Here is a 72,089-nt window from a genome sequence, read left to right as displayed (position 1 = left end):
GTGAGTGTCACCCTATGTGATTGTATTTTGTTAATTAAATTCTTTTTTATTTACATGCGAGTTTTTAGGGTGTTACATAGTCGTATCAGAGTATGGTTGGTCCGTCTGGTCAAGTTTTTTAATTATGTTTGTTCCCTAGTACGCGATATGTGTGTGAAAACATTGTCGGTGCCTGTTTCATTTTCCATTTGCAGATTGGGAATGAAACAACTGAGGGAGAAGCGTCTGCTTCTATTGGATGTTCTAATTGTAGAGATCTTGGATATCTTGTTGCTACATGATGACACTGAAATTCACCGTATTTTCGACTCCGATTTCGCATGCATTTTAGTAGTTTTATTGTCATTTTGTTGTGTTATTACTATTTTTCTCTTTGTTTTTAGGTTTTTACTTTAATCGGAGCCTCGATCGAGAAAAGGAGTGAAAAAGAGCTAAAAACCCTAAAATTCAGCATTTTGTACTTGTGGCTGGCGCCATGGACCCTGCCATGACGTGTCCCAACTTAACTTCCCTCAATTGCCACGTTCCCCACTACTTCCACTAAGGCGCCTCATATTGGCCTTGAGGCGGGCGCCATGGCCTTGTGGCGGGCGCCACAAGAGGAAAAGTTTTCCCTCCCATTTTCAAGTTGAAGGGCATCCTTGTCATTTCCATAATTTTATTCTCCTATAAATAGAGACTCGTTTTCATTTGTTTAATCATCCAAACTTAGAACAGAGGCAAACTCATAGCAAAATTTGTCTCACTTAGGCATATATTCAGTATTTTAAAGTGGTAATCGCTTCGCATTAGGGTGTTACCACAATTGTGTAATAGAGTTTTGTGATTGAGTCTGTAATCGAGTTTGGAGCACTTTGGAAGGAAGTTAATCCTGCCGCCATTTTCATTTCCGCTTTGCATTTTATTCAACCCTCGGATTGGAGCAGGTCTTTATTACTTTGCCTTTATCTATTTTATTTTCCCGCACTCGCTTTACTTTATTTATTTCTCGCACTGTCTTTACTTTATTTATTTCTCGCACTCGCTTTACTTTATTTATCTCCCGCACTCGCACTTTACTTTTATTTATTTCCCGCACTCGCACTACTTTTATTTACTTTCCGCACTCGCCCTATCTTTATTTAAATTAATGCACCTTTACTTTCCCATGTCTAACTAAATCTATAAGGTTAGAATATAAGGATCGTAATTGATCCGATAATCTGTACAATTGTTCGTAGAAACACTTAAGGGCTATTTTAACTTTCAACTTAAGTTTTCCCGCACTTAATTTTCGTTGGGTAAGATCGAAAGTCGTCCAACGTCTTTTTAAACTTAATTGTTTTTAACTATTTCAAAAACAGCGAAAGCGCTTTGTTTAGTTCATTAGGAGTTTTTAACTTAAGAAGGAAAGAGATTTTAAAACTATTTTCGGACGCGTTTATAAGTTTAGAGTCTGGTTCGTGAGAACCTCTTTTGGTTAAGAAATCCAGGTTAAAATACCTTTCAACTTAGTCAAGATACTATATTTATTAAAAATAGGTTTACTACTCTAACGCAATGCGCGTCTTTTTATAAGTGACAATAAGAGGGTTTGATTATGGAGTACAACTCGGTTCTGAATACGCGAAAGCGACAGTTCCTATTAAATTAGTTCTTTTCAAAGTAGGAAACACTGCCTATAAGTAGTTCTATTAGCAAGTACTTGGATTATTAATTGATTATGTGAATTACATTCGAGCCTGTCTTTATTAATTGAACTTTATTCAATACTTTACTTTTCATTGCACACTCTAAAAACACCTATTTTGTTGCCTTTGATAAACACCATAACAATAGATAACGATAGATTGACACTTGGTCTCTGTGGCTTCGACAATCTTTTATATTACTCTAACGCGTTCGTATACTTGTGAAAAGCACCCATCAAGTTTTTGGCGTCGTTGCCGGGGACCAATTTCGTGAAATTTCATTTCCCTATTGTTATATCGTTTAGACTTAGGCTATTTCCCACCATTCAATGCGAAGAACTCGCAGCACCGGGAGTTTAAGCTTAATATACCCTCTGGCGGAACCTGAACGTTACGCTCGCGCACGTTTATTCTTTCATAGGTTTAGGAAAGCTATGGCCGAAGATCAAAACCAAAGACCTCTTAAGGACTTCGCCCAACCATCCAACGAAGAACCTAGTTCTTGTATAGTAAACCCAACCATCCCAGCTAATAATTTTGAACTTAAACCATCCATGTTGCAACTAGTGCAACAAAGACAATTCGCAGGTCTCGCTACTGAGAACCCAAACCAACATTTAAAAATATTTCTTTAATTAGCAGACACTTTTAAAACCAATGGAGCTTCTCCTGAGGTAATACGTTTAAGATTATTCCCTTTTTCCCTCAGAGATAAAGTCGTATCATGGTTAGATTCCCTTCCACCCAATTCCATTACGACTTGGGATAACCTTAGAAGAGTATTCCTTGCTAGATACTTTCCCCCGAGTAAGACCTCCGTTCTTCGAAACCATATAACTATATTTACCCAGAACCAAGGAGAATCGTTGTTCGAAGCTTGGGAGAGATATAAAGAGTTGTTACGAGCATGCCCACATCATGGTTTAGAAAATTGGTTAATCATTCTGACCTTCTATAATGGACTTCATTACAACACTAAGATGACCATCAACGCTGCCGCAGGCCGTGCGCTGATGAACAAACCTTACCCTGAAGCTAGTGCCCTCGTCAAAGATATGGCTCAAAACCATCAATCATGGGGAGTCGAACGAGCAACAGTTGAGAAGAAAGAAGCCCAAGGAGGAGTGCATGAACTAAGCTCTATAGACATGATGCAAGCTAAAATGGACGCATTAGCCCTCAAGGTCGAGCATATGTGCATAAACCCGAATACTGTAGCCGCAGTTTCGTCGGATTGTGAGATATGTGGAACCAAAGGACACCAATCTGCAGAATGCAGTCTATTAAACGAAACCCACTCAGAGCAAGTGAACTACACCCAAGGGAACCCATACTCGAATACCTATAGCCCTGGATGGAGGAATCACCCAAACTTCTCCTATAAAAACAATAGCCCTATCCAAAATAATGCACCTCCGAGACCTAGTTATCAAGCCCCAAGACCAAATCAACCTATGCAACCTGTGCCACCAAAGCCGAGCCTTGAGAAAATTATGGAAAATTTTATCACCGCTCAAACCCAACAAGACAAGGAGTTCATGAACCAAAACATTCATGTTAACAAATTGATTACTCAATTAGGAACCAAGGATGACCAAATAGTTACTCATACTAAGATGCTTGAAACCCATATCTCTCAGGTAGCTTTAAACCAAGCCCCCCAAACCACACCTGGAGGACAATTCCCTGGACAACCTCAACAAAATCCGAGAGGGCAAGCCAACGCCATTACCCTACGAAGTGGGAACGCTTATGATGAGCCACCAAACCCTAGATTGAGTGAACCCAAAACTTCTAAGGAATATACCAAACCCGCGGACGAAGTAAAGGAACCAGAGGAATTTGAAAAACAGGAAGGTCAAGAAAAAGGAGAAAAACCTAAAGATAAAACTTACGTACCACCCCCGCCATATAAACCACCTATACCATATCCACAAAGACTCAAACAAACCCAGATCAATAACCAATATCAAAAATTCATTAAAGTTATAGAAAAACATCAAGTAGAAATCCCTTTCACAGAAGCCATAACCCAAATACCCTCTTATGCAAAGTTTCTCAAAGCCATCCTTACCAACAAACGTAGACTAGACGATCTAAAACCCTTGGAATGCAATGCTATTTCCGAGAATAAGTTAGCCAAAAAAGATAAAGACCCTGGAAATTTCTCCATTCCTTGTCTTTTGGGAAGTCATGTCATCGAAAAAGCTTTTCTAGACTTAGGAGCTAGTGTGAGCTTAATGCCTTTAGCGGTTTGTGAGAGGTTAAACTTAGGAGAATTATAGCCCACTAAGATGTCACTTCAGTTAGCCGATAGATCTGTTAAGTATCTGATAGGCATTTTAGAAGATGTCCCTGTTAGGATAGGTCAGTTATTTATCCCTACTGATTTTGTTGTCATGGACATCAAAGAGGACAATGATATACCAATCCTTCTAGGTAGACCATTCTTATCGACTGCAGGAGCCATAATAGATGTCAAGAGAGGAAAGTTGACCTTTGAGGTAGGTGACGAGAAAATAGAATTTATACTTTCAAAATTTCTTATGGCACCTGTGATGGAAGACGCATGTTATGCCTTAGATATTTTTGATGAATGTGTTAGGGAATTAGAACAAGAAGAAATCATAAAAACAATTAAGTTACCATCAACCCTCATAATGGAAGATGATGACTTTAGAAAACCCTACATCGATGATAACCTTTACGAATGTTTATCCATTACCCCAGATCCTATGCCTTGCCCTAAGAAACCAACCTTAGAACTTAAGGAACTGCCTAAAAACCTGAGATATGAGTTCCTCGATGAAGAGATGAACCGTCCAGTTATAGTCAGTGCTACCTTGAGCCAAAAGGAAAAGAACCAACTTTTAGATGTTTTACGAAGATATCCCTCAGCCTTAGGATATAATATCTCTGACCTGAAAGGTATAAGCCCATCTGTATGCATGCATCGGATTTCGCTCGAAGAAGATTCAAAACCCTCCAGAGAAGAATAAACCCTATAATGAGTGATGTTGTTAAAAAGGAAGTTCTTAAGTTACTTGAGGCAGGTATAATCTATCAGATCTTGGATAGTAAGTGGGTGAGCCCTGTGCATGTAGTACCTAAAAAGGGAGGCATCACAGTCGTACAGAACGATAAACGCAAACATGTAGCAAAATGGTTAGAAGGAGGATGGCGGATGTGTATAGATTATTGAAAATTAAATAAAGCAACCAGAAAGGATCATTTCCCTTTACCATTTATAGACCAGATGTTGGAGCGTCTAGCAAGACACTCTTACTTCTACTATCTAGATGGATACTCATGATTCTTCCAAATACCTATCCACCCCGAAGATCAAGAAAAAACTACCTTTACATGCCCTTATGGAACTTTTGCCTACAGACGAATGCCATTCGGCCTCTGTAATGCCCCAGCTACTTTCCAACGCTGCATGATGTCAATCTTTGCAGATTACCTAGATGGTATCATGGAAGTGTTTATGGATGATTTCTCGGTTTGCGGATTTGATTTCCACAATTGTCTTGCTAACCTTGAGAAAATCCTAGAGAGATGCGTGGAGGTGAACCTCGTGCTAAACTGGGAAAAATGTCATTTCATGGTGACCGAAGGAATTGTTTTAGGACATATAGTATCTGAAAAAGGTATAGAGGTAGATAGAGCTAAAATAGAAGTTATAGAAAACCTAAAACCACCCAAAACTATTAGAGAAGTCCGAAGCTTTCTTGGACACACTGGATTCTACCGGCGTTTTATCAAGGACTTCTCCAAAATAACTAAACCCTTAACTGGACTTTTAATGAAAGATGGTGAATTCATTTTCGATGAAAAATGTAATGATGCATTTAATATTTTGAAGCAAGCATTAGTATTTGCACCCATTATGAAACCACCTGATTGGTCAGAACCTTTTGAGATAATGTGTGATGCTAGTGATTATGCGGTTGGAGCCGTTCTAGGACAAAGGAAAGATAAAAAATTACATGCCATTTATTATGCCAGTAGAACCCTAGACGCTGCCCAACTTAACTACGCAACAACTGAAAAAGAATTACTCGCTGTAGTTTTCGCTATAGACAAATTTAGATCTTATCTAGTAGGAGCAAAAATTATAGTTTACACTGATCATGCTGCCATTCGTTACCTATTAAGTAAAAAAGATGCCAAGCCCAGGTTACTCCGATGAATTCTGTTACTACAAGAGTTTGATTTGGATATAAGAGATAAAAAAGGCACTGAAAATGTAGTAGCCGATCACCTCTCTAGGCTAAAACATCTAAAACCAGAACTAGTACCCATAAATGATGATTTCGTCTATGATAGACTGATAGCTAGACTAGAAACCATTGAAGATAATAACCTAGGCCCTGATGAGCACTCCCAAAATTCCTTAGCAATAAGTAACGTACCCTGGTATGCAGATTTCGTTAATTACCTAGCTGCTGATATTGTACCCCCTGATCTTGACTACCACCGTAAGAAGAAATTCTTCCACGATGTGAGAAACTTCTATTGGGACGAACCGCTCCTTTTCAAAAGGGGTAAAGATGGAATTTTTTGCCGTTGCGTTCTAGAAGAAGAGGTAAATAGTATTATCGAGCATTGTCATTCTGCACCCTATGGTGGACATGCGAGCACCTCTAAGACATACGCCAAGATTCTTCAAGCTGGCCTATTCTGGCCTACCATGTGGCGTGATGTCTATGCTTGCATTGTCAAATGTGATAGATGCCAATGCACTGGAAACATTTCAAGGCGTGATGAAATGCCTCTAAGAAACATTCAGGAAGTAGAACTCTTCGACGTATGGGGTATAGATTTCATGGGACCTTTCCCACCATCCTTAGGAAACAGGTATATCTTAGTAGTTGTAGATTATGTGTCTAAGTGGATTGAAGCTATAGCTGCACCCACAAACGACACTAGGGTTGTGATTAAACTGTTTAAAAACTATATATTCCCTAGATTTGGAACACCACGCTTAGTCATAAGCGATGGAGGATCACACTTCATATCAAGGATATTTGACAAACTTTTACGAAAATATGGAGTTAGGCATACAGTAGCAACACCATACCATCCACAAACTAGTGGCCAAGTAGAAGTATCTAATAGGGAGATAAAACAAATCCTAGAGAAAACCGTTTTTATTTCTAGGAGAGACTGGTCTCAGAAGCTTCAAGAAGCACTATGGGCCTATAGAACCGCTTTCAAAACCCCTATAGGAATTACTCCCTACCAACTAGTCTATGGAAAATCCTGTCACTTACCGTTCGAATTAGAGCATAAGGCCTATTCGGCCATTAAAACTTTATATTTAGACTACCTGACCGCTGGTGCGAAGCGTACCCTTGACATTCATAAACTAGAAGAACTTAGGCAATCCGCCTACAAGAATGCAAAAATATACAAGGAGAGAACAAAAGCCTACCACGACAAAAGAATAGTAAAGAAAAACTTCAATATAGGCGATCATGTTCTCCTTTTCAACTCTAGGTTACGACTCTTCCCTGGAAAGCTACGCTCAAGATGGACTGGCCCTTTCGAAGTATCCAAGATTCTGAGATCCGGAGCCGTAGAAATCAAGAACGGAGCTTGTAGTCCATTCATTGTAAATGGACAAAGACTGAAGCTCTACGAAGGAGGAGACATTCCAGCATACTACTCAAGCCACACTCTGATTGATCCACCGATTCCTACTATTACAGGTGTATAAATTCTAATCGTCAAGCTAATGACGTTAAATAAGCGCTGTGTGGGAGGCAACCCATGGTTTTTCATTTTACTTTTTCGAATTTATTTAATTTTATTTTATCTTTTCACCGAGACTAAATATTTGAATGGTTTGTATTTTCAGGATCACTTTCTTAACTTCTACAGGATGCAGGATTTCGACGATATGCATGTAGCCTATAGAGGTGATGCTCAGAGAGAGCGCTACATCGCTCTTTATCAGCACCCTATGGCGCCCACACGTTATCCTGATCAGCACTGCATGGAGGCATTGGGCATTGAGCAGAGTATCCGATTTCTGAGCCACCAGCTTCACTAGGACGAGTTCGCAGACGATCTGAGTAACACCTACAGGAACTTGACATTGGATTTCCTAAGTTCATTTGATTATGACCCATACTCTGGACCGGATAGGTATGCTGCTTTCAGGCTTTTTGGAGTTGAGTACTATTTCAGCCAAAAAGAGTTCGGTGACCTATTAGGCTTCCAGACCACTTCTGATGCTATCCCGGAGACACCTATGGGATATTTTTTGGGTAAAAAAGTGGAGAAGTTTTGGAGTGATATATCAGGTGGTGGAAGCCAGGATCCATCTATGCAGCTGTCTCAGGTTATACATAACCCTGCCTTTAGATACTTCCAGATGATATTGGCACATTCCTTCCTAGGAAGACCCGATGCTGAGACATTACTGAGTGAAGAGAAGATCTTCCTAGTATTTTGTGCATCCCAGTCTCTCCCAGTAGCATGTGGGAACTTTCTGTTATATGGCCTCAGCGGTGTCTCCAGATCGACCGAAGGAGTCATCCATGTGGGCGGGATCATTACACAAATTATTGTCGCTTTAGGTCTATCTCGCAAGTTGTTACATCTCCGGACCTACTGTGGGTAGACTACCATGGACATCGACTTCTGTTTGACCAGAGGGTTGATGAGGAGAGCCTCTTTCCACCCATGTCAGTTTCGATTGCTAGTCGACAGCGAGGCTATTCATTATCTCACACTACCTGATCCTATGATGACTAGTGTGCATGACCCAACAAATTGGAGTTATGCTCTGGAGGGCCAGGGAGAGACCATCGAGGAGCCGAGATCACCGCCCATTGCTGAGTACACGCCTACACTACCTTCTCCCAGGATCACTGTATTCTCTAACAATCTATCATTGCAGACCCCAGACATCCGCACCCAGATTGCAGAGTGTCGTAGAGAGATTACAAAGCTTAGAAAGGAGGTGGTTGACCTCATCTTACAGATGGGAGTATCTGATCTCACCCACGCTACCGAAGTCGACTGTTTATACCAGGAGAACGCAGAGCTCAGGCAGGAGGTAGCCATGCTCCGTGGATCCACTCAGGAAGACGACATCCCTACTATATGATCTCACCATTTCATCTTATTTTATCTCTTTTTTATATTTCTCGCATTTACATAACTCATTTTATATCATCGCATTTGGAATATTTTATCAACTATGTCTACACATTGATATTTCTACTTATATATATATATATATATATATATATATATATATATATATATATATATATAATATATATATATATATATATATATATATATATATATATATATATATATATATATATATATATATATATGTGTGTGTGTGTGTGTGTGTGTCTTATGTTTGTTTTATTTACATTTTTTATTTTAGTTGTTTATTTACTTATTAATCTAATGTTTAAATTTTATTTTAGTTTATTTTTATTTTTTTACTTATATAAATTTATGCAAGCCAATGATACTAGGAAAATTACAAGACAAACGCTATCCGGACCCCTCAAGCCAAAGGACCAAAATCCGGCCCAACCGAATTTTGCTTTGTGGCGCCTGCCACAGCGTCTGTAAAAGCTCGGGGCAGACTCCCTTTCTTCACCATTTTCACACCTTCAAACCTTCAAAACCCATTTTTCCACCTTGCAAAAACGTCCTTGAACCCACAAAAAGCTCACACCTTTCTCATCCTCACACCATACACATCATTTTCCCGATTTCCATTTTCATTTTCATCCGTCGGATTTCGTAAAAATCCAACCTTTTCACAACCCACTTCATCTTCTTCAACTCATTACAAGAGCTACACAATGGAGTTTAATGGATTCATTCTTCGAGGAGGGAAACCAGGAGATAGGCAAAGGAAGATTATCGAACGGTTGCAAAATCGAGAGATCCTCCCGATAAGGTATGTTGATGAAAATTATCTCTACACTTTAGGTATCTATCATAGCATATTTCATTTACTAGATAACTTAAGTTTGCATAATTTCTTTTCAAACAAAGAACCTACCTATGAGCGATTGACAATCGAATTTTTAAGTTCTTTAATCTATATTGTCAATCCTAACACTGCTAGCACAGTTCGTACTGTCAGATTTAGAATGTTTGCAGTTGAATATGAATTCATTACCGACGAACTAGCAAGCTTGTTAGGAATCCCTCATGGGGACGGTGCTATTTGTGAGGCCCCTTTGGATTCGGATTGGTCAATCAAGGTGTTCTCCTTCTGGCAGAGATTGTCAAACACTTCCATAAATTCTTTTAAAGGAGTTCTTGCCTCGACTATCCATAACCCGGCCATCAGAGTTTTTAGATATTTGTTGGCATGTACTATTTTTGGCCGGGAGAATCCAAATAAGGTTAATGCTAGAGAGCTTCTATTTTGGCAAGGAAGCCTCACAAATAGACGAATTAACTCGGTCCCGTTCATGCTCGCTCATATGACGTTAACTTTAAATAAAGCGGGACTGATTTCTTTCGGAGGATTGATTACGTCTATTGCTCGGGCGCTTAACCTGAACAATGAGATAGCTACCCTAGACCCCTTACCTCCTCGCACAATTAACCTAAAATTTCTGAGAGACATGAAATTGTGCCGATTGAGGAGAGAAGGAGGCTATGTACTTATGGCTCATGGTGTAGCTATCCCATCTGTTGTTTTACCATGCACTAGACGTACTGATGTACAAAATGAATGGAATTGGACCTACGCTTTAGATGCTCCACCTGTCTTGGGTCCTCTTCCTCCTAACATTCCTGATGAGGCGGGACATGACACGTATGATGAATATGATCGGAGAGAGAGATCTCCCGTACCCTATGTGTCCCCCCATCACACTTCACCACCACACACCGCACCATCTTCTTCTTCTGCAGGTACCGCTCCTGGCTTTTATATTATAGAGGAGATGTGGCGTGACCACATGGCTAGAGAACAAAGGCGTGACGACCTACTCTCTACCATCCAACAACAATTGGCGAATAACATGAGCTTCATACAAGAATCGCAGCAGAGGACAAACAGGTCCTATGACACTGTTTTACAGTCTCTTCAAACGATCACAGATACGCAAGCCCGTCAGCAACACTACCACCGTCAGCATACTGCACTCATCAAAGTCACTCAAGCTTCCATTATGGGTAACCTTCAAGAAGTGAGGACTGCTCAGGATGCCTTACGGGCGAGGTTGGATCAAAGAGACCGTTGTCGTACCCGATCCCGTCGTCTACCTCAGGATGGCGAGGGCACCAGTGGTCGGCAGTAGGTTGTCAGGTAACTCTTCCCTTATCTTATTTCGAAACATTGGGGATAATGTTCGATTTAAGTGTGGGAGGAGACTCTATCGTCTTTTCTTTATCGCTTTTCTTTGCTTTTTTTAGATAGTTTGTTTATTTTTATTTCCTTTTAGTTATTTATTTTTGCTTTTAGTTTATGTGTCTTAGATAATGCATGAGTCTGACGAGTCACCAAACATAGTGTATCTTTAGTACAGTCTAATCTCCCCATACCTTTAGCCCTATCGAAATTTTTTTTGCAAAAGAAAACAGTGTTATTCTGAAAGGTTTTGGGTTTTTAAGACGGATTTGAGTAAGGATGCTGTGACTTGGGAGAACTTTGTGAAACATCAGTATTATTTTAGCACCATAGACTTCGTAAATATAGGAATCAGTCTCGAAACCCCATATACCATGGCCTTAATCATCATTTCGGTATAAGTCCTCAGTAGTTTATCTCAGCAGTTAGCTCCGGCCTACGCATCCTCTACGTAGGGGACCGATGCAAATAAGTGAATGATCCAACAAAATAAATAAAAGAAAGCAAAAAGGCAACTCAGGTATAGGTGACCCTCAGAAAGTCATTTAAACCAAAGAATTGTAAAAATTTGCTCCAAAAAGAAAAGAAAAAGAAAAAGAAAAAGAAAAAGAAAAAGTCACCCACTGTTAGTTGGTTCAGAGGTATCTGGCACTGAACTCGGTAGGACGGATTATGATCCGATCCCCCACAACTGCAGTTGGGTAAAATAAAAGGGTTTACACATATTTATGTGCCAGAAACCCCATGCTTAGATCATAATCACTAACAGGTCACTCTGCCATGAAGCATGTACGGATAACGTGCTTAATGTGATTGCGCCTGAATGAAAAGGACACAAAAAGAGATGAAGAGGCAGGCCTAGGTATTGTGGGATAATATGGGTTGGTTAATATAGGAATGAAGTTTATGTCCGTGTTTGTGGATAAGTGTCATCATAATACCCTTAGTTCACTCAGTTAGTACCTATCACTGCATCCCGACTTGAACTTAGAAATCTTTTAACCTGAAGCACTCGTTTACACCAGTTTTTCTTCTCTGAGCTTTTTAATGTTTTGCTTGAGGACAAGCAAAGGTTTAAGTGTGGGAGAGTTTCATGACACTGAAATTCACCGTATTTTCGACTCCGATTTCGCATGCATTTTAGTAGTTTTATTGTCATTTTGTTGTGTTATTACTATGTTTCTCTTTGTTTTCAGGTTTTTACTTTAATCGGAGCCCCGATCGAGAAAATGAGTGAAAAAGAGCTAAAAACCCTAAAATTCAGCATTTTGTACTTGTGGCTCCCACTGTGGCTGGCGCCATGGACCCTGCCATGACGTATCCCAGCTCAACTTCCCTCAACAGCCATGTTCTCCACTACTTCCACTAAGGCGCCTCACATTGGCCTTGCGGCGAGCGCCATGGCCTTGTGGCGAGCGCCACAGCCTTGTGGCGAGCGCCACAAGAGGAAAAGTTTTCCCTCCCATTTTCAAGTTGAAGGGCATCCTTGTCATTTCCATCAATTTATTCTCCTATAAATAGAGACTCGTTTTCATTTGTTTAATCATCCAAACTTAGAACAGAGGCAAACTCATAGCAAAATTTGTCTCACTTAGGCATATATTCAGTATTTTAAAGTGGTAATCACTTCGCATTGGGGTGTTACCACAATTGTGTAATCGAGTTTTGTGATTAGGTCTGTAATCGAGTTTGGAGCACTTTTGAAGGAAGTTAATCCTGCCGCCATTTTCATTTCTGCTTTGCATTTTATTCAACCCTCCGATTGGAGCAGGTTTTTATTACTTTGCCTTTATCTATTTTATTTTCCCGCACTCGCTTTACTTTATTTATTTCTCGCACTGTCTTTACTTTATTTATTTCTCGCACTCGCTTTACTTTATTTATTTCCCGCACTCGCACTTTACTTTTATTTATTTCCCACACTCGCACTACTTTTATTTACTTTCTGCACTCGCCCTACTTTTATTTAAATTTATGCACCTTTACTTTACCATGTCTAACTAAATCTATAAGGTTAGAATGTAAGGATCGTAATTGACCGATAATCCATACAATTGTTCGTAGAAACACTTAAGGGCTATTTTAACTTTCAACTTAAGTTTTCCCGCACTTAATTTCTGTTGGGTAAGATCGAAATCCGTCCAACGTCTTTTTACACTTAATTGTTTGTAACTATTTCAAAAACAGCGAAAGCGCTTTGTTTAGTTCATTAGGAGTTTTTAACTTAAGAAGGAAAGAGATTTTAAAACTATTTTCGGACGCGTTTATAAGTTTAGAGTCTGGTTCGTGAGAACCTCTTTTGGTTAAGAAATCCAGGTTAAAATACTTTTCAACTTAGTCAAGATACTATATTTCTTAAAAATAGGTTTACTACTCTAACGCAATGCGCGCCTTTTTATAAGTGACAATAAGAGGGTTTGATTAGAGAGTACAACTCGGTTCTGAATACGCGAAAGCGATAGTTCCTATTAAATTAGTTCTTTTCAAAGTAGGAAACACTGCCCATAAGAAGTTCTATTAGCAAGTACTTGGATTATTAATTGATTATGTGAATTACATTCGAGCCTGTCTTTATTAATTGAAATTTATTCAATACTTTACTTTTCATTGCGCACTCTAAAAACACCTCTTTTGATTGCCTTTGATAAACACCATAACAATAGATAACGATAAATTGACACTTGGTCTATGTGGATTCGACAATCTTTTATATTACTTTGACGCGTTCGTATACTTGCAAAAAGCACGCATCAAGTTTTTGACGTCGTCGCCGGGGACCAATTTTGTCAAATTTCATTTCCCTGTTGTTATATCGTTTAGACTTAGGCTATTTCCCTCCGGTCAATGCGAAGAACTCGCAGCACCGGGAGTTTAAGCTTAATATACCCTCTGGCGGAACCTGAACGTTACGCTCGCGCACGTTTATTCTTTCATAGAATTAGGAAAGCTATGGCCGAAGATCAAAGCCAAAGACCTCTTAAGGACTTCGCCCAACCATCCAACGAAGAACCTAGTTCTAGTATAGTAAACCTAACCATCCCAGCTAATAATTTTGAACTTAAACCATCCCTGTTGCAACTAGTGCAACAGAGACAATTCGCAGGTCTCGCTACTGAGAACCCAAACCAACATTTAAAAATATTTCTTCAATTAGCAGACACTTTTAAAACCAATGGAGCTTCTCCTGAGGCAATACGTTTAAGATTATTCCCTTTTTCCCTCAGAGATAAAGCCCTATCATGGTTAGATTCCCTTCCACCCAATTCCATTACGACTTGGTATAACCTTAGAAGAGTATTCCTTGCTAGATACTTTCCCCCGAGTATGACCGCCGTTCTTCAAAACCATATAACTAGATTTACCCATAACCAAGGAGAATCGATGTCCGAAGCTTGGGAGAGATATAAAGAGTTGTTACGAGCATGCCCACATCATGGTTTAGAAAATTGGTTAATCATTCAGACCTTCTATAATGGACTTCATTACAACACTAAGATGACCATCGACGCTGCCGCAGGCGGTGCGCTGATGAACAAACCTTACCCTGAAGCTAGTGCCCTCGTCGAAGATATGGCTCAAAACCATCAATCATGGGGAATCGAACGAGCAATATTTGAGAAGAAAGAAGCCCAAGGAGGAGTGCATGAACTAAGCTCTATAGACATGATGCAAGCTAAAATGGACGCATTAGCCCTCAAGGTCGAGGATATGTGCATAAACCCGAATACTGTAGCCGTAGTTTCGTCGGATTGTGAGATATGTGGAACCAAAGGACACCAATCTACAGAATGCAGTCTATTAAACGAAACTCACTCTGAGCAAGTGAACTACACCCAAGGGAACCCATACTCGAATACCTATAACCCTGGATGGAGGAATCACCCGAACTTCTCCTCTAAAAACAATAACCCTATCCAAAATAATGCACCTCCGAGACCTAGTTATCAAGCCCCAAGACCAAATCAACCTATGCAACCTGTGCCACCAAAGTCGAGCCTTGAGAAAATTATGGATTTTATCACCGCTCAAACCCAACAAAACAAGGAGTTCATGAACCAAAACATTCATGTTAACGAATTGATTACTCAGTTCGGAACCAAGGTTGACCAAATAGTTACTCATACTATGATGCTTGAAACCCAAATCTCTAAGGTAGCTTTAAACCAAGCCCCCCAAACCACACCTGGAGGACAATTCCCTGGACAACCTCAACAAAATCCGAGAGGGCAAGCCAACGCCATTACCCTACGAAGTGGGAACGCTTATGATGAGCCACCAAAACCTAGATTGAGTGTACCCAAAACTTCTAAGGAATATACCAAACCCACTGACGAAGTAAAGGAACCAGAGGAATTTGAAAAACAGGAAGGTCAAGAAAAAGGAGAAAAACCTAAAGATAAAACTTCCGTACCACCCCCGCCATATAAACCACCTATACCATATCCGCAAAGACTCAAACAAACCCATATTAATAACCAATATCAAAAATTCATTAAAGTTATAGAAAAACTTCACGTAGAAATCTCTTTCACAGAAGCCATCACCCAAATACCCTCTTATGCAAAGTTTCTCAAAGACATCCTTACCAACAATCGTAGACTAGACGATCCGAAACCCTTGGAATGCAATGCTATTTCCGAGAATAAGTTAGCCAAAAAAGATAAAGACCCTGGAAATTTCTCCATTCCTTGCCTTTTGGGAAGTCATGTCATCGAAAAAGCTTTTCTAGACTTAGGAGCTAGTGTGAGCTTAATGCCTTTAGCGGTTTGTGAGAGGTTAAACTTAGAAGAATTACCGCCCACTAAGATGTCACTTCAGTTAGCCGATAGATCTGTTAAGTATCCGATAGGAATTTTAGAAGATGTCCCTGTTAGGATAGGTCAGTTATTTATGCCTACTGATTTTGTTGTCATGGACATCACAGAGGACAATGATATCCCAATCCTTCTAGGTAGACCATTCTTATCGACTGTAGGAGCCATAATAGATGTCAAGAGAGGAAAGTTGACCTTTGAGGTAGGTGACGAGAAAATAGAATTTATACTTTCGAAATTTATTTTGGCACCTGTGATGGGAGACGCATGTTATGCCTTAGATATCATTGATGAATGCATTAGGGAATTAGAACAAGAAGAAATCATAAAAACAATTAAGTTACCATCAACCCTCATAATGGAAGATGATGACTTTAGAAAACCCTACATCGATGATAACCTTTACGAATGTTTATCCCTTACCCCAGATCCTATGCCTTGCCCTAAGAAACCAACCTTAGAACTTAAGGAACTGCCTAAAAACCTGAGATATGAATGTTAAGGAACTGCCTAGAAACCAACCTTAGAACTTAAGGAACTGCCTAAAAACCTGAAATATGCAAGTGGTGTGTGATTCCTGAAGATATCTGCGACTTGCCTCTAGAGCGTGAATATGAGTTCGATGGAGGTGAATAGTTGATGTTTGTATATGCTAAGAAAGCGAGAGAGTCCGTGAAGGATGAGTGCGCAAGTGTTTGTGATTTTAGCTTAGTTGGAAGCCAAAGGCAAGAGAGTAGTTCATGATCTTCCTGTAACGTGTGAATTTTCGGGAGTGTTTCCTGAAGACATCAGTGATTTACCACCATAGTGAGAGGTTGGGTTTACCATTTACTTGGTACCCAATACTAGTCTTATTTCCATGGCTTTATATAGAATGTTTACTTCTGAGTTAACTGAGCTGAAGAAACAGTTGGAAGAGTTACTTGAGAAGAGATTTGTTCGTCCAAGTGTTTCTCCTTAGGTGCGCCGATATTGTTAGTAAAAAAGAAGGATGGTAGCATGAGGTTGTGTGTTGACTATTGACAATCGAACAAGGTGACGATTAAGAATAAATATCCTATTCTGAGAATCGATGATTTGATGGATCAATTAGTTGGTGCTTGTGTTTTTAGTAAAATTGATTTGCGGTCGGGTTACTATCAAATTTGAGTGAAACCAGAAGATATTCTGAAGACTGCATTTAGAATGAGATATGGTCACTATGAGTATTCTATGATGTCATTTGGTGTAACCAATGTGCCAGGTGTGTTTATGGATTATATGAATATGACTTTTCATTAGTATTTAGATAAGTTTGTGTTGGTTTTCATTGACGACATTCTAATTTATTTGAAGACTGATGAAGAGCATGTTAGGCACCTGGGAATTATGTTGGAGTTGTTGAAATAGAAGCAATTATATGCTAAGTTATCAAAGTGTGAGTTTTGGTTAAGAGGAATGAGTTTTCTTGGCCACGTAATATTTAGTGGTGGTATTGCGGTTGATCCTTCGAAGGTTGATGATGTGTAGCTGTGGGACACTCTCAAGCCTGTTACCAAGATTAGTAGTTTCCTTGGGTTAGCTGGTTATTATTGCATATTCATATAAGGTTTTTCGAAGTTGGTAATGCCTTTGACTCAGTTGAGTCGAAAGGGTCAAGCGTATGTGTGGGATGTTGCTTATGAAGAGATTTTTGTAGAACTTAAGAAAAGTTGACGAATGCTCCGGTTTTGATTCTATCGAGTACAATCAAACCTTTTGTCGTATATTGTGATGCTCCTAAGATGGGTCTAGGTGGTGTGTTAATGTAGAATGGACAAGTTGTGGCTTATGCATCGAGACAACTTAGAGTTCAGGAGAATGATTATCCTATGCATGACTTAGAGTTGGTCTTCGTTGTGCTTGAACTTAAAATTTGGAGACATTATCTATTTGACTCTAGATTTGAAGTGTTTAGTAATCATAAGAGATTGAAGTACCTATTCGATAAAAATGAGTTAAATATGAGGCAGAGAGGGTGGCTTGAATTGTTGAAGGATTATGATTTTGGTTTGAATTACCATCCTGGTAAAGCCAATGTAGTGGTTGACATGCTGGGTCAGAAGACATTGCATATGTTGTCATTGATGGCTAGAGAGTTAGAGTTAATCGAAGAATTCAGAGATTTGAGTTTGCTTTGTGAAGTCACGTCGTAGAGTGTGAATCTAGGTATGCTAAAGACTACTAGTTTTGTTTTGGAAGGGATTAGAGAAAGTCATAAAACTGATTTGGAATTGGTAGATCGTTTGGCTTTAACCAATCAAGGTCGGGGTGGTGATTTCAAGATTGATGATAATGGTGTCATAATATTTTGTGACAAAATTTATGTTCCTGATTTTCTTGAGCTTAAGAACAGTATTCTTGAAGAAGGACACTAGAGTGGTCTAAGTATTCATCTGGGTGCTACAAAGATGTATTAAGATTTGAGAAAGATGTTTTGGTGGCCTGGGATGAATAGTGAGATTGCAAAGTTTGTGTATGCGTATCTGACTTGCTAGAAGTCAAAGATTGAGTATCAAAAGTCATTGGGTTTTATGCAACCAGTCTATTCCTAAATGGAAATGGGACAGTATTTTGATGGATTTTGTGTTTGGATTGCTGAGGACTATGAAGAATTGTGATACTATCTGGGTAATTATGGATAGGTTGACGAAGTCTGCTCATTGTATTCCGATGAGACTAGATTATCCGTTGGAGAGGTTGGGGAAGCTGGATATCAAGGGGATTGTCAGTTTTTGCACGATATTCCATCCAGTATTGTATCTGATAGAGATCTGAGGTTTACATCGAGGTTTTGGGAGATTTTGTAGATGGCTTTGGGTATGAAGGTGCATCGGGTTCTCCTTACAGACAAATGGTCAAACTGATAGGACTATTCACTCGCTAGAGAACTTGTTAAGGGCTTGTGTACTTGCACAATGAGGTGTTTGGGATAGATTTTTACCATTGATTGAGTTTACATACAACAAAAATTTCCATTTGAGTATTGGAATGACACCGTTTGAGGCATTGTATGGTAGAAGGTGTAGGACACCTTTGTGTTGGTATGACTCATGAGAGGGTGTTATGATAGGACCTGAGATTGTCCAAAAACACCACAACAAAGATCAAAGTGATTTAGAAGAAGATGAAAGCTTCTCAGAGTCGCCGAAAGAGTTATCATGAGAGACGAAGGAAAACACTTGAGTTTCAAGAGGGAGATCATGTGCTTCTAAGGGTTACTCTAGTAACTGGTGTTGGTCGAGCTTTGAAGTCTCAAAAGCTCACTCTCAGTTTCATCCATTCTTACTAGATTTTGAAAAGAATATGAGGAGTGGCCTATCAGGTTGCTTTGCCACCGTCACCTGCTAATCTTCATTATGTGTTTCATATGTCTCAATTGAGGAGGTACATTCTGGATCCGTCGCATGTGATCCAAGTGGAAGATGTACATGTGAAAGATAACCTGATTGTTGAGGCATCACCCATATAGATAGAGGATCGAGAAGTGAAACAGTTGTGTGGTAAAGAGATTACCTTGGTGAAGGTAGCTTGGGGAGGACCAACTGGTGGAAACGTAACTTGTGAGCTTGAGATCTAGATGAGATATTCGTATCTGAATCTATTCACTTTAGGTAATTTTCGATGGCAAAAATTCTTTATGTGGAGGAGAGTTGTAACACCCTGTTATTATAGAAATTACTTATAGTAATTAATTGTAATTTTATGTGTGTACCTAATTATTATTTGTGTGATAATTGAAATGTGATAGGGCAATAAGGATGGGTGACCCTTAGGTAGAGAGTGTGGAGAGTAATTAGAGGTTGGTAGATTTATTTATAATTATTTAATTGATTAAATAATGTTTTGTGTTATTATTTAAATGAAATAATAAAATAAAAGGAAATAATGAGTTTGGGATGGAAAATGCGTATTATGGAGAATTAAAATATTAAGTTAGTAATAAGTTGGGCCTTAGTAAAATATTAGAAAGATAGAAATTGTTTTTGATTTATGAGGAGAGAAGTAAGGTGAAACTTTTGGAATTGGAGAAAAGGAGGCAGAAGAAGAGAAAAGCAAGGAAAACCTAAGGAAAGCTCTAGGGAAAAGAAGCCATAGTCAAAAACTTGATTTTTTATGGAATCACAAGGTAAGGGTGGAAGTTTGGTTCAATAGTATGGATATTAATGGAAGGGTAGATGAAGGTTTAATTCTTTTTGGATTAATGATGAATGTTGATGTGTTGAATGAAATTTATGTTCTAAAGGGTTCATGTATGTTCACCATTGCTGATGTTTGAAGTTTGTAGAGATTGGTATAATATATAGATTCATGATCATATGAATATAAGTAGTCTTTGATATATGTATACTTATAACTGAATTTAAAACTATTAAGTATTTATGGTGATGATTTCATGGATGTTTTTGGGGTAAGAGAAGATGAAAATCGTGCTGAAAATTTCAGAAAAATAATAACTTTTTAGTAACGCATCAGTGCACGATTTTGATCATAATTTTCAACTCCTAAATCATTTTGAGGTGGGATTTAAAGCGTTGGATAGTGAAAATAGAGGATTGTAACTTTGTTTCAGAGGTAAAATATTTTTGGTGATAATTTCATGGAGATATTTGGGTTTGGAGAAGATGGAAATCATGCTGAAAATTTTAGAAAATAACAACTTTTTGGTAACGCCTTTGTGCAAAGTTTTGATCATAACTTTCAACTCATAAATCATTTTGGAACGGGGTTTGAAGCATTGGGTATCTGAAATAGAGTGAAATAATTTTTTGTCAGGGGTAAAATATTTCTAGTGATGATTGTAAGACCCCAATTTTGACCCTAAGATCCCTCATGCAATTCCATCATATGCATTAGCATTGGGATCATATCTTGGCATCCTCCTTTCCCCTTTTTGCATTGGGTTTGTTTTGGGAGAAATCACCATGAACTTTGTGATTGTATCATACTTGTATTATATCATTTCACTAACCAAAATACCAAAAATATGTCTTTGCATTTATCTAACTCTTTTGTAGGTAGGACATGATCTCATTGATTCATTGATCACATCTAGGGTTTAAGACCCTCATGAACAAAGAGCACAACCAAGAATTGATTCAAGAATGGTTATGAATATCATACATGAGTTCCAATGTTCTCTACAAGTTATAATGATCAAGTTTTCTTCAAGAGTTTGAGGATGGTTTGCCTAGGAAACCCTAGTTTGACTTGGTATCTTGAGTAACTTCTCCAACAATCTATCTCACCAATTGATCAAATTTCTCAAGGGAAACTTCAAAATTCATCATCTTATGCATATATGATCTACCATGAGACAAGGAAGTCAAGAGAATTGGAAATTAGCAAGTTGGTTGATGGTGGTTGGCCAGATGAATTCATCTGATCAAAACTGGGTCTCCCTAGACCCTATCTCCTACACTTTTCACCATATGACAATGATTCCAAGAGAAACCGTACTCTAAATGACATTCTAAACAACTTTCATGTTGAGATCTAGAGCTAGTTTTGCTTGGAAAATTATTTTCTATGTTGAAACATTGTAGGTCATTTTGTCTAAACCCTAATTTGAAAGTCAACTTCTCAAGGCCATAACATGCTCAATTTTTATGAGATGAAAGATTTACAAGTTTCACAATCAAATTAAATGTGTCTACTTCAACGTTTATGTTTGGAGTGTGAGCTAATTCAAATTTTTTGAGCATGTGATATGAGGCTACATTATAGGTCACTTTTGACCTATACCATTGATCAAGTGATTTTTCCAAACTTCTCTAATGCATAACTCTATCATTTCAAATCCAAATGACATTAAATTGGTGACCATTTTGAAGGTATTTGAGACAGATACAACTTTGGTGAAGACACTTTTCTCATTTGAAGCTCCCATAAAAAGTTAAGCAAGGTGGAACATTGAGACATATGGCTTGACACTTAGAAACTTTTTGATATGTCAAATTTTTCCAAACTTCCACCTCAATTTTTTCCAAGTTCCAAGCTCCAAATGAAAAAGTGTTGAACATCAAAGTTGTTCCTCTTGATCCCACCTTTGCAAAAAGCTCGCGTTCATTCATGTTGGATGAGAAATGCATAGGTTGCGCATGATTTAAACAGGATGATATCATTTGGCTTGGATCCAACTTCAAACAACAATTTGCAATCTAATCAATCTTCAAAGCATCTGAACTTCAAATTTGGACTTTCAGCTATCATTCCATGGTCCTATGTGCACCCATGCAGCTTTGCATCATCATTTTGCCAATTTTGGAAAGTGGAAGAGAGTGTGCAAATATCATATGATTTAGCTATAAATACAACTCCATTTGCCCATAAATAAGACAGACATTGTGCCAACTTTGAATCTCCATTGAAAACCCTTCACTCTCATAGGATAACACTGATAAATTCATTTGAATTTGAGTTTGAATCTCCACTGTTTTGGAATTCAATTCTCTAGGAGTCCATTACTTCGAAACCTTTCCATTCATCTCCTGCAAGCAATTGAAGTGAAGCCAAGCACAATTCAAATCAAGATCCATCAAGTTCAGACCTCCATTGAAGGTAATTTGCAGAAATTTTAAACTCTTCGATTCTCTCAATTTATTGCTCAATTCCATTAATTCTTTGGTTGTCTGAAGTCCTACCAATGTAGGCAAGAAGATTGAGTTGCTTTGAGGCCAAATCGAAGTAACTCAGATCATGTACCTCATTTTTCAATTCCACATATCTCTTAATATATTCAGAATTGGAGGATATGGAGGTCAGATTCGAGCTCAGTGATGTTTTTTCTTTAAGATCATGTCCCTGTTTCTTTTTTCGGTGATGATTCATGATGACCAGTCCGGTGGAACTCACCGGAGAAGACGACCGGAGCTCTGGCTCCGGCGATGATGTGTCTTGCATCTGAACCATATGATCCTTATGCCACGTTCTAATCTTTAGCGTTGATGTTGATTACCATTTGTACGACGCGGTTGACTCAGGTATATGTGGAGCGCGAGTTTTGGATCATCAAATCTGCCACCTCAATTAATGAGGGAGATCTGATGGTCCACGTATTTTAGAATTTTCTTATTTTTATTTTAATTTCATTTTCTTCAATAATTCATATTAAATTTAATATTGATCCAAAAAATATGGGACTTTCACCAAAAAATTTCAAATATTTTTCTCTTTCATATTTTGAATTAAAATTATTTTTTGGATCATTATTAATATTTTTCATGAATTAATTGGTTTTGCATTTGTTTTTAATTGTTTAAAAATATTTTTAAGTGTCCAAAAATTATGAAATTTTTTCTCCAAGGTCCTTTGACCTTGTTTGACCTATGATAAATCTCATGGCCATTTCTTTGGTGTTTTGATGAGATTTTAGGATTTGGTCAAAACATATTTGATTTTAATGCATTATTTTATTATTTTTAATTGAATAAATGCCATTTTAATTGTGTTGACCATTTGTATTGACTTAATTGAGTTTGATTGTTTCTTGTTGGGCCTTGGTCAAGATTGATTTGACTTTGTTAAGTTAATATCATTGGATTTAGGGGATTGATGGAATGTACACTCCATCTCCCAAAATGAATGAATGATATTAATTTGGTAAAAGTCCTCCTTTGACCAATTTGTGATCTCATTCATCCCCTTCCCCTTCATCTAATTCCCCTTCTTCATTCTTTCATTTCCCTTTGGCCAATGACATCTCAAAGTCCTAATGCTAGTTGGTTGAAAGATTAACATGAGTATGGATGAGATTAGGCCACACCCTTTGCATATTTTTGTGTGTGGTATGTTCAATGAGCATAGTTCATAATACTATGTCGCCAACATGCATTAACACCCAAAGTCCATTGCCCAACCTCAAATAGTTGTGACTTCTACATAAGTCCAATTACGATTGCTTAACATATCACTAAATTTGTGACATAAAAGGCATAAGCATTCAAGTTAGTGAGATTGTAAGTCTCCCCTCTTCCATGGTATTGTGTGGAAACTTGGCCTTCTTTCCTTCCTTTGGAAGATGTTTTGGTCCAAGGATCCATGCTTGTGGCAAGTGGGTTGAGTGTTCTTCAAAGAATGTCTTGAAATCAAAAGCAAAACAAAACTAACTACTAACTTACTAACTATTAACTTTTAACTTCAAGTCTTTACTTTAATGCAATTTACTTTTAGCACTTTATATCATTTGCCATGTATACATATCATTCTAATTGTTTATGTCTATGTAATTTTCACTTTGTCCATTTGGACCATATTGTGTGATATATTTTGTTTGTGTTACTTTGTTTGTTTGTGTGGTCTTTGACCATTAATATACATAATAACAACAAAAACCCTAAAAATTTTTGTGTGGACTGTTGGCTTGATTTGTGGACCAATTGGATTTAGAACTTAGGAAACATTCCTTTTCTAATGGACTTGGCCAATGCCAATTTGTTGAAGAACCAAGTGCTTACAATTTGGACTTCATCTGATACATCTTTGAAGATCTCTCTAAGATTCATCTGCCATATTGATCATTTATGAAGCTGTTGTTTTGAACCTGTGACTTGTAGAATTCATCTATTGCATGGGCTATTTTGAAGAAGATCATGAAGTGGATAAGCTTGGATGAGACCATCTTTATTTGATGCCTTGCTCTTCAAGATAATATAATTGTGCAGTTGTGTATGGCTAGATTCTAAAAGTCCAAGGGAATTCTGGGTTTCTATTGACATACTTGTCTATTGGATTGCTACTCATTTGGTCAGATCTTTTCAACTTTAAACTTTTTAATTTTTGTACATAGGATAGCCTCTTCATCTACTCCCATTTCTTTAATTTCAAAATCTCTCCCTCCATTTTTCAAAACTTCTTTGTGTGAACTATTTTTGTTCTAAACTTTGACCACTTTCAAAAAGATAGAAACTTTGACCTTATGCCATTGCATTTTCAAACTCATTTTCTTAAATCAAACTTGTAAATAAACTTAATTATACTTGACTCAAACTTTCAAAAAGCCAAAAAGAAAAAACTCATTCAAATCATTTCAGGCCTTTGTGCCTTTCAAACTTAAATTTTGTAAAAAAACCAACCCACTCATTTTTAAATTTATAGCACGAACTACGAGATTTTGATCCCTCATTTTTATGTTGGTACATAGGCACAAGACCGAAGGTCTTGTCAAACACAAAAATATAATCAATGAATTCTTTTCTCATCCCCCTATTCTATTTGTTTGTAAACATCACTTTGTACAAAATACATATGCACACAAAAAGGGCTCCCTAAGAGTACCTAGGACACTTTGGGTGCTAACACCTTCCCTTTGTGTAACCAACCCCCTTACCTGTGATCTCTGATTTTTATTTGAAAACTTCTTACTATTTGGGTTTTGTTCGTACTTTTCCCTTTTCCCTTGGAAACAATAAAAGCGTGGTGGCGACTCTTGTTAATCGATCTCTAGCTTGTTAATAACTTGATGATCATGAATTTCCCGCTACAATGATTTCATGACCGTTTTGGGGGTTGGAGAAGATGAAAATCATGCTGGAAATTTCAGAAAAACAACAAATTTTTGGTAATGCCTTCGTAAATCATTTTGGGACGAGATTCAAATAATTTGGTAATTGGAACAAAGGGCTATAACTTTGTTTCATGAATAAAATGTTTTTAATGTTTTTATCATAGGTTGGTAGTAGTTAGGAAATAAGTGTATGATGTAACGAATATGGATGAGGTACGTATTGACAAATTATTTGATGTGTTATGAATGATTGGGATGGTGTGTTTGATTATGTTAGTTGTGGTACAGAAGGATGAATTATGTATTTAGATAAGTGTATTGAGTGATCAATGGTTGACCATGATGTATTATAATATTTGTGTGTGTTAGAATGAATCATAACGAAGTTCATATCGGTAAATTATTATGACATGGTGAATCATTTGAGTTGTTGTTCACTTGTGATTGTGATAATCCATAAGGGTGAATTATGTTGTTCATGACTATAGTTGTATGATAGATTATAGATCATGACAGGAATAATGACAAGTATCTCAGTTGCATTTTTTGCCATGCCATGCATTCATAAATTGTTGAGTTGGTGGAGTTAAGTTTAAGTTCGAAGGAGGATGTTAAACTTATCTGAAACTTCAAAGGGCAAGTTCGGGATTCCGAAGGGAGAATTGGGTTTGTAGGAAGAACCAAATGTTAAATTGGTACCATATGCATATGAGTCGTTGTCATTGTCGTGAGTCATATAACATGAATAAATTATATGCGTGAAATATGACTATGTGCGATGATGGTGTTTTTGAATGTGATGTTGATGACAATTTGGGCGTGAGAATGTGATATGTTATTATGCATGATTGTGTAGATGTTGTACTCTATTTTATATTCTATGTTGTTGAAATTCTGGTATGCAAATCCTGGATGTCGTACACGATGTCACGACACCAGGGTCAACATATTATCCATCCATAAACAATGTTAGGATTTAAATAACAGCATGATAGGAAATAACACAAGAAGTTGCTAACCCAGTTCGGTGAAACGTCACCTACATCTAGGGGATACCAAGCCAGGAAGGAAATCCATTATCACTGAATTAGTTTGTAGTTCTGAACAACCTCAGGTTTTACAAACTTCTCACCTAATCTCTACCCATGGATGTTTTTATCTAAGACTCTCCTAGATATGAGACCTCACTCACTTCCCTTCAAACATACAACAACTTATAATAGAAAAATACAATCCACCTTTGCTTAAAATCTTCTAAGGGATTGATAGTTACAATTCAATAAATCAGGTCCAATTCAAGTATCAAGGAGATACTTGAATGGCTCACACTTTACAAAGACACAAAAACCTAATTTCGACAATATTCAGTACTATTTTGATACATGATTAGGTTTAGAAACAATCTATAAATAACAATGGAAATACATGGGCTTCGGGCTCGATTCATAGTAGGTCTAAGGACTCTGCATAATCTTCTATAGATTTAATTTTAATCAGATCAGATGTTTCCTAAAATGTTTTGACATCTTTACTTTGTAAACAAGTCAAGGCAAAATAGTCTTTTGCTTTTTAGAAAACACTATACATATTTCGTGAACTAAATCTTCAGAGTATCTTCAGATATACCATAAAAGGAAACAAATCTCCCAGGATACTAAAAGAGGTCACACTTCAATGTTGAACCTACATGTCACGACATATTGTTCAACATCTGACAATAATACTTGTTTTTCCAAAATGCAGCCAATCACTACATATCAGACCTAACAATCTCCTTTTTTGGAAAATTTTGGCTAAAACAACATTTGAATAAACCAACAGAAATGAGGGTAAGGATCATAGTAACAAACCATCATGCAAACAACCAAAATACTTTTTCCTAAAGAACACCAAAGGCAGGCGTAACGAAAAGAAAACATTGCCTCATACTAGAGAGATAAACTCTCACACGGAGAACTTGCCTAAGAGAAAAATAAATTACCTTTAGTCCGGATGTCAGGACATTTTTCCTGACATTATTAACATCAGTAGCCCATTCGTAACAACACACACACACACAAAATGCTCCCCATGAGTAGCAGATCCAGGGGCAAGAGCTACCCCAAGAGTGACTCCCCCTCCATACATGCTCCCCCTTAGTGGGTAAGAGTCAGGGTGGGCTAACAAATACAAAGAACTAATCATAACAACCAATCACAAACACACAACTATATACTCCCCCTTTTTATCCAAAAGGTTGACAATTATAACCAAAGATCAGAGTTAGCAGATTAGTCAAAAGAGAGTTTACAAACCAAACACAACCAAGAGCACTTTAAAGTGCAAAAATATTCAGAGCATAGCCCACAAAAAATAGAAAAAAAACAACACATAAAAGAACCAGAGTGCTTCAGCCCTTACCACTGTTGGTAGTGTCTTCATCATCACTTGCATCAGAACCTTCTTCATTTTCCTCTTCTTCAGTTGTTCCATCACATTTCAAAATTTCTTCTTCTTCAGATAAGGCCCTTATCAACATTTCAATCTTGTTTTTCCTCTCATTACAACTTTTGATAGTTTTATCCAAGGTCTTGCAAGTATATTTTAGCTCAACAAGGATTCATGTTCTAGTAGTAGGCCTGGAAGATATTTGTTAAGATGTTATGACAAGGTCATGAACAAGTTTCCCAGTGAACAACTTATAATGTAATGAGAGAGGAGGGTCCCTTTTGCATATACTATTAGAACTGATTATATACTTGGTTGTTGACTCATAATAACACCATAGGTCAATGAGGGAAAGGCTATTGGCATCTTCACAGCATAAGAGGAAGCATGCTTCATAGTCTGATCAAAGACATAGGATCCAAAATCAAATCTTGACTTGGTCTCTACAATATAAATAAACTTACCTAATCATGTAGCAATGTTGGAAGTGTTATTAGTTGATACCCAATTAGCAGCTCCAATTATGTGAAGTACAACATACTTCACACTCAAGGCACTTGCAGGCAACTTCCCTTTCCTTGTCCATTCCTTTACTTGTTTAGAAGTAATCTCTCTATAGATAACATTGTTAAAGATTTCAACTTCTACTTATTCTTCTTCATTTCTACCCAAAAACCTATTTATTATTTCAGGAGAAAAATCCACACATCTTCCTCTGACATACACTTCTCTAAACTCCTTGTCCTCTTGTTATCACATTCCTTAGAGATGTTTACAATAAATTCTTTACCAAACATTTCATAACACTTTCCAAACCCAGTCATAGTTTTCATTAATCCAGTCTCTTGAATAAGACTCATCACCTTTTTTCATTCAAAAGCATCTTTTCCCAGTTCCATTTCCAGTGTTAATCTTCTTTGATAAACAAATTTCTATTTTTCAACCTTCTCCACATAGTGAAAGGAAATATTGTCAATTGGAACTTAAAGAATATTTGTTGGAATCTTGTTCCCAGATGTTTGCTCTCTGGAAGTAGAAACAATGTCATTAACATTGTGTTTGACATCATGATCAAAATCACTAGACTCAGAAGGAGCTTCCTTCCTCTTAAGAGATTTCTTCTTAGAAACAGCAGTAACTATCTTGCTCCATCTTTTTGTAGGGCCAACACTAGCTCTTTTCCTGAGAGATTTGGAGGGCATGTTGGAGGATTTAATATCTTGACCTTTTCTGTTATTCAATCTTTTAGTTATTCATGGAGCTAGTCTTTGATCGATGGGTACATCATCAGAGTCCAGATCTTCTATATTTACTATGTCAGTGGATTGATCCTTTTTATCAATAGAGGTTTCATCTTTGTCTGCCAGATCACCAGTCATCCCTTCAGACCCCTCTTTTTCTTTTGATTTTTCAGGAGACAGAGTACATACATTCATGAAGCGCCGCGAAAAATATAGAGTCTCCACCAGATTTTATTTATTCCAAAGGAAAGGGAAAATAGCGATAAAACCTCAAATGAGAGAAATGGTCTCGCAACCAAGAGCGGATTCGGAAGTCGGTTATGCAAGGGGAAGGTATTAGCACTCCTCACATCCATGGGAACCACTTGCTCGTATCAAATGCATATGGATGTTTATTTATCTGTAAGTTGCTTGCTATCGGGAATGAGATGAGAGATGAGATGGGAGAGAAAATAAGTTTTAAGTTAGTGTGCTCGCCAAAGATTTGGGCCCTCATGCCTACGTATCCCCATACATGCAATAGGGAAATCAGAGCTTCGTAGTTCGGCTCAAAAATGGCGTATTTGTTTGGTTGTTTTTACTGAACAGTATTGACATTCGTGCACTACTGTTCACTTGCTTGTATACTCTGTCATGGGAGCAGAAAGTATTTGCTTGTTTGCGGTAAAGTGGATACGCTTGGTTCGCACTCTAGCAGTTAAACATTACTTGCTCACACATGGAAGCTTAAGCTTCGTTCACGGTTGAACGGAAGTAACACGTCTTTATTGAAAGGTTTTAAAGAGTGCACTAAGGCAAAAGATGATTTGATTTGTTAGGGTTGATTTTATGCATGGAGACAAGCATTAAACCCTTGGCTAGATACAGTCAACGGTCCAATAACTCGGGAGTTGAGAGGACAACGTGGTCCTAACCACTCTTTTTCATCTAAAAGAGATTTGATCATGAAAGGAGTTTAGCAAGTTTAATCGTTGGAACTTAGAGGGAGACAAGCCTCTAACCCTTGACTAAGTACAGTCAACGATCGAAGTACTTGGGAATCGAGAGGATAATAGAGTCCTAACTATTCTTTTTCTTCCTCATAGCGCCTAAATTTAACTTGTTTGAATGATTAGATGTTTTAAGGGGGGAAGCCAAGTGTCGGGTCCTCAGGCTAGGTACGGCCGACAACCCAATTACTTGAATGTTGTGTACAAACACGTACACCCCATTTGCATTCCAATTTATTATGAAAATGTTTTGAAAAAGAAACTTGACGTTGAATCAAGTGCTTTGAATTTATTATGAAAGTAGTGAGTGAAGAATAGAGGTGAGAGATAGAATGAAGTTGAGAAGAGAATGGAGAAGAGATGTAAATGATGGATCTTGGAGTGAATGGAGAATGCTTGACGTTGGATCAAGCATTAACGTTGAAATGGTGTGAGTTTTATTCGGAAAAACAACTTGACGTTGGATCAAGTTTATTTTGTTTCTTTTGAAAAATGCTTTGTTTATCGTTTTGTGTTTTACCTTTGATTATTAATATGCATAGTAAACTAGCTAGAAAACAATAAATCTAAGCTATTACATGATTAAGGGAGGGGGAACATTTAACCCATGAGGGGGGATGGATCCACACAATACAATGGAAAGAGAATAAAAGGAAAATACAAGTTACAAACTACTAAACTATGTACCATGCCTAAGGCATACTAGTGACATGGTACTTCAAACAATACAAAGTTATTGAATGAAATGGAATGGTTAGGAGTATGGCTAGCTAAGAGTGAGCTTGCTTCTCCAAGTCATATATGACAACAAAACAACAAACGAGTTAGCATGAGATAAAGTCGAATGAAGGAGAATGATGTAAGTACATACAATGGTTAGAATCGATTCAAAAGGTAATGGATTAATCCATGAAAAATAATCAAGGATCTATCCTATGATCAAGGCAAATGAAACTAAGCATACAAAGTATTCATTACCTAAATTGAAATGGGATTTTCAATTTAATCAAAATGATCACAAACCATGTGAGTCGATTAAGTTGACAATTAAAGTGATTATTAATTCTAAAAAAATAAAATCTATCTAAGCATGAATTAGGAATCAAAGTTGATCAAATGAGAAATTAGCAATCTAAATTCAAGAATTGAATCTAATGACTATGATTATACAAAACAAACACACAATAGTCCAATCGAATGAAAATTTAACCTAAGTTCTAATCATGGAGAAATCAACACTAACCATTAAGCATTAAATCTTTAATTAAATCAGCAAAATGAAAATCACGAATTAGGATCACAATTAATCAAATAGAGAATTACCGATCTACATTCAAGAATGGAACCTAACAACTACGGTTATACAAATCAAATTGAGTGGGAATTAACCTAATGGGAGAGTCGTGGCAAAATCAACAATTAACCATATTAATCGAGGCAAAATCAACGAAAAGAATTCAACCTAATGACTAACTATTCTAATCATGGCATGGTTAAACTAATGTTGACTTAGTTCTAACAAAAAACCTAAAATCAAGATCAAGACAAATACCTACTTTCTATTCTAATCATCTTATCCTAATTAAACATGATTATTCTAACTAAATCTAATTGTCAATCTAACTAAGAATGAATTGAATCTAGAATCTAAAATTAAGAAAATGCCCCTCATTCTAACCAGGTTAAATTAATCATCATCAAGATTGTTAACACAACACTGGGATTAAACCAAATTAAAACAAATTAATGAAGCTTTAATCAAGGGTTAAGAGAAAATTAAGTAGCAACATGGGCCTGGGGGGTTTAGAAAATAGATTAGGGTGTGCACCATCCCTGGAATTCGTTGGGCCAAAGGCCCAGACTTTTAATTAGCCTACTCAATCTCCAAACGACGGTCCAAATTGGTGACTCCAAGACCTAACCGTCTCCTTCAACGGCATCGCGATAACGGCCATAGTTGCGGCGGTGGAAGCCCCGATGTCTAAGCTCTCTACTTCATAACCATCTAAGAACCTGCTCAAACAGGAGCCAAATCTCATTTTGCGGTGGACCTCGCATTACGAATGAGGGACAACAACCCGCCGGCATCCTCCCTATCCAGAACTCAGACTTCAATCTCGGCAGCGACGGCGGCGGGGGGAACTATGATCTCGGGGATTCACTTCCCCTGTTCGAGCATGGAAGCGGGAACACTTGTGTCGAAAAAAGGGAGAAAAAGTTGGAAGGAACTCGCGTCCCCAATTCGTCTTCGTAACCCAATCTTGAAGCGATAATTTATGCGAATAACAAAATGAATGAATAGCAAAGACCTACCGTATATTGCATTTTCGTCGATGACAAAGATGACGCTTTCAGATGCGCGTATTGCTTCGATTTCTCAGGTACTCTTCGATCCCCTCATTTTTTCTCTTTCTGTGTAGTTCCTCTTCTTCTTCTACTTCTGAGTTTTTCTCGTGTGTTGATTGTTGTGTGTTCTGTGAGCTTTCTGTGCGTAATCGCCGTGGCACGGCTTGTGATTGCTGGTTGAACCGGATTCACGAATCGTGCGTTGCGCTGAAGATAGAGATCACAGAATAAGCTTCGATTTCGGTTCTCATGTATGCCTCCTTTGTTATGGATATGCTTCTGTTGTATTCTTTTCTGATTCCGTTTGGATTCTATTTTCGCTTTTCATCCCTTCTTCTGCGGGATTCTGTTTCCGTTACATCTTGGCTTCCATTTGAGACGGAGTTTCAACCTTCATTTGCAAGTTCTTGCCATGAAGAGAATTTAGGTTGAAGAAACGGTTATGTCACAGAGAGGTTTCAACTATTGGAACTGGTTGAGGATTGAAGGCTGAGAACCCGGTTGAAGGTGATGGAGAATCGAATTGGAGTTTGGTTCAGGGCGAAGAAGAGATGGAAGAAAATATGAGAGAGTGAAGGTGGCGAGAAGTGAAGGAGATAGAAATGAGGTTTAAGGAGAAGGAAGTGGAAAAGGGGCCTGTTGAAGAAGATGGGATGAGTATTTATAGATTTTTCTCTCAAATTCTGTTATGAAAATTGGTTAGAAAAAATCAGTTAGGGTGGTTTGGAGTTTGTTATGACAGTTAGGAATCGGTTAACCTCAATGTGAATTTCTGTTAGAAGTTAGTTATGAATTTGAGCTACCCTGTTAGTTTAGGAGAGTGAAGTTGTTAAATTCAAGCGAAAATGAGAATCTGGTTTTTTACTATTATTTATGACTTTACCAAGCTCTGTCAATTGCAGGTTGATTGGGATTGAAATACAGGTTAGAGAAGCTTATTGGATATTGAGTTTTTATTGGATTTTTCTTTTCTTCAATTTAGTTTTGCAGTCGGTGTCTTGTTGCGGTTTTTAGCCAACTCTAGAAATACCTCACGAGGGAGCGGCTGCGAGAAGCTGAAGTTAGCCTGGGATTGAATGGAAAGCTTAACATCATCAAAGATTTGCTAGCATGCTCTGAATGCACTTGAGCATCTGTTAACACCTCAACAACATACCGACACCATAGCTCGAGAAATTTGAATAACGTGAGGTTCACATTCTTCTACACCCATTGATTTCAACAAACCATTGATAATCTTCGCATCCCTTGGCAACGGCGTCGACAACTTCTCCTCATTATCTTCCATAGAACACACCCTACTGTGAAGTGGTTGAAGGTTCGGTTGACGGTTTTAGAAGGTTACAAAGAGGTTTAATGCAATGGTTGAAAATCAAAGGGTTCTATTGCTCTTCTGGTAGTTTTTAATTCGTTTTATTTCTTTTGCTCTGATGGTAAAGAATGAAAGAGAAAGATTGGGCTCCAATTTGCTGCTCTGTTGGATGCGAGGGAGGAATTTAATTAAGAAAACGATCCTACCGGTTGGAGTTGAGGAGGGTTAGTGCAATGGTTGTGTTATAACATTTGGCAGGGTGGTTTATTGGACAAAGAAATGGAGGTTTAGAAGTTGAATTTCATCTTGTTCGCCATTGAAGAAGTTAGAGGGTGGAGTCCGGTTACGGGTGCCGACGGCTAGAGGAAGTTTTTGTTGTTAGCTTTAATGGTGTTATGCTGTTATTAATTATGTTAGTTTGGCAGTGGATTTGGAGACCCTCCCATCATGCCAAATTTGACGGAAAACGGTACTGCATCCAGCACGCGTAGTATTCACGATGGATTTCTATTTTCTATTCCCAAGTGAAATGCTTTTGGCACGTCAAAATGGCCATGGGTTGAACGTATGGTTGTATGGTTGTAATGGCTTTATGTTGTAATTGGATGGAAATGTATGGATTTGAAAAGTCTTAAAAGATGAATAATGGAAATTAGATTGAAATGCAATTTGGAACATGGTTTTGTAATTTTCATAGTTTTGGGATTGAATGATTGAATAAAAATGCTTAAAGATTGAATGTAATTGGAAAATTAAATTGGAGTTGAAATGGTTTATGAATGGAAATTGAGATTTTTGAGACTTGAAATTGTAATGACTTGAATGGATATGGAATTACTAAAAACGTGAATAGAATGTATGATTATGAATTTATTGAATTGATTAAAATATGAAAAGTGCAATTTGGAAGATTTAAAAGGTGAAAAATGAACATAGTTCAAAGTGGTCTTACAAAATATGAAAATGATTAAAAATGGGTTTTGGTTAGCTAGTTGACTTTGGTCAACTGGTTGACCAAAAAGTCAACAGTTGACAAAAAGTCAACTTAGGTAGAAATGTGTATTTTGGGTGAAATGATATGTAATGACTTGTATGGAATGGACTTGAATAATGTCTCGATAAAATGAATGAAAATGGACTTGACAGAATAACACAATGCCCTTAGACCAGATGAAATATGTCATACTACTAGGCTAAATCCAACCAAGCGAATGAACACTTAACTAAGCCAAAGATCCTGACCACCTTGAATGAATGCACCTTGGTCCAAGCATGAAGATCATGAACAAGTAGACTTCTGATGAATTGTTGAACAAACTAATGAAGCTCGATGAACGACCCAATGGTTCTCGAACTTGAAGGCGTACCTTCCTTCCATGCCTTGTGTGATAACACTCTTGAATCCCTGATTTTATGTCCTTTCAAATGAAGGTGGAATGTGTTATGATATAATGAATATGTAGATGAAATGAATGCTTATCAGGATATGCAAATGCTTAGGGTTAGTGACCTAGATGAACTTGTGAATGGTAGGGTGAATTTTGGGGTATGACAGCTGCCCCTATTTAATCTTCTCAAACCTGAATGCCCGGATAGCAACAACTTCTGGACATTCAAGGTAGGAGGGGATTAAATACTAGAATATCAGAAAATTTGCCCACCAAGAAAAAATGAAATGTGAAGATAGGTCACAAAGAAATTCTTCACTGAGATGTAGGATGAACAAACTAGCTTTTGGGCAGGCAGTTGCTGGGGGTTGAAATGTTATCTAATCGAAGGATATTTACAGAAGGTTAGAGATGCATGACATATGCATGATGCTGATGCAATGTGATTTATTCTTCTTTCTCAACAGGCTCTCTGTTTTTTTTTAGCAAGCTTTCCATTTTTCTTTGTACCTTTTTTTTTCTTTTCAAAACTCTTAGGCAAGCACTAAGAACATTTTTCCGCGGGGAAGAAATGGGTGAAAGATTTTTTGAAACATGGTTTACCAAGTGGAACCTGGATTTTATTTTTTGTTTATGACTGGGAAGAAAGAAAGGGAAGGAGACTAAACACAATTCGTCTTTACTGAAGGATGGGTTCTGAAGTTGACCTTATCGGAGAAAAGAGAAAAGAGTAAAGGGAGGGGCTCCGAAGTTAACCTTATCGGAAAGAGAAGAAATGAATCCTGAAGTTAACCTTATCGGGGAGAGAAGGGAAGCATCCTAAAGTTAACCTTACCAGGAGGGAAGAAATGGATCCCGAAGTTAACCTTATCGGGGGAGAAGAGAAGTATCCTGAAGTTAACCTTATCAGGGAGAGAAGAGAAGTATCCTAAAGTTAACCTTATGAGGGAGAGAAGAGAGTTTCCGAAGTTAACCTTATCGGAAGGGAAGAAGGGGTCCTGAAGTTAACCTTATCAGGAAAAGAAGAAAGTTCTGAAGTTAACCTTATCGGAAGGGAAGAAGGGGTCCTGAAGTTAACCTTATCAGGAAGAGAAGAAAGTGTAGAATGGTTTTCCAAAGTTAACCTTATCGGAAAGGGAAGAAAAAAGGTCCTGAAGTTAACCTTATCAGGAAGAGAAGAAATGACGACATCGTTGGGGAAACATTCCAAAGTTGACCTTATTGGAACCGGAGAAGGAAAATAGGGGGAGTCCCGAAGTTAACCTTATCGGGAAGATAAGAGAAGTATCCTGAAGTTAACCTTATCAGGAAGAGAAGAAATGGATCTGGATTTCCGAAGTTAACCTTATCGGAAGGAGAAGAAGGGTATCCTGAAGTTAACCTTATCAGGGAGAGAAGAAAGGGGATACGAATTTCCGAAGTTAACCTTATCGGAAGGAGAAGAAGGGTATCCTGAAGTTAACCTTATCAGGAAGAGAAGAGAAACGGGGCCCGAAGTTAACCTTATCGGAAGGGAAGAAGGGGTCCTGAAGTTAACCTTATTAGGAAGAGAAGAAAGTTTTCGAAGTTAACCTTATCGGAAGGGAAGAAGGGGTCCTGAAGTTAACCTTATCAGGAAGAGAAGAAAATTTCCGAAGTTAACCTTATCGGAAGGGAAGAAGGGGCCCTGAAGTTAACCTTATCAGGAAAAGAAGGAAGTTTCCGAAGTTAACCTTATCGGAAGGGAAGAAGGGGTCCTGGAGTTAACCTTATCAGGAAAAGAAGGAAGTTTCTGAAGTTAACCTTATCGGAAGGGAAGAAGGGGTCCTGGAGTTAACCTTATCAGGAAGAGAAGAAAGTTCCGAAGTTAACCTTATTGGAAGGGAAGAAAGTTTCCGAAGTTAACCTTATCGGAAGGGAAGAAGGGGTCTTGAAGTTAACCTTATCAGGATAAGAAGAAAGTTTCTGAAGTTAACCTTATCGGAAAGGGAAGAAACAGGTTATAGCCATATGACTCACTCTAAAGTGAATGGAAGGCTTGGTCAACATATTCAACTTGCAAAGACACACAGGAAGGTCTGATATTGTGTATATTTGACACGACTGGGGTATGGTTTGGCCAATGGAACTGGACTTACAAATGGTTCTCCCGATTGGGATTGAACGCCGTGGGGGGTATTGAAAAAGGGTTTATCCACCAGGTTGGATTCCAAGAAAGTGCCGACAGAAATGGGCTATTGAGTAGTGCCAAGAGAGTTTTGGACTTGTTTCTTTCTCGTTTAGAGAGCTTCATGATTATATCAAATGATATGCATGAGATGATATGAATTATGCATGGCAGGCTTGTGCAATGATGGTTTACGGATGCCCCAAAGCAGATGTTCTAGCCTTCCTTATAGGGGTTGCATGGACATGAACTATCGAGAGGGGAACGACATCAGTAATAACATCAGAGAGATCTATCTCAATACCGACATTTTTAGGGTTCAATTTCTCCTTGGTGTGCTTTCTAGGAGTTGAGGCATTTTGGAGATTTTAGGTATGGACTGCAAATAGAAGATAGAGAGATGAGAGTGACTGAGAGTAATGTTGAGAGAGAGAATAAAGAAGGTAGTGTGAATGATGCTTATAGAATAGCTAAGATGACACGTTGGGAAAATAAGGAAAAGTTGTAATGATATTCCTTGAGTTTTGTGCACCACTAAGTGGAGGGAAGAGAAAATTTAATTTCCATATCTCCATATCAGTAATTGCTATAGTTCTTCAAGCATGCAAATGCACAATTCTCCCCTTAATTTTTCAAAATGATTTGCATTTAAGGCTTTAGTAAAACTATCTGCCAATTGCTTCTCAGTGGTTACATGCTCAAGAGTTACAATTTTGTCTTCAACAAGATCCCTAAAAAAATGATGACGGATATCAATATGTTTATTTCTGCTGTGCTGAATAGGATTCTTGGAAATGTTAATAGCACTTAGGTTATCACAATATAATATCATGACATCCTGTTGAACATTGTATTCTTCTAACATTTGTTTCATCTGAATTAATTGAGAGCGGCTGCTTCCTGCTGCAATATATTCAGCCTTAGTCGTAGATAAAGACACACTATTTCGCTTCTTGCTAAACCAAGATATAACATTATTTCCTAAAAAGAAACATCCTCCAGAAGTGCTCTTTCAATCATCAGCACTGCCTGCCCAATCTGCATCACAATATCCTATAAGCAAGGGATTTGCATTATGAGAATACAACATTCCATATTCAATAGTTCCATTGATATACTTCAGGATCCTTTTCACTTGAGTAATATGAATCATTTTGGGTTCAGACTGATACCTTGCACATACTTCTACATCAAATGTAATGTCAGGTATGCTAGTTGTAAGATACAACAAACTACCAATCATACTCCTGTATAGACTTTGACCCACATTTACAGTTTTATTCATATTTAGTCAATTTCAAGTGGGTTGGTGCAGATTTCCTTTTATGACTAGCATTTTCCATGCCAAAGTTCTTTACTATACTTTTATCATACTTGCTTTGAGAGATAAAGATAGTGTCATCCATTTGTTTGACTTGGAGCCTAAGAAAGTAAGTCAATTCACCAACAAGACTCATTTCAAATTTAGATTTCATCTTCCTGACAAAATGTTGGACCATCTGGTTCGACATCCCTCCAAACACAATGTCATCAACATATATTTGAGTTATCATGAGTCTACCATGTTCTTCTTTAACAATAAATTTCTTGTTTGTTCCTCCTTTCCTGTATCCATTGTTGACCATGAACTTTGTGAGCCTTTCATACCATGCCTTATGTGCTTGCTTTAATCCATAGAGAGCTTTCTTTGGTTTGTAAACATGATCTGGAAAGTTAAGATCTACGAACCTCTTGGGTTGTTCAACATAGACTTCTTCATTCAAATACCCATTTAAGAAGGAACTTTTCACATACATTTGAAATAACTTAAATTTAAGAAAACAGGCCACTCCTAACAGTAGTCTTATTGACTCAAGACGAGTAACAAGAGAAAACATCTTATCAAAATCAACCCCTTCAATTTGAGTGTATCCTTGAGCAACAAGTCTAGCTTTGTTTTTTGTCACAGTTCCTTTTTCATCAGATTTGTTCTTGTAGATCCATTTTGTCCCAATAACATTCATTCCTTTAGGCCTAGGAACTAAGTCCCATACTTCATTTCTTATAAACTGTAGTAATTCTTCTTGCATAACATTGATCCAAAATTTATCAGCCAAAGCATCCTTCACATTTTTAGGCCAAACATAGAGACAAAACAAGCATTTGAAATCACATCTCTATATCTAGTGGTGACTCCTTCATTGAGATTTCCAATAATGAGTTATGTTGGATGATCTTTCTGAATTCTGATAGAGGTACCTTTGTTGACTTGATGGTTGTCTGGTTCAGTGCCTCCTGGTTCAATGTATGACTCAATAACGTCCTCATTTTCAAAAGTGTCAATCTGCTGAGATGATGTGCCAACATCTTCATCAACATCAATCCTTTTTCCTGCGATATTATCATCCACTACAACATTGATGGATTCCATCATGACTTTGGTTCTGGAATTAAAAACTCTATTGGCTCTACTATTTATAGAGTACCCTAGAAATATTCCTTCATCACTCTTGGGATCCATCTTTCTTCTTTGTTCACGATCAGCCAAAATGTAGCATTTGCTTCCAAATACATAAAAGTATTTGACAGTAGGCTTCCTTCCTTTCCATAATTCATAAAGAGCAGCTGAAGTACCAGTTCTTAGAGTGACTCTATTATGAATATATCAAGCAGTATTCATTGCTTCATCCAAAAAATGGTAGGGTAGTTGCTTGGCATAAAGCATGACTCTAGCTGATTCTTATAGAGTCATATTCTTGTGTTCAACAACACCATTTTGCTGAGTGGTAATGGGAGAAGATAACTCATGACCAATACCTTCATATGAGAAAAATTTAGAAAATTTTCTATTTTCAAATTCCTTCCCATGGTCACTTCGAATCCTGATAATTCCACATTCCTTCTCTCTTTGAAGCCTTTGACATAAATCTTTGAACACCTCAAAGACATCTGATTTTTCTTTGAAGAAGTTCACCCAAGTGAATCTTGAAAAATCATCAAAAACTACATAGGCATATCTTTTCCCACCAAGGCTCTCGGCCTGCATAGGCCCCATGAAATCCATATGAAGAATTTCTAGAACTTTTGAAGTGGTCTAATGTTGTAACTTAGGATGTGACATCTTGGTTTGCTTTCCAATTTGACACTCGCCACAAACTTTACCTTCTTCAGTTTTGAGCTTTCGAATACCTCTGATGGCTTCTTTTGATGCAATCTTTTTCATGCCTTTCAGATGTAGATGTCTAAGTTTTTGGTGCCACAGGTTAACTTCGTCTTCTTTGGATATCATACATGTGGAAGAGCAGTTAACTTCTTGAGATGTCCACAAGTAACAATTGTCATTAAACCTGACTCCCTTCATGAGTACTTCATTTTTTTCTCATCAGTGACCAAACACTCAGATTTTATGAAATTTACTTTAAGACCCTCATCACATAGTTGACTGATACTAATCAAATTAGCAGTCAGGTCTTTTATCAACATGACATTATCAAGACTCGGGAGTCCTGTACAAGCTAGTCTTCCAACTCCTTTATTTCACCTTTAGCCCCATCTCCGAATGTGACATAACCGGTTGAGTAGGACTTGACTTTCTCAAAGAACTTCTTGACACCTTTCATGTTTTTAGAATATCCACTGTCAAAATACCAGTCTTCTCGAGAAGAAGCTCTAAGAGAGGTGTGAGATATGAGACTATAGTTGACAGGCTTGGGTATCCACTCCTTCCTAGTGTTAGTTACCATTTGATTAGTCACGGGTTGTGTTTCATACCTGGGATAGCCATACAGTTTAAAGCAGAAAGGTTTTATATGACCATATTTTTCACAGTAATGACATCTCCAGCATAATAACTTGCGTTCAGTTTGAAAGTTATGATGTCTGGGACGATGTTGAATCAGATGTTTATACATTACAGGCTTAGGCTCCCTTTTAGAAAGAAAAAATTTGCTCATAGAGCTTTCTCCTTGATTATCCAGAGATTGATAATTAAAGCCAATTCCCCTCAGATCTCCAGCCAGTTTTCCAATTTACAAACTTCATCTAATACATTAGATCCCTTGTTCAACATTCTTACAACATTTATCATGTTATTAAGTTTGGAAGTCAACAGTATCACCTCATCTTGAAGATCAGAGATGGTAGACTGATACCTTTCTTTTTTAGCCTGTAACTGAGATATAATTTTCTTCTATTTTTCTCCCAGCTGACACACATCTTCACTTCTGATGCATAGTTCTCTATAGGAGGCAACCAGTTCCTCATATGATAATTCTTCATCACATAAATCTTCATCAGATTCATATATTCCAGTTAAAGTAGTTACACATTTAGCAGTTTCATCCTCAGGTTCACTTTCAGAGTTATCATCATCAGATCAAGAGACATATAACCCTTTTTTTATTTCTTTAGATAGGTAGGACATTCTGCTCTAATGACACTGAATGCCTTTACCTTGATTGGATCTCTCTTCAGTTCTTGTTCTTTTCTGAAAGTTATTATTATTCTTGATGTCAGATGGAATGTTCTTGACATTTGGTCTTGACTTCCTATCGATTCTCTTTAGCACCTTGTTGAATTGTCTTACAAGTAGTACAATAGCATTAGTCATTCCTTCATCAGTATCCAAGTCACATTGGTCTTCTTCATCTTCAGTGTTGGATACAAAAGTTATGCTCTTGTTTTTATTTTCAGATTTGTCATTTATACCCAATTCAAAGGTTTGGAGAAACCCAATAAGTTCATCTACTCTCATGGTGTTTATGTCTTGAGCTGCTTCAATGGTTGTTAATAACGAGAAATCGTATCGTGTTTTTAGGCTCATTTCACATGTTATTCGTCTATGTTTTTATGCATTTTATCGCCTTTTACTTCTGTTTTATTTGTTTTGTAGTTGTTATCCGATTTTATTAGAGTTTTAGAAGCCTCGCAAAAAAGGAGCGAAATATGAGCTAAAAAGGAGCAAAATAGTCATTTTTGACCATTCTGTTCAGATGGAGTTCGCCACCTAGTAGATGGTGTTCGCCATCCCCAGTGCCCGCCATGTCATTTAAATATTGAAGGAATGGCGTTCGCCATTATCATGCAGTAACAGAACTGCGCTAGTGGGCAGTTCTGGACCATTTTTTCTCACCTATTTTCCCTCCACTCTCCCTGCAAGATCAAAAGGAGTTATGAGGACTCAAAACCTCTATAAATAGGACTGTGGGAGATTTTTGGAGGCATCCAAGTTGTGCGGAAGCTCTATCGAATTGCATTTTACTATTAAGCATAAATTCACCTGTAAAAGTGACTATAACTCACATCGAGGGATTGACACACTTGTTTTATTTTATTTTTCATTGTACTCTGGGATCAAGAACATGTCTGGCGTTATTTTCAAGTTCAAGTTAATTCAAGTTTTATTTTACAAAATTTCAGGTTCTTTTTACTACTTTTGATATTGGTATGTTTTACTGTTTTAATTACTTGCATGTCATGCTACTCTTAGTTTTTAATGCTTTGATTATGTTGTACTCAAGTAATACCATGCCATGCTAAATTATTCTGAGTCTGACGTATGAGGACCGTCGTTACCGATGGGACTCGGTAGAAATATTAGGCATGAATGTATGATTTAACTATGTTATGGCTTTAGTTATCAAATGTGTGTTTTACTGTTTAGGCACAAGAGTGTGAGACAAACCAAGGTTCAATCCAATAGCACGAGAGTGTGAGGAAGGGACCGTATATTGGAAACTAGGCATCGATCATAAAAACAGCGAGAGCATTTTAGGTATCATTTAGGATCTCATTTACTTTCAAAATACGCTTTATAATTAGAACGAGCGAGCGAGAGCAAAATCCCGTGGTTAGGAGGTGAGATCTCTGTCAATAGCGCGAGAGCGTGAGACGGAACCTTTAAGTCGATATTTTCTAGATAACGCAATAGAATCATATTTAGTGCCCAAATTCTACCTAAGCCCATAGGAACGCGGAATCCATATTTCGGACTCATTTATTATTATAACTTTTAAAGCGTTAGAAATTAGTATTTTCATTTCCGTTCATAACCTTATAATCTTTAGCCTTAGCTTTGCACTGCAATAATAGATGAAATTAGCTTGACTATTAGTCTCTGTGGGTTCGATAATATTTTAAAATGACACGACAGGATATCCACTTGCAGTCATCATCCGACAAACACGCCCGTCGTGAACAAGTTTTTGGCGCCATTGCCGGGGACTAATTTAGTCAATATTATCGATTGTATGCCAGACAATCGCTCTCAGAGCAAGGAGTTAGAGCAACCAATTGACGATATCGAGCGTTATATTAATTTAAGACAGTGAATCAATAGATTTCGTATTAAATACGATCGTCCAGACCCTATTATTCCAATTTCAGAACCAGAACCAATTATGGTCGAAAGACCACAAAACTGTCCATTGAAGTATTATGATGTTCCATCGCAAGCAGATCCACATAACAACATTATTGTCCCTTCCATCAATCGGAATGATTTCGAGTTGAAACCTTCGCTATTATCAGCCATTCAACAAAACCAATTTTTAGGTAGTCCTAAAGACGATCCTAACTTACATTTGTCAGTATTTGTGCAGTACGCAGACACTGTGAAAGCAAATGGTGTCAGTCAAGAAGCGATTAGACTACGTATTTTCCCTTTTTCCTTAAGAGATAGAGCTAGAGCTTGACTCCGGTCTCTACCTTCAAACTCAGTAACCACATGGGACGAGTTGAAGAAAGTTTTCTTAGCCCGATCTTTTCCACCAAGCAAAACAGTTATGCTAAGAGCTCAGATCAACGGATTTAAGCAAAAAGACAATGAATCTCTTTTCGATGCTTGGGAAAGGTACAAGGACATGATGCGACTTTGTCCATACCATGGACTTGAAGAATGGCTAATTATCCATACCTTCTATAATGGTTTGTTGTATAACACTAAGATGAATTTAAGCATTGCCGCTGGCGGAGCTCTAATGGACAAACCGTATGACGAAGCTTATGAACTCATAAAAAACATGGCTCGAATCATTTCCAATGGGGAGGAGAACATGCTGCTGTAAAAAAATCAACTCCGAAAAGCGGAATGTACGAAGTTAATGGCATAGACTACATCAATGCTGAAGTGGACGCGCTTACTCAGAAGATTGAAAGCTTGGCCATAACACCAGCAACTACCGTAGCTTCCATAACACCAAACTGTGAATTATGTGGAACCCCTGGGCACACTAATGTTGATTGTCAGTTATTGGCTGGTATTCCCACCGACCAAATGAACTATGCTCAAGGAAACCCATATTCAAACACTTACACTCCTGGTTGGAGGAACCATCCAAACGTTTCCTATAAAAGTAACAATGCCTTGTTTCCACCAAACCCAACACCTGTTATTCCACCTGGCTATCAGAAAGGAGCCCTTGTTGCTCCACACGCACCTAGAAAGTCAAATTTAGAGATCATGATGGAAAAATTCATAAATGCCCAAGCTCAACAAAATAAAGAGTTCGCAAATCAAAATGCTCATACGAGTGAACTGATGAAACAATTGTCAAATAAGTTTGATGCTATGGCTACCCATAACAAAATGTTAGACACCCAGATCTCCCAAGTAGCCCAACAACAAGCCGCAATAGCAGCCCCAACTGGAGCATTTCCTAGTCAACCTCAACCAAACCCAAAAGGCCACGCTAACGCTATCACACTTCGGAGTGGAACAAAATTAGATGAACCAATTGACCCCATGATCCAAAACCTAGCCATGTATCAAAATCCTGGTAAGGGATCCGAAAAGGTAAACGAACCAGCCAATGATGGAAAGAAAGACGAAAGCAGAGATGAAAAATATAAAGAACCACCTTATGTGCCTCCGCCACCATACAAACCACCTGTACCTTATCCCTAAAGACTTGTTAAATCCAAAAATGAAGGACAATTCAAGAAATTCGTAGAACTTATGAAGCAACTTAACATAACCATACCATTCACATAAGTCATTACGCAAATGCCTTCATATGCTAAATTCCTTAAAGAGATTTTATCCAATAAGAAAAATCTTGAGGACGATGAGACCGTTATACTTACTGCAGAATGCAGCATTATCATTCAAAACAACATGCCTCCTAAATTGAAAGACCCTCGTAGCTTTTCCATATCATGTGTGATTGGAAATTTTATCATAGACAAAGCTCTATGCAATTTAGGAGCCAATGTTAGTTTAATGCCCTTATCCACATGAAAAAAATTCAATCTAGGAGAATTAAGACCAATAAAGATGTCTCTACAACTAATTGACCGTTCCATTAAATTTCCAGTGGATATGCTAGAGAACGTTCCTGTTCGTATAGGATAATTCTATATTCCTACCGACTTTGTGATTATAGATATAAATGAGGATTCCCACATCCCTATTATCTTAGGAAGACCCTTTCTAGCCACGGCCGAAGCCATCATAGATGTGAAAAAAGGAAGGCTAACATTCAAAGTCGGAGAAGAAAAAGTTGAATTTTTCTTAGCTAAATTCCTACAAGCGTCAGCTATAGACGAACCATGTTGTTTCTTAGACGTCATCGACGAATGCGTGAAAGAAATGGAGAAGGAATCATTTAGGTATACTGAAGTACTGAAGATTCCAACACTTCATATATTTAAAAACAATGATTGGAGTGAGCGTACGTAGATGACAGTCTGAGAGAATGTCTAGCACTAACACCAAACCCAATACCATGCCCCGAGAAACCTTAAATAGACCTTAAAACACTACCCAAAGATTTAAGGTATGAATTTCTAGATACTGAGCTTGAAAGACCAGTTATAGTCAATGCTGACTTAGGATAGATAGAAACCGAAAAATTACTCCATGTCCTAAGAAAATATCTGACACCTCTAGGTTATAACATCTCTAACTTAAAAGGAATAAGCCCCTCTATATGTATGCATCACATTATGCTAGAGGAGGATTGTAAAACCTCTAGAGAGTATTAGATAAAAGTAAATCCCATCTTGAGTGATGTAGTCAAAAAAGAGGTACAAAAGCTATTAGAAGCAAGAATCATATACCCGATATCTGACAGTAATTGTGTCAACCCGATACATGTCGTTCCAAAGAAGGGAGGTGTTACCGTTGTTAGTAATGAGAAGGGCGAATTCATTTCAAAAAGAACTCAAACTGAATGGAGAATGTGCATAGACTATAGAAAACTAAATAAATCCACTCGTAAAGATCACTTTCCATTACCCTTTATGGACCAAATGCTTGAACGACTGGCTAAACATTCTCACTTCTTCTATTTAGATAGATACTCAGGATTCTTTCAAATTCATATCCATCCTGATGACCAAGAAAAGACTACTTTCACATGTTCTTATGGTACATTTGCCTATCGACGAATGTCATTTGGACTATGTAATGCCCCCTGCAACATTTCAGAGATGCATGATGTCGATCTTTGCTGATTTTATAGACGAAACAATGAAAGTATTTATGGATGACTTCTCTGTTTGTGGGCAAAGCTTTGAAGGATGTCTTTTGAACCTAAAAATGGTACTTGAGAGATGCATTAAGGTAAATCTCGTATTAAATTAGGAAAAATTCCATTTCATGGTCCGACAAGGAATGTACTTGGGAATGTCGTATCCAATCGAGGGATTGAGGTGGATAAAGTAAAAATCAAAATTATAGAACATCTTCAACCTCCAAAAACCGTTAGAGAAATTCGCAGTTTCTTAGGACACGTCAGTTTCTACCGACGATTCATTAAGGATTTCTCTAACATAACAAAACCACTAACGGGCTTATTAATGAAAGACGTTGAATTCATATTCGACGAATAGTGCTTAAAAGCATTTGAACATCTGAAAAATGATTTTATTACCGCACCCATTATGAAACCACCTGATTAGAGTAAGCCATTTGAGATAATGTGTGACGCTAGTGATTACGTTGTTGGCGTAGTCTTAGGATAAAGAGAAGATAAAAAGCTTCATTCTATTTATTACGCAAGTAGAACCTTAGACGAAGCACAGATGAACTATACAACCAGAGAAAAAGAACTCCTATCTGTTGTATTTGCCTTAGATAAATTTTGTTCCTACTTAGTAGGAGCAAAAATAATTGTCTATATCGACCACGTCGCAATTAGGTACCTGTTAAGTAAGAAGGATGCTAAACCGAGACTTTTAAGATGGATCCTACTCTTACAAGAATTCCATCTAGAGATCAAAGATAAGAAAGGCACCGAGAACGTAGTAGCAGATCATCCCTCTAGGATTGAGGATCTAAAACCTGAGCAAGTGCCCATAAATGACAATTTCCTCTACGATCGAATTGTAGCCCAATTAGAAATTGAAAGAGAAAGGATCGAGTGCTCTTTAGTGTATAATGACATAGAGACTAATGAAGTTGTGGAATCTATTTGCACCAAGACCACCCTGTCATGGTATGCTGACTTTGTCAACTACTTAGCCGCTAAAGTGCTTCCGCCAGACCTAACATACCAGCAAAAGAAGAAAACTTTCCACAATCTCAAACATTATTATTGGGACGAACCACTACTTTTCAAGAGAGGCGCCGATGGTATTTTGCGTCGATGTGTTCCTGAATCCGAAGTAAACGATATCATATCTCAATGCCACTCTGCATCCTATGGAGGGCACACAAGCACCTCAAAGACTTGTGCAAAGATCTTATAATCTGGCCTCTTTTGGCCTAATCTATGGAAAGATGTCCATATCGCGATTAAAAATTGTGACCGGTTCCAAAACACTGGCAATATCTCTAGACGCGATGAGATGCCACTAAAAGGTATCTTATAATTAGAAGTCTTTGATGTCTGGGGTATAGATTTCATGGGTCCTTTCCCGTCTTATTTCGATAACAAATACATACTCGTTGTTGTTGATTACCTATCAAAATGGATCGAGGTAGTAGCTTTCCCCACTAACGATACACGAGTAGTGATTAAACTTTTCAAGAATTAAATCTTCCTAAGATTCGGTGTACCAAGACTCGTGATTAGCAACGAAGGATCTCACTTCAATTCCAAAATCTTCGAAAGATTGTTGTTGAAATATGGAGTCCGGCACCGGGTAGCAACGCCATATCACCCTTAAACAAGTGGGCAAGTTGAAGTTTCCAATAGAGAAATAAAACAAATTTTGGAGAAAACCGTTGCAACCTCTAGGAAAGATTGGTCTACAAAATTTCATGAAGCTCTGTGGGCTTATAGGACAGCTTATAAAACCCCGATAGGAACAACACCACTCAAACTAGTTTATGGTAAATCACGTCACTTGCTGTCATACCCCAATTTTGTCCGGGCATATTTAAATTTTCATAGAATTAATTTCATTTTCATTTTTGCATCATATGCATAGCATGACATACATTTGCATCATGAATAAACACCTGAAATGTCAGTCAGAATGAATTTATTTGAGAATACAGAAAAAATCGGTTGAATCGTTAAAATTTGAGGAAAGACTGTATTTTTAATAAATATATTTTGTGCTGACCATTTTAGCATGTCCAATTTAATTTTTCGAGGATATTTGTTCCCGACTTTTATTTTCTTAATCAAGATATCATTTGAACAAATTGGAATTAATTAAATAATTAGTTTGAATTTATTTTTATGAATTAGAATTAATTACATAATTAGTCTGAATTTGTATTTGGTGAATTGATTTTTATTTTCTAAAATAATTGCTAAATATCTTATAATTTTCAAATTTAAAAAAAAATAATAAATAATGAGGATTGCATTGGATCCCCTCCTAAACGGTAACACACGTGTAGCTCCTCACATCTCTCTGGCCCACGTGACACACCTCACCCACTAATAACTTCCCACTCAATATTTCACACTCACACTTTCTTCATTAAAAGGCCTCTCTCTACTGTTCATAGTCTGGCTAAAAAAAAGAGAAAATTAAAAAAGGAAAAGAGAAGCAGAAGGCCTTCTTCTTTTCCATCGCCCTCACCACTCAACTCTCAGCTCACAAAACCCTCTTTCTCTCGCTACACTAAAAACCCTCAAAAGAACCCTTCGCATTTTCCACGCCGGAAACATCCGCACAACCCCACAACACCATAAACCTTCAAAATCCCAACCTTCAATCTTCATCGCCTCCGCTCAAACTCCCACCGGCGAAACCCCTTTGCAACCCAGCTCAGCCGTCAAATCCGTGTCCACCACCGTAAACCAGCATCTTCGCCATCTTTACCGCTCGCAACCCATCCAAAACCCTTTCCGCCGTCAAAAAACGCGAAGCCCTTCATCTTCTTCAAACTCAACCGTCAAAACCCCACCACCAGCAAATAAACCTATCGCGCGTCACCACCAACATCTCAAAGACCGACCACACCACTACCGCCGCTCACCTTCCTCAACAACCTTCACTCCGCCGCTGAAACCCATAAAACAACCTTCATTGTTCCTCGCCGGTTTTATCCTCTTTTGTTAACCTCGCATCCGAGATACCGCCATCGTGTCGGTAACTTCGACTCAACAGAAGCTGAAGTTCCTGATTTACTTACTGATATTTGGCTTCGAGTTTACTGCAGAATTCTTCCAAACAACAAATCAAAGTCCGCATTTCTATAATTTCCAAGCCGTGTCCAAGGTCGGTTCTCACCATTTCCGACGATAGCAAAGGTTGACGCAGATCTCGCCTTCGCCATTCTCTATCCGGTTGGTATTCGACTTATATTTCGGCGAAGTTTGGTTTTTATTATGTTATTTCTGTTCAGATTTTGGGTTCTAGTTATTTTGAAATTTGATTTTGTTTTTTTTGATTATTTTGGATATGGAACTGTTATGTTTGGAATGTTAGCATTAATCCTGGGAATGTTAGCATTAATCCTGTTTCAAGGCGGATTCGGTTTCCATGGCAGCATACTCCGGTATTGTTTGGCCGAAGGATACTTCTAGAAATATCTTAGTTTCTTCATAGAAGTTGAAAAAATCAAAGAATTATTATTTTTATTTTATTTATTTATTTTTAGTATGTGAAATTTCGTAACTGATGGTGAAGTGGTGTGTACGTTGAGTTTTGCTATGGCATTCATGTACCTTGGGTTCCTTTATTCATCATAGGTTGTTATTACATTGTTTGATTAATAGTTTTCATAATATGGGGTTGAATTTTAGTGTTGTTTCTAAAGAGCTCAATGCTACAAATGTGTACTACTTCTATATGATCATGTTTGGGCCAATTTATACATGTGATAGATGTTTAAATTGCTGCCATCTTTCTTTATCATTTGAAAATATCATAAACAAGTTGGGGATGGCTGTTATTCTATTTCATTACGGTATCATATGAATCGGTTTTCCGGTCTGTGGATTCGGCAATTTTATGCCGGCATACCGCCAAACTTCAATAAATTAATTGTATGATTTCACCGCGTTTAGAACTCACATACGACATTTCAATTTCATGGTCGTTATGTACAAACCGGTTCCGAGCACATATTCATCGTTACATGCTGATTAAATCAATGTTAATTCCTATTTTCTTTCTCTTTTGGCTTAATTAATTGATTAAAACTTGATGAGTTTAATTTCTATTAATCAATTTTAATTAACTTAATTATTTGAATTAATTAAATAATTTTGATAATTAACTTTAATTAATTTAATTAATCAATTTAAACAAATTTTAATAAATTAATTTTGATTAAAAGAAATTGTTTAATTTCTCCCACTCTCACAAACTTCACATTTCAAAAAAGAAAAACTATGTCATCATCATTTCACAAACTATTTCCAATTTTATTTCAATATCAATTCATCATCCAACACAAACCAATTTTAAAAGCACAAATCATACAATTCTCGATTTAATATCGAGCCCATTTTTAAACACCCTTGTAAGTCGATTGCTTCTAGCATCGCCATCAACCTCACATAGCTTACTCTTGGGCTTCCTTACAATGAAACCTACTTGGTTATTGACTAATCGAGTAGATGAAATAATACACAAAATAAAATTCATTTATTCCTAAACATGAATTCAAATCATTTTTCCAAACCAATTCAATTTCAAAAGAATGTTCTTTTTTAAACATAAACTTGGGATGAAAAGGAGATAGGAGGCGTACGCCTTACTATTTCTCAATTACTCGAATAATTGGCGTACGCCATATTGCACGAGTTCTTGTCACCCGATTAAATCTTAAATCACAATTTCAAATCACTTTTCAAAATCAAATATAATTTCCAAATTCAAATCATTTCAAATCATAATCATTTCTACAAATTTCAAACCCTTTTAATTTCGTATCTTTGAATGAAAAGGAGAATAGTGAGCATCCGCTTCATTATCTCTCGATTATTCGAATAATTGGCGTACGCCACATTGCTCGAATCTTCGTCATCAAATTAAAACCAATTCAAAATACAAACTAATTTCGCAAATCAAATACAATATCTAAAAACATATCTTTTACAATTTAAACTTCGGATGATAAAAGATGAGAGGCGTACGCCTCGCCACCTCTCGATTATTTGAATAATTGGCGAACGCCATATTGCACAAATTATCGACTTCCGACTAAAACACGTTAAATAAACTTGGATTAGGGAATAAGTGGCGTACGCCTCATTATCCTTTGAATAAGCAAGTAGGGGGCGTACGCCTCACTACCGTGCATATTCAACATCCACAAACAAACTTTCAAAATAATTTGAACGAAAAAGGAGTAGAAGGCGGGACGCCTTATTACTCCTCGAAAGAATTGGACGATTGGTGAACACCACATTGCTCAATCTTTCGTCGTTCTCCAAAAAAACATCTCAAACGCATCAAACTAATTTCCCGCCCCCGAGCGAACGAAACCAATAACACCCAAACACATCAAATCAACTCGTCACCCCCGCGTGACCAAAACCCTTTCAAAAGAACACTGTCAATCCTTTCTAATGAGCACAACAAACCAGTGCTAGAGCCTCCGCCGAGAGTAGACAAGCCAGCGTTTAGCCTTTAGAACGCCGACCTACACAGTCGTTCATCAAACAAAACACACCAAAACCGTAGTTCCCCGAACTACGAATGCTCTGATTTCCTTATTACACCATCAGGATACGTAGGCAGGAGATTGCTGTATCTTCGTGAGCACACTAATAAAAAACCTCCCATTTCCCCCTCCTGAGGTCTTCACCCATCTCTATTATCAACTCTAATTACTAGAAGAAAGCAAACAACATTTAACTAACATTCAAATAGCAAATTAGACTAAAAGGTTCCCGTTGAGTACAACGGACGTGAGGGGTGCTAATACCTTCCCCTTGCGTAATCGACTCCCGAACCCGAATATGGTTGTGACGACCATTATTCTACTTTTAGAGGTTTTATCGATATTTTCCTATCCCTTTATTAGGGTAAATAAAGTTCGGTGGCGACTCTGTTCGAACTAAATTTTTCCGCGACCATCGCGAGGAATCGCATTTTTCGAGGTGCGACAGATGGCGACTCTACTGGGGATCCTGCTCCAAGCAAGAGAGAGTCAAGCCTAACTTAGTCAATTTGCTATGAATGTTAGAATCTGCCTTTTATTTGCTTATGTATATCTTGATGTATTATTTATGCTATGTAATTTATTCTGCTATTATGGTGGGTGATCTATGGTGTTTGACACATGTTGTGAGATAAGCTCCGTACCCGAGCTTTGAGAAGAACTTAGAACCCGGAGTTGTGTAGTATTGAACCGGGGGGTGTACACCTCATTGGGACAATACGAGAACTCCACCTAGAGTAGATCTGTTCAGAATTTCCATCATAATATGGCTAGCCCATTATTGCGAGGAAACGTTGAACATGGTCAATGACTCTGGGAACCTCATCTTAAACTGATGTCCGTCTTCATGATTGGCGATCGTGTAGTATTGAACCGAAGGGTGTACACCCTGTTCGAACAATACGAGGATCCCACTCAGAGTAGATTGATTCAGAATTTCCATTTCGATGTGGCTAGCCCATTATTGCGATGGAAGACTGAACTTGGTCCATGACTCTAAGTTCTTATCATGAAAACGAACAACCTTATGAGCCATCCTTTTGTGTGTGGGGTAGATAACATAGAACCTCCGTATAGGGTGTACCATATGATACTCATGATATCCTGGATCCTAATTATACCTGCATTACATTTTCTTTGCATACAAATATAAAATTTCATGCATTCGCATTTCATCAGCATGGATTGCATATCATTTTCCAATACAAAAAAAAACTCATCCCGTCCTTTTGCCAATTACCAGCAGGCTGATTTCCTGGCACTCGTACTGAACCTTTGAGAGCTACTAAAAGACAAGGGATCACTGAGAACATAATCAAGTTGAGTTGAAAATGGATATGAACAACATGGAAGGAAAGGTAGACCAGATGTTGGAGGCTAGGCTAGCCCAATCAAAGAACAATTTTCAACATGGTGTCACAGAGAATGTTGGTTCCTCATCAGGCTTTACTGTAATTACCAACCCAATGTATGACCCTCTGTATGACTATAATCCTCCACAAGTGAACATTCCTACTCAATCCCAGTTGATGCCATTGACCAATCCTGATGTTGAAAGGCTTCATGCTCTTGAGGAGAGAGTCCGAGCAATGGATGTGAATGACAATTTTAGGCTTGATATGTGCTTAGTACCAGGCCTAATAATCCCCCCGAAATTCAAATTACCCAACTTCGAGAAGTATAAAGGGGATAGTTGTCCAAGGCACCATTTGGTGATGTTTTTCCGAAAAATGGCGTCACATACTCACGATGACAAGCTGATGATTCACTATTTTCAAGACAGTTTGATTGGAGCATCATTGAGCTGGTATATGAAATTGAAAAGAAGCCATATTCAGTCATGGGAAGACTTAGCCAATGCTTTTTTGAAGCAGTACAACTACAACTTAGACATGGCTCCAGACCGAAGGCAGCTGCAAAGCTTATCCCAAAAGAGAGACGAATCTTTCAAAGGATATGCACAACGATGGAGAGAATTGGCAGCCCAAGTGCAACCACCACTCTTGGATAAGGAATTGGTTGACTTGTTTATGGATACCTTGCAGAGTCCTTACTTTGAAAGGATGGTAGGTAATGCATTATCAGACTTCGCCCACTTAGTGACAATTGGAGAACGCATCGAGAGTGCCCTAAAAAACGGAAGAATCCAAGGCGCCTCGAGCAGCCAAGCTAGCGAGACAGAATCCCTCAGCAATTCCCAAAAGGAAGAAGAGGATGAAACCAATGCAGTCATAACAGATGTCAGGCAACCGGCAACGCCGAGAGCACCATACCAGCAACCATGGTCTGCTCCTTACGCAGATCAACGATCTCGTGGTCGAGGATATCAAAATCAGCCTTTGAACCAATCTAGGCCTCGAAACAATCTAGAAAGAAGGAATGCTCCTCTCGATCCAACTCATATGTCATACAGTCAACTTCTGCCACATCTGATTCAAAACTCGTTGGTGGATCCCAAGTCTCTCAGGCCATTGCCAGAACCATACCCACCTGGGTATGACCCTGATGTGCAATGTGGATATCATGCCGGGTCAATAGGGCACTCGACCGAAGATTGCAACGCTTTCAAAGCCAAGGTTCAATAGTTGATTGACAAAAAGTACATATCCTTTCCAGACGGAAATCTGCTGGTGCACGTCAACCTCTCGCCTGAATAAATTCGAAGACTTCAAGGGAGTATCTCATAAGGCTAATGGTTCAGACAGGAAGACATCCTTAACATTAGCAATCATTGGACTGATTTGTTTCCATTTGCATTTGTAATTTCTTTGTTGATTAAATGTTACTTGCTTTTAAATTTTGCTGTCTTTAATGGTAATATTAATGAAGTAATGACGCATGTTTTGAACAAATTATCTCGCATTCGCTCATTTTTCTTCTCTTATTTAAAAAAAAAAACAAAAAAATACATCCATGTTCTTTACCTCACCTTCTTTATCAAATTGTAGTTTTAGCAATATTGGAGGGAGGATGACGAAAATAAAATACTCATAATTGCTGACTGTATGCTTTCAGATAAGATCCTACTAATGATGTACAGACATTGTTTCAAATCCCCAAACACTGGAGAGATAAGGAGTTAATCCCTAGTCAACCACTTCGAGCCTAGAAGTAGGAGTTTCTTTCGGATCTACAAACCCTTACATTTAACCTGGGGCAGGGTAGTGTTCAGTTAATTTAACTACACTTTCGAATTACAAGATGAAATATCCCATACAAGGATCAACCATATGACATTCTTCACACACATCCTGAAGTGTCGAAGGAACCATACAAATCCAAACCTATGTCGATTGTTCTTCAATGACCAATGACTTGGCAGTCGCAATTTCAAAAAAAAAATCAAATCAAAAAAAGAGCCCGCTAAGTCAAACACCCTAAAAAGGAGACTTAGGCAAAAACTGGGGCAATCCCGATGGATTAAAGCTTCAACAAAGCGGTCCATGCAAAAGTTAGGGATCAAAACAAAAATCGAAAGAGACAATGAAAGTCTCCGACAAAACAAAACAAGATTCAGTGACCACCATACCAAAATCAAAGGGTCACCGACATCCAAAAAATGAAATAAGGTGGCTGCCATTCCAAGAGACCTTGAATCACCATCTTTATCCTTACACCTACAAAAAACGAATGTGTGTGAATTAATTGGACGTAGGATTGGAGATCATCATGAAGAAGGGGTGGGTTAAAATAAACTTTGAGCCTTATATCCTCTTGTTTCGATAACCATGAACCAGGCCACGTTACAACCCATAAAAGACCTAATTGAAGCAGGGTTTATTCTGAAAGCATACTACATCAAAGTTGCGTAAACTGACTCCCAAAGATTTGCTAATCATCTACTTTGGTATAATATTCTTGTTGTATTTTTCATATTGCTAAATCAACATTACATTTGGACTCATGGTCCACTCATCACACACTATCGCATAATTCCAATAAATGATTCTTTTCAAAACTTGCATGAATATCACATTAAAATTACCATTTCTGAACAAACAGTTTTAACTGCAAGTCAGTACTTGACGTCAGGGAAATTCCAACAATAAGGAACAATCGGAGGAACTTGGACATTCGTTGGTGCTGACCCGAATCAAGACTACCTCATAGCCCATGAATCAGGGGCATGCCACCCAAAAACAGCAGTTGGTCGGAGGAAGATTACTCCAGGAACCAGTCAGCCTGAAATAGTCTCCAAACATCTGTTAATCAGGGGAAAGTCATTTCAAGAATCAGTTGATCTATAAAAAATCATCTCAGGACCCTATTAACCGGGGCAGATCACCTAGAGGTTCTGTTGGCAAAGGGGAAAACCTCTTCAATGTTCAGTCAGGGTGAGTTAAGTCGCTTCAACGCTCATACCGGGGCAAGCTACCTTAAGAGCACAAAAAAGTAAACCACTCCAAGAGTCAGTTAACCAAGGATAAATCCTTTCATAGATCAAAATTCTGGGGCAAGCCATCTCCAAATTATGGTACAATTGCTTTCAAAATCCTTTCGAGGTAAACATTTTGCATAGACCCATCACATTGGGGCAAGTTGAGCCATATAGGAGCAAGTCATCTCCCTGACTTCAAACTGTTCAAGCGCTAGCTTTTTCACACGTCATCAACTGCAGAGTTCAAGATGAGTGTCGGGAATCATGCCATCACCCCCATCCAATAACCTTTTGGCAGACAGAAGCCTTTCTGCAAAGAACCTTCTCTTCCAATACCCACGCAGGGGCATTTTGAAAACCTGCAAATCATTGCATAAATCATCCTCATGCATTAATCATGTCACCTTTCTCTAGCATAAAACTATGCATATCATATCATTTATCGGGCCTAACCCCATAACATGAACCTGACATCAAAAATCCTTGAAACACAAAATCTGACACCAAAGCCCAACATCGCTTGGCAATTCAAAGTCCAGTTCCCGTCTGGCAAACCTTTTTCAAAGTCCAGTTCCCATCTGGCAATTTATTTCAAAGTCCAGTTCTCGTCTGGCAACTTATTTCAAAGTCCAGTTCCCGTCTGGCAATTTATTTCAAAGCCCAGTTCCCGTCTGGCAATTTATTTCAAAGTCCAGTTCCCGTCTGGCAATTTATTTCAAAGCCCAGTTCCCGTCTGGCAATTTATTTCAAAGCCCAGTTCCCGTCTGGCAATTTATTTCAAAGTCCAGTTCTCGTCTGGCAACTTATTCCAAAGTCCAGTTCCCGTCTGGCGAACTATATCAAAAATTAGTTTTCGTACGACAAATCATTTGCCAAATACCAGTTCTCGTCTGGTAAATTATCTCTTAATACCAGTTCTCATCTGGTAGGTCACTTATTTCGATACCAGTTCTCGTCTGGTAGTCAACTATTTTCACCAGTTCTCGTCTGGTAGCCCACTTTAAAAGTCAGTTCCCGTTTGACAAACAAAAACAAAGTCAGTCTCGTCTGACATGTCATTTATTTTCACCAGTTCTCGTCTGGTGACATATCCTTCAAGTTTTGTTCTCATCTGACAGTTCAATATTGTTCACCAATTCTCATTTCGCAATTCCTATTTAAAGTCCAACCTCATTGACAATCAAGAATAAAATCCTACAAAAACATCCAATTACCCAATTGCATTCCCACATGCATCACATGCATCATTTCATGCATAATTTTCCTGCCAAACAGGAAGATTCAAAAAAAAAAACATAGTCCTATCAATCATCAGCATACCCATGCATAAGCACTCCTGTCAAAACGGAAATTTCATAAAAAATGAACAAAATTACTCGCATTCATACATACACATCCTAAATATCCCCAACAATTGCATCCCTTCATGCATCTAATGCATCATCCCATGCATGGCATTGCCATCCAAAGTGAAACATCATACAAACATAAAATATCAAGATCCAGGGTTGTCCATATGTATCCCGGACGTTTCTCATTTAATTCAATAGAGTTATTACCCTGCATGTGCTCGTGGAATTATTTCCCAGCCAGTCATTCTTCAACTTTGTGATTGATAATGATATTCCCTAACATCTTTGCTATCATTGCTCCCCAAGCAGAGGTTACCCTAAAAAGTCTCTTATGAGCTTTTCCACTGCAAAGCATTTATAGTAAATCTCCTCCAAAAGGAGTCTTGTCTAAAATATTTTCCCCAACAGATAAACATCTGAGATACTGCTTCATTTATATGGAGAATCTCAGTTGTCTGTTTGAGATGCTGCGTCATCAATATGAAGAGTCTCATTCAGTTTTTAGAGATACTGCTCTTGTATCCTCGAAGAGTCTTAGATTTAATTAAGGTATCATTCCCTTGTTCGGAATATCTTAATTCTATAAGATAAGATGCTGCTTCGACTCGATACAGAGAATCTTATTTCTGCTGTTTGAGATGCTGCTTCATCAATATGAAGAGTCTCATTCATTTTTAGAGATACTGCTCTAGGTATCCTCGGAGAATCTTAGATACGGTTGAGGTATCATTCCCCTATCGGAATATCTCAATTATATCATATAAGGTACTGCTCCGTTGATCCTCAGAGAATCTCGTGCGTTCAAATCGAGACACTGTTCTGTTAATTATCAGAAAGTCTTAGATACAGTTGAGGTATCATTCCATTATTGGAATATCTCGATTATGACATCCAAGATACTGTTCTGACGATTCCCAGAGAGTCTTGACTGTTTCATTTTACCTTCTAATAAACTTTTTCTTACTGTATTTCTCACTGCATTTTCTTTCTGCGTTTCTCCATTGCATTCCAAAGGACAAAATTTGGGTCTTTTTAGTATTTAATTACCTTCCACCACGAATGTATGAAGACTGTCGTCATTCTTACTTTCTAGTTCAAGATAATTAAATAGGGGCAGCTGTCATACCCCAATTTTGTCCGGGCATATTTAAATTTTCATAGAATTAATTTCATTTTCATTTTTGCATCATATGCATAGCATGACATACATTTGCATCATGAATAAACACCTGAAATGTCAGTCAGAATGAATTTATTTGAGAATACAGAAAAAATCGGTTGAATCGTTAAAATTTGAGGAAAGACTGTATTTTTAATAAATATATTTTGTGCTGACCATTTTAGCATGTCCAATTTAATTTTTCGAGGATATTTGTTCCCGACTTTTATTTTCTTAATCAAGATATCATTTGAACAAATTGGAATTAATTAAATAATTAGTTTGAATTTATTTTTATGAATTAGAATTAATTACATAATTAGTCTGAATTTGTATTTGGTGAATTGATTTTTATTTTCTAAAATAATTGCTAAATATCTTATAATTTTCAAATTTTAAAAAAAAAATAATGAGGATTGCATTGGATCCCCTCCTAAACGGTAACACACGTGTAGCTCCTCACATCTCTCTGGCCCACGTGACACACCTCACCCACTAATAACTTCCCACTCAATATTTCACACTCACACTTTCTTCATTAAAAGGCCTCTCTCTACTGTTCGTAGTCTGGCTAAAAAAAAAGAGAAAATTAAAAAAGGAAAAGAGAAGCAGAAGGCCTTCTTCTTTTCCATCGCCCTCACCACTCAACTCTCAGCTCACAAAACCCTCTTTCTCTCGCTACACTAAAAACCCTCAAAAGAACCCTTCGCATTTTCCACGCCGGAAACATCCGCACAACCCCACAACACCGTAAACCTTCAAAATCCCAACCTTCAATCTTCATCGCCTCCGCTCAAACTCCCACCGGCGAAACCCCTTTGCAACCCAGCTCAGCCGTCAAATCCGTGTCCACCACCGTAAACCAGCATCTTCGCCATCTTAACCGCTCGCAACCCATTCAAAACCCTTTCCGCCGTCAAAAAACGCGAAGCCCTTCATCTTCTTCAAACTCAACCGTCAAAACCCCACCACCAGCAAATAAACCTATCGCGCGTCACCACCAACATCTCAAAGACCGACCACACCACTACCGCCGCTCACCTTCCTCAACAACCTTCACTCCGCCGCTGAAACCCACAAAACAACCTTCATTGTTCCTCGCCGGTTTTATCCTCTTTTGTTAACCTCGCATCCGAGATACCGCCATCGTGTCGGTAACTTCGACTCAACAGAAGCTGAAGTTCCTGATTTACTTACTGATATTTGGCTTCGAGTTTACTGCAGAATTCTTCCAAACAACAAATCAAAGTCCGCATTTCTATAATTTCCAAGCCGTGTCCAAGGTCGGTTCTCACCATTTCCGACGATAGCAAAGGTTGACGCAGATCTCGCCTTCGCCATTCTCTATCCGGTTGGTATTCGACTTATATTTCGGCGAAGTTTGGTTTTTATTATGTTATTTCTGTTCAGATTTTGGGTTCTAGTTATTTTGAAATTTGATTTTGTTTTTTTTGATTATTTTGGATATGGAACTGTTATGTTTGGAATGTTAGCATTAATCCTGGGAATGTTAGCATTAATCCTGTTTCAAGGCGGATTCGGTTTCCATGGCAGCATACTCCGGTATTGTTTGGCCGAAGGATACTTCTAGAAATATCTTAGTTTCTTCATAGAAGTTGAAAAAATCAAAGAATTATTATTTTTATTTTATTTATTTATTTTTAGTATGTGAAATTTCGTAACTGATGGTGAAGTGGTGTGTACGTTGAGTTTTGCTATGGCATTCATGTACCTTGGGTTCCTTTATTCATCATAGGTTGTTATTACATTGTTTGATTAATAGTTTTCATAATATGGGGTTGAATTTTAGTGTTGTTTCTAAAGAGCTCAATGCTACAAATGTGTACTACTTCTATATGATCATGTTTGGGCCAATTTATACATGTGATAGATGTTTAAATTGCTGCCATCTTTCTTTATCATTTGAAAATATCATAAACAAGTTGGGGATGGCTGTTATTCTATTTCATTACGGTATCATATGAATCGGTTTTCCGGTCTGTGGATTCGGCAATTTTATGCCGGCATACCGCCAAACTTCAATAAATTAATTGTATGATTTCACCGCGTTTAGAACTCACATACGACATTTCAATTTCATGGTCGTTATGTACAAACCGGTTCCGAGCACATATTCATCGTTACATGCTGATTAAATCAATGTTAATTCCTATTTTCTTTCTCTTTTGGCTTAATTAATTGATTAAAACTTGATGAGTTTAATTTCTATTAATCAATTTTAATTAACTTAATTATTTGAATTAATTAAATAATTTTGATAATTAACTTTAATTAATTTAATTAATCAATTTAAACAAATTTTAATAAATTAATTTTGATTAAAAGAAATTGTTTAATTTCTCCCACTCTCACAAACTTCACATTTCAAAAAAGAAAAACTATTTCATGTCATCATCATTTCACAAACTATTTCCAATTTTATTTCAATATCAATTCATCATCCAACACAAACCAATTTTAAAAGCACAAATCATACAATTCTCGATTTAATATCGAGCCCATTTTTAAACACCCTTGTAAGTCGATTGCTTCTAGCATCGCCATCAACCTCACATAGCTTACTCTTGGGCTTCCTTACAATGAAACCTACTTGGTTATTGACTAATCGAGTAGATGAAATAATACACAAAATAAAATTCATTTATTCCTAAACATGAATTCAAATCATTTTTCCAAACCAATTCAATTTCAAAAGAATGTTCTTTTTTAAACATAAACTTGGGATGAAAAGGAGATAGGAGGCGTACGCCTTACTATTTCTCAATTACTCGAATAATTGGCGTACGCCATATTGCACGAGTTCTTGTCACCCGATTAAATCTTAAATCACAATTTCAAATCACTTTTCAAAATCAAATATAATTTCCAAATTCAAATCATTTCAAATCATAATCATTTCTACAAATTCCAAACCCTTTTAATTTCGTATCTTTGAATGAAAAGGAGAATAGTGAGCATCCGCTTCATTATCTCTCGATTATTCGAATAATTGGCGTACGCCACATTGCTCGAATCTTCGTCATCAAATTAAAACCAATTCAAAATACAAACTAATTTCGCAAATCAAATACAATATCTAAAAACATATCTTTTACAATTTAAACTTCGGATGATAAAAGATGAGAGGCGTACGCCTCGCCACCTCTCGATTATTTGAATAATTGGCGAACGCCATATTGCACAAATTATCGACTTCCGACTAAAACACGTTAAATAAACTTGGATTAGGGAATAAGTGGCGTACGCCTCATTATCCTTTGAATAAGCAAGTAGGGGGCGTATGCCTCACTACCGTGCATATTCAACATCCACAAACAAACTTTCAAAATAATTCGAACGAAAAAGGAGTAGAAGGCGGGACGCCTTATTACTCCTCGAAAGAATTGGACGATTGGTGAACACCACATTGCTCAATCTTTCGTCGTTCTCCAAAAAAACATCTCAAACGCATCAAACTAATTTCCCGCCCCCGAGCGAACGAAACCAATAACACTCAAACACATCAAATCAACTCGTCACCCCCGCGTGACCAAAACCCTTTCAAAAGAACACTGTCAATCCTTTCTAATGCGCACAACAAACCAGTGCTAGAGCCTCCGCCGAGAGTAGACAAGCCAGCGTTTAGCCTTTAGAACGCCGACCTACACAGTCGTTCATCAAACAAAACACACCAAAACCGTAGTTCCCCGAACTACGAATGCTCTGATTTCCTTATTACACCATAAGGATACGTAGGCAGGAGATTGTTGTATCTTCGCGAGCACACTAATAAAAAACCTCCCATTTCCCCCTCCTGAGGTCTTCACCCATCTCTATTATCAACTCTAATTACTAGAAGAAAGCAAACAACATTTAACTAACATTCAAATAGCAAATTAGACTAAAAGGTTCCCGTTGAGTACAACGGACGTGAGGGGTGCTAATACCTTCCCCTTGCGTAATCGACTCCCGAACCCGAATATGGTTGCGACGACCATTATTCTACTTTTAGAGGTTTTATCGATATTTTCCTATCCCTTTATTAGGGTAAATAAAGTTCGGTGGCGACTCTGTTCGAACTAAATTTTTCCGCGACCATCGCGAGGAATCGCATTTTTCGAGGTGCGACACTTGCCTGTGGAACTCGAGCATAAAGATTATTGGGCTATCAAGACCCTTAACATGGATTACACAGCTGCAGGTGAGAAAAGAATTTTGGATATCCATGAACTAGAAGAACTTAGACTAGATTCCTATGAGAATATCCGTATTTATAAGGAAATAACCAAACAGTGGCATGACAATTGAATTACAAGGCGAGAATTCAATGAGGGTGACATAGTCCTTCTCTTTAATTCTCGACTCAAATTATTTCCAGGCAAACTTCGTTCTAGATGGTTTGACCCTTTTGAGGTCACAAGAGTTTTTCAAAGGGGAGCTGTGGAAATAAGAGGTAAAACCAATGAACCGTTTGTTGTAAACGGGCAGCGACTTAAGCACTACCACAATGTCGAAAATAAGGATTTATGCATGAGCTACAAATTAGAAGAGTTGCCCGCTCTTTCAAAAGATTAGCACCATTCCAATCAATGTCGACCTCCCGACATTAAACGAAGCGCTACGTGGAAAGGCAATCCACGACCTTTAATTTTTATCTTTTCTTTTTAGTTGTTTTCATTTTTATTACTTTTGATCTGTCTTTTTTTATTTCTTTCTATTTTCTATTATTATTATTACTATTACTATTATTAGTACTACCACACTCAAATGCAGTACCTTTTACTAATAGTATAACCTTTGTTCACTTTCAGGCTAACATAGATTAGGATAGCTTATCACTAACTTAGGAGTATGGAGCATGTTGACAATATGGAGGTTGTATTTATGAGCGAAAATCAGAGGCGCCGCTTTGACATGTTAGCACATAGGGAAATGACACTTTCTATTTATCCAGATTAACTGACCCTGACCACCTTAGGACTGAGAGACAGTGTTATGTACCTTCTAAACCAAGTAGGTTGGGATAATTTTGCTGTGAGGAAGAGGTATAGCCAATACCGTAGGCTCACCCTTGAGTTCCTAAGTTCCCTTTATTATGACCTTAACAAAGGAATAGGATTTGGTAGAGGCTTGGCTACATTTAGGCTTTTCGGAATCAAGTACCGTTTTACCCACTGTGAGATGGCTGAGTTATTAGGATTTTCTAGTGGCCCTGATACATATACCATTACCTCTGATGATTCCTTTACAGACCTAGACCTTGACTTTTTCTAGGGAACCATAACCGAAAATTATCATCCTAAACCTCACACCATATTTTCCGAAAATATCCACAACCCTGCTATCTGGTACTTTCATAAGATCCTGGCCCATACCCTGTTCGGTAAGGAAGAGAACATCACCGTTGTTTCTAGGGACAATCTTTTTATCCTGTACTGTGCTTCCCAAGGAAGACAAGTGAATGGTGATGCCTTTATGTTAGCAAATCTAGACAAGATTGTCCGAGAAACCCATAGTACTATTATCATCGGTGGGTTAATAACCATGATTGCTGATGTTATAGGCTTGAGATACCCGTTTAAGTGTTTAAATGCTTTTGGAGGTATCCGTCCCATGCACTTGAACTTCTGTTCAACCGTGGCATCATTGCCAGTTTAGGACCGACGGAGTTTGAGATGTTAATTGATAGCGAAGTAGTTAGGAATTTTACACTGCCAAACCATGAGAAAACCAATGTCCACAACCGCGCTAACTGGTTTTACAAATTAGAGGGCCAAAGTGAGTCTCCAACACCTCCTTACAGCCCTCAACATTATGAGAACCCACAAGCCATTTTTCCTGATGCCGATTCACATGCCTCTGGTGCTCATCATGTTGTTCCTCATGTCGATTTCGACACTACTATACATGCTCTATAATCTGAAGTTAATTTCATCAGAGGAGAAGTCAATTCTCTTCAAGTGGATCTTCGTATTATGGATGTTGTTAATGAGCAGTTCAATCAGGTCTTCCAGCAAGTTCATTCCTTTAAGCGCTCTTTTGGACCGAAGTGATAGCTAGTATTGATTGATTGTACTAGAGTTTTCGTATTTTCTAGTTTAGTATTTTAATTGTCATCGGTATTTATCCCTTTATTGTTATTTTTCAGTTTGTGTTTACTTTACAGTCGATATATCGACGTGAACTGGTGTTACTCCTACCTTTAATTAATGTACTTTGCATTTCAGTCGATTATTTAATCGCTTATTATGTTCATTCCTACAAACTTCATGCTTTTTAATTATAGCTATTAATTTTAAATTAACAAATTTATATCCTTAATAGAATTTACCTGCTTTAATCTTTAGAAATTGCCAAAATTGCAAATTTTAGGTTAATGGCGTTCGCCATTCGCTTCGAATTTAAAAGGCCCTGTAATTTAGGTAGATGGCGTTCGCCATATGCCTAATGGCGATCACCATATCAGGAAAATATTTTCCTCTCTCTTCTTCTCCCTTCTACGCGTTTTTCAAACCATTTTCAATTAAAACCCTTGAACTTCCTACTCTAAACAATATTAACTCAAACTTTTCAACTACCAACCACTTCACTTCTTCCCAATCATTATAAATTTACAACTACCCACATTCTAACTTCATAATCTTTTCCATTCACTCCTCTCTTCTCAAAACACCATAACACTCTCTTCCTATTCCTTTTTCCTTCATTCAAAAACAAAAAAAAATGCCTTCTAGAGCTGTTCGACCAAGAGGAGATATGGACTACATGGGGATTGATTTCGCCAGGGGAATCAATAGAGAGAATTAAAGGAGAAGATACCACAAGCTCTTCAAGAGGGACACCTTAGCAACACGATACCCGACAATGCTGCTCTTCGCGATTTAGGTTCATCTGACAGTATCCATTGGATGCTTAACAACTTAGGTATGTCTCATTTTCTTACTTTAACTAGTCCTACATTATCTGACTTGCCTACGAGTTCTTAAGCTCTTTTCAGTACACCACCCCTATAGGAGGATCCTGTATCACCAGCACTGCATATTTTAGGATGTTCAATAGAACTTACACTATTAACCAAGACCAACTGGCCGATTTACTTCTGTTCCCTCATGGAGACGATTTTGAATGCCAACACCCTTTAGAGAGCGATCGGGAATCCAACACTCTCGACTTTTGGCAGCAACTAACGGGAAAGACCACCACCAACTGGGAAGGCCTTAAAGCTACCGCTACCCAAAACCCGACCATTCGATATTTGCACCGTATTTTAGCCAGCATTATTTTTGGTCGAGAGAATATCGGAAACGTGAATTCTAGAGACATTTTTTTCTTATTTATTATGCATTGTCTGGAACAAAAGTTAACCCGACACCATTCTTACTCGCACACTTCCAGTCCACCAGCATTCGGACTAGAGGTCCTATTTGTGTCGGAGGGCTGATTACATCCATAACCCTTACTTTAAACCTAAACACGGAGTTGGCTACGCTTGAGCCATTAGAGAATCCGTTTACCGACCTTGATTATTGTTGTAGCATGCGCCTCATTAAGAGTAAACCTGACGACAGGTATTTTTTAATGATTAGTAATCGAGAGGCTAAGGGAGTTACTTTACCTTGCGTCTCACGCGTCGATGTGCGAATGAGCACTAATTGGACTTTTGATCTTAATGCCCCCGAGCCCGATCGCATGGAGAAAGATGCTCCCCACAGTGGCACCCATGCATACACCGCACCTGCTTCTCCTGACTCTTTTACAGGTACCTCATCCGGATATCAGCCCTGCGAGGAGGATGACTATATCGCCATGAGGACAACTTTTGATAACGTCCTAAGTGGGCTTAGACATCGGAATGATGCCGAGGCGGACCGTGATGTCCTACTTAGGAACATTCAGAGGTAGCAGGAGGAGAAGAGGGTCTCCATTGATTAGATCAGATAGACTCAGCTTGACTTTGTCGAGTAGACCGATCTCAACATGGCTGACCTAATCGAGAATATGAATGGAGTGCATATGGAGGTGGTAGGTATGATGGAGTACATGCAGGATGTGCCCAATACTGCATTTGGTATATGAGGTTTTACGCGACACAGAGGCCGCGACCGACATCATTGAGCCCCCTACCAGGTTTCACTACTCCTTTCTTCGCCTTGCACTGAAACATTGAAGACAATGTTTGGTTCAAGTCTGGGGGAGGAGCTTTACCGTTTTCTATTATTTAAGGTTTTATTTTCATTATTTTCCTACTTATTTATTTTTAGCTTTTGGTCGAGTCATACATGTGATGTCGAGTCCTATTGAGTGATACCTTTTTTTTTATGTTTTGTTTGAAAATTCCCTTAGATTTGACCCCCAATGATGAAATTTTTTGTTCTGATTCAGTGGCATGACACACCTTTAGTATAGTTTGTTTCTCATTTTTAGGCTTTGTTTGATAGACTTGGGAAAGTGTCGATAATATCGGTACCGTCCTAACACCCTAAATTCCTTAAGTATGCGACATTGATTTGAATAACCATTATGCCAATACCTTAATTCTAAGTTTCTTTAAGTAACCCCTTGAGTAGTTTATACTAGCAGTCAACACCATCCTAAAACACACATGAGTAAGGAAGCTGATGCAAATAAGTGTATGATCTCAAGAAAAAAAATACATATAATGAATAAATCCTATGATAAGATTTGTCCCTTCTAAGTTAGGTGATCTCCACCCGATCATTTATCCCTACGGTACGAACTCTTAAAAATTCAGTTGATACTTAAGCAAAATTTGCTAAGTAAGTGCGATAAAATTGAAAACGAGATCATAGTCACTAACATGTTCACCTTCCTTGAATTTGTACGGATAACGAGCTTAATGTGATTGGGCTAGAATGAAAAAGAGGTTGAAGAAGAACAAAGAATGTAGGTCGAGTTATAATGGCATGCCTCAAAATGGTTTTGCATAGGGGGAGTTTTTATCTGTGAAATGCGGATGCGTATCACCATGATATCCTTGTTATTGATATCTAGTACCTATTTATCGAGAATTAGCCTAGCAGTCTCGTACTACTTATAATGTCGTCATGCCTATGTTTCAGACATTATGTTAAATCGCTTATCATGTGTGTTGGGTGATTGCATGAGGACAAGCAACAGTCTAAGTGTTGAGGAGTTTGATAATTAGAAATCGTATCGTGTTTTTAGGCTCATTTCACATGTTATCCGTATTTGTTTTTATGCATTTTATCGCCTTTTACTTTTGTTTTATTTATTTTGTAGTTGTTATCTGATTTCATTGGAGTTTTGGAAGCCTCGCAGAATAGGAGCTAAAAAGGAGCGAAAGAGTCATTTTTGACCATTCTGTGCAGATGGCGTTCGCCACCTGGTAGATGGCGTTCTCCATCCCCAGTGCCCGCCACGTCATTTAAATATTGAAGGAATGGCGTTCGCCATTCCCTTAATGGCGTTCGCCATTATCATGCAGTAACAGAACTGCGCTAGTGGGCAGTTTTGGACCGTTTTTTCTCACCTATTTTCCCTCCACTCTCCCTAAACGATCAAAGGGAGTTATGAGGACTCAAAACCTCTATAAATAGGACTGTGGGAGATTTTTGGAGGCATCCAAGTTGTGCGGAAGTTCTGTCGAATCGCGTTTTAGTATTAAGCATAAATTCACCTATAAAAGTGACGATAACTCACATCGAGGGATTGTCACACTTATTTTATTTTATTTTTCATTGTACTCTTGGATCAAGAACAAACCTGCCGTTATTTTCAAGTTCAAGTTAATTTAAGTTTTATTTTACGCAATTTCAGGTTCTTTTTACTACTTTTGATATTTGTAAGTTTTACTATTTTAATTACTTGTATGCCATGCTGCTCTTAGTTTTGAATGCTCTGATTATGTTGTACTCAAGTAATATCATACCTTGCTAAATTATTCTGAGTCTTGCGTATGAGGACCGGCGTTACCGACGGGACTCGGTAGAAATATTAGGTGCGAATGTATGACTTAACTATGTTATGGCTTTAGTTTTCAAATGTATGTTTTACTGTTTTGGCACGAGAGTGTGAGACAAACCAAGGTTCAATCCGATAGCGCGAGAGTGTAAGGAAGGGACTAGATAGTGGAAACTATGCATCGATCCTAAAAACAACGAGAGCGCTTTAGGCATCATTTATGATCTCATTTACTTTCAAAATACACATTCTAATTAGAATGAGCGAGCGAGAGCAAAATCCTGTGGTTAGGAGGTGTGACCTTTGTCAATAGCGCGAGAGTGTGAGACGAGACCTTTAAGTCGATATTTTCTACATAACACAATAGAATAATATTTAGTGCCCAAATTCTAACTAAGCCCTTAGGAACGCGGAATCCATATTCCGGACTCATTTGTTATTATAACTTTAAAACCGTTAAAAATTAGTATTTTCATTTCCGTTCATAATCTTATAATCTTTAGCCTTAGCTTTGCACTACAACAATAGATAACATTAGCTTGACCGTTAGTCTCTGTGGGTTCAATAATATTTTAAAACTACACGATAGGATGTGCACTTGCAGTCATCATCCGACAAACACACCCGTCACGAACAACTGTGACCTTCATGTCAAATTTTTAGGTAGGGACCTGAGAATTTTTCTAACCAGTTTTTCTTCTAAGATCTTTTCTCCCAAGGCACTAGAATAATTAGCTATTTCAATAATACTCATGTGAAACTGATGAATATTCTCATCATCTTTCATCTTTAGATTCTCAAATCTAGTGGTGAGGAGCTGAAGTCTACACATCTTAACTTTAGATGTGCCTTCATGAGTAGTTCTGAGGATCTCCCATGCATCTTTAGCTACAGTACAAGTGTTTATCAACCTGAATATATTTTTGTCAACACCATTGAATAAAGCATTCAAAGCTTTGGAGTTTCCAAGAGGCAGTTCATCTTCTTCCTTAGACCACTCCTCTTCAGGCTTTAGATCAGTAGTAGCCTTCCCATCTTTTCTATTCACGACAGGATGTTCCCAGCCCTTGATGACAGCTTTCCATGTCTTGCTATCCATAGATTTTAGGAATGCCACCATCCTTGCCTTCCAATAGTTATAGTTGGATCCATCTAAGATATGAGGTATGTTAATAAATCCTCCTTCCTTGTCCATGGTACCAGAAAGTATCTTCCTTGAATCTCACACAGAAATATAGTAGGATGCCTGCTCTGATACCAATTGAAATTCTGGTATGCAAATCCTATATGTCGTACACGATGTCAGGACACCAGGGTCAACATATTATAATCCACCGCAAATAATGTTAGGATCTAAATAACAGCATGATAGGAAATAACATAAGAAGTTGTTAACCCATTTCAATGCAACGTCACTTACATCTGGGGGCTACCAAGCCAGGAAGGAAATCCATTATCACAGAATTAGTTTGAAGTTCTGAACAGCTTCAGGTTTTACAAACTTCTCACCTAATCTTTACCCGTAGATGTTTCTTTCTAAGACTCTTCTAGATATGAGACCCATCTCACTCCCCTTCTACCATACAACAAATTTTAATAGAAAAATATAATCTACCCTTGATTAAAAGCTTTTGAGGGATTGACAGTTACAACTCAATAAACCAAGTCAAATTCAAGTATCAAGGAGATGCTCGAATGGCTCACACAATACAAAGACACGAAAACCTAATTTGGACAATATTCAACACTACTTCGATATCATCTTAGGTTTAGAAACAATATATAAATAGAAGTGGAGAGACATGGGCTTCGAGCTTGATTCACAACAGGTCCAAGGAATTTGCACAATCTTCTACAAATTTGATTTCAATCAGATTAGATGTTTTCTAAAATGTTTTGACATTTTTACTTCGTAAACAAGTCAAGGAAAAATAGTCTTTTGCTTTTTAGAAAACACTCTACATATTTCGTGAACTAAATCTTTAGAGTATCTTCAGATATACTATAAAAGGAAACAAATCTCACAAGATAATAAAATAGATCACACTCAAATGTTGAACCAACATGTCAAGACATCTTGTTCAACATTTGACAACAATACTTGTTTTTCTAAAATACAGTCAATCACTACATATCAGACCTAACAATTGTTATTATTTAAATAAATTCTCACCCCTTCTGTTTGAATGTTGCCTTTACATGGGAATCATGCATATACTCAAGAGTAGAGACACTGTTCGAGTGGAAGTTAGCTCCTGGAGCTATTTCTTTTAGTTTATTCATGTTAGCTTTGGTTATGCTCTAATATGTAAAATTGGGGGACAAATTATTTATTTTGTGTTGAAATATCCCGAGAGACAATGAATGCTCTCGTATTTGTTTTATGTTTTGGTGTGATATCATTTGGAGAAGACTCACGAGTCGATGCTTTAATTTTGTTATGAAAACTATTATGAGATTTTAAATTGGTATGTTTTTTTATTATGATTCCGCTGCGAAGATATTCAGATGAGTTCGATATCGTGTAAACATCCTAAGTACAAATGTATGTAGTAAAATATTTTGTTTTTAACCCGTGTTACAGAGCAGACTATGATTGTTGTGAGTGACACTCTATGTGATTGTATTTTGTTAATTAAATTCTTTGATAAATATGTGATGGTTTTTAGGGTGTTACAACTTTCGTCCAATATCTTCCTATAAAACGTCGCTTTGTTGTTTTCACTCTCAAGCTCGGCGCTTCCAATCTGGGACACCTCAAACCCGTCGGTCATAAGTGATTATGTAGTTGCATGTGGAAACTGCATACCACTTATTTCTTATACCAATACACTTTACTTTTCTGATATTTGATAGAGCGGTTGTTTGAGATGAATATTGATAGAACTAGCTGTGCAATCTTATTCAAACTGACTAGTAGAAGTTGGAGCTCTTAAATTCAGAATTTAATCATGACTCTCATCATAATAATTCTTTGAGATACTTGGAACACAAGAAATGATATCAGGTTTCAAAATGGTAACATTAACTTTGATACAGACATTCTTCATGTTAA

General features: G+C 37.8%; 3 long non-coding RNA genes and 3 other non-coding genes across 6 annotated transcripts; 3 read left to right on the top strand and 3 right to left on the bottom strand.

Annotated features, from left to right (window-relative positions):
* Positions 1-2,488: 2,488 nt before the first annotated feature.
* On the bottom strand, positions 2,489-2,595 carry LOC127108641 (small nucleolar RNA R71). The gene has a single exon (XR_007796167.1). It is a non-coding gene; the product is annotated as a small nucleolar RNA R71 (small nucleolar RNA).
* Positions 2,596-14,355: 11,760 nt separating this feature from the next.
* On the bottom strand, positions 14,356-14,462 carry LOC127109224 (small nucleolar RNA R71). Its single transcript, XR_007796561.1, has one exon. It is a non-coding gene; the product is annotated as a small nucleolar RNA R71 (small nucleolar RNA).
* Positions 14,463-31,854: 17,392 nt separating this feature from the next.
* Positions 31,855-34,475, top strand: LOC127101473 (uncharacterized). Its single transcript, XR_007794645.1, has 2 exons — positions 31,855-32,397; positions 33,265-34,475. It is a non-coding gene; the product is annotated as an uncharacterized LOC127101473 (long non-coding RNA).
* Positions 34,476-43,969: 9,494 nt separating this feature from the next.
* Positions 43,970-44,076, bottom strand: LOC127109451 (small nucleolar RNA R71). The gene has a single exon (XR_007796734.1). It is a non-coding gene; the product is annotated as a small nucleolar RNA R71 (small nucleolar RNA).
* A 5,337-nt stretch (positions 44,077-49,413) lies between these two features.
* LOC127101472 (uncharacterized) lies at positions 49,414-50,334 on the top strand. The gene is made up of 2 exons (XR_007794644.1): positions 49,414-49,876; positions 50,019-50,334. It is a non-coding gene; the product is annotated as an uncharacterized LOC127101472 (long non-coding RNA).
* A 9,663-nt stretch (positions 50,335-59,997) lies between these two features.
* LOC127101471 (uncharacterized) lies at positions 59,998-60,901 on the top strand. The gene is made up of 2 exons (XR_007794643.1): positions 59,998-60,443; positions 60,586-60,901. It is a non-coding gene; the product is annotated as an uncharacterized LOC127101471 (long non-coding RNA).
* Positions 60,902-72,089: the final 11,188 nt, after the last annotated feature.

The sequence above is a fragment of the Lathyrus oleraceus genome, chromosome 7, assembly GCF_024323335.1.
Source record: "Lathyrus oleraceus cultivar Zhongwan6 chromosome 7, CAAS_Psat_ZW6_1.0, whole genome shotgun sequence".
In the NCBI taxonomy this organism is placed as follows: Eukaryota; Viridiplantae; Streptophyta; class Magnoliopsida; order Fabales; family Fabaceae; genus Lathyrus; species Lathyrus oleraceus.
The sequence above is the reverse complement of the archived record's forward strand: the minus strand, read 5'-3'. Positions and strand labels throughout refer to the sequence as shown.